Below are 72,089 nucleotides of genomic sequence, written 5' to 3'. Positions count from 1 at the left end.
TTAAAATTGACAGTATTGCTCAAGTTATTGGTTCTGATGTTCTGTGTAGTTTATATGTAGATGATATCTGCATTTGTTATAAGAGCAAGCATATTAACATTATTGAACGAAAAATCCAACTAAAAATAAATAAAATGCTCTCATGGTCAGTACGAAATGGTTTTAAATTCTCACAAACAAAAACTGTCTGTATGCATTTTTGTCAACTTCGTTCATTACACAATGAACCAGAATTATTTTTGGATGGAACCCCCATTAAAGTCGAAAAGGAGACTAAATTCCTCGGCATAATTTTTGACAATAAGCTGTCCTTTATTCCACATATTAAAATGCTTAAAAAGAAGTGTTCTAAAGACATGAACATTTTAAAGGTTTTGTCCACAACTAAATGGGGAGCAGAGATGACATCACTTATGAACTTGTATAGAACACTGATCCGATCAAAGTTGGACTATGGAAGTATTGTTTATGGTTCTGCCAGGAAATCCTACATACAATCCTTGGATACTATACATCATCAAGGCATACGACTAGCTTTGGGAGCTTATAGAACATCACCAATTCAAAGTCTGTATGTAGAAGCTAATGAACCTTCCTTGGAAAACAGACGATTAAAGTTGGCCTTACAATATGCAATTAAATTAAAAACAAATAAAGGAAACCCAGCACATCCAGCAGTTTTTTCAACCCAGTATTCAATAATGTATGAAAGAAAACCAAATCATATTCGTCCATTTGGTCTACGAATAAAACCTCATCTGGAAAATCTCAAATTAGATTTAAACATCCTGGAACAAACCCATTTTTGCAAAATTCCTCCTTGGAATATCAGAAAACCCTTTATTCTGTGGGATTTATCAAAGAATCAAAAATCTGAAACACACCCAAATGATTATCAGCTAAAATTTTTAGAAATAAGAGCTATTTATCCCCAGTATACTCCAATATACACAGATGGATCCAAATCTGGAAACCAGGTAGCGGCAGCTTTTGCTACGAATGAAGTACATCAAGGAATACGTATTCCAGATCAAAGTTCAATCTTCACAGCAGAAGCAAATGCTTTATTGTTGGCATTAAAATTTATTGAAACATCTTCACAGAAGAAATTCTTAATAGTGACTGACTCAAAATCATGCCTGGATTCACTGGAAAATATGAAAACTGATCATCCAACAATAGTCAAGATCTTTATTAAATTATCAATGCTGAAATCAAAGGCTTTTAACATCTACTTTTGCTGGGTACCTGGACACTCAGGAATTGCTGGAAATGAGAAAGCGGACAATGCAGCAAAAGAAGCACTATCCACAGAATCAATAAAGTGTTCTATACCTTTTACAGATTTAAAACAAACGATAAATGAATACATCAGAAATAAATGGCAATCAGAATGGGATCAATGTCTAAATAATAAGTTGCATGAAATAAATCCTGATGTGAGGAAAAAACATAATTCCTGTTTTGATGAACGATGGAATCAAGTTATATATACAAGATGTAGAATAGGACATTCAAGAATCACACACCAATTTTTACTCTCAGGAGAAAACCATCCAAAATGTTCATCTTGTCAAAATCCATTGTCCATTAAACACATCCTTTTAGACTGTATTACTTTTACCCCTGTGAGAAATCGTTTTTACTCTGTTGATAGTTTTGAAAAGGTTTTTAATCAAGTGAGCCCAAGCATGGTTTTAAGATTTTTAGAGGAAATAAATTTGAAACATCTTTTTTAATCTAACTTTGATTTAATTATACTGTATTCTCGCCATGAACATAGCCTTTGAAGCTGGTATGGCGTTAAAAAAGAAAGAAAGAAAGAAAGAAAGAAAGTTCAAGCGATACATTTTCTTTAACAGAATTCACTTTTCAAGGACTACAGAGAACGACCGCTTTGGACTACAGCTCTCTACTTCTTGGATGTATGACGTCAATATAAGAGTTTTTGGCTAACCTCCACCCACAAGAATATGCCAGTCGCCAGCTAAGCCAAGCTGCCGTCAAATCACAACGCACTGAACCAGCTACACAACCAGAACTTGTTACGTATTTTTGAAGAAGGGACTTCATAGAACAATTAAGACATCAGCACGTTTTTTGGACGGTGAAAACAGCAAGAGAAATTGTGTGGGGTTTTTTTTTACACATGAAACATGAACATGTGTTTTATTGGGCACCGTACACATGATCCAAGCTTCAAAAACACTGGAAAAAGGCCGGTATAAAGCAAACATAACATATGAATGACCAACTGTAATTAAATTAAATGTATTTATCATAACATGATTAACACAGTCATTGTATTTGTTAAAGCTGTAAATCTGGATGTCGGGCTCTTATTTTCAGCCAAACCTGGCTGATATGGGTTTAGTCACTAACTTTGGGTTAATATGAAGCTGCTACTGCACTACTTAGGGGGCGTGCACACCAAAGCTTTTACACCCGCAGCCGGCGCATGTTTTCAATTGTTTCCAATGGAAGCTCAGCGTTTTTCAAAAAAGCCAGCAGCTAGCGGTTTTCTTCCACACTGAAAATCGTCGCTCAATGGTTTTTCCGTTTTCAGCGTTGAGCACCGAGCGTTGCAAAATATTCAACTTTGGGTGGAAAGCTCCGCTCGTAAATGTCAGTTCTCACACGGTCATCCAATCACAGTGGAGGAGAGGCGGGACATAGCAACCAACCGGCTCACAGCTGAAGTATCAGAGCTACCAAAGCGCTCAGGTGAAGAAAGCTGGCACTCAGCTGAAAAACATCTGGCATTCGGCATCCTCCAGGCGTTTTCAGCCGCGTTTAAGGTTTTTTTGTGCACGCCCGGTTACTGTCACTATATATGCAGGTCTTTCTGCCAACCTGTCACATATCCAAATACTGTATATAAAAGTATATACAGTGGGATCCAAAAGTCTAAAATTAAAAATCTTGAACTCAAAATCTCATTTCAGCATGGAAAACATTTTTATTTTTAATCAAAGAAGTGTAAAATAATTATTGCAAGTAGTAGCATATTTTACTTGCATTATTGCAAGATAGAGCAAGATTTCCCTTGCTTGCTTTAAAGTACAAGATGTTGTTTGGAACATTTTCAGATTATTGTGGGATAACACATCATTAGGTTTTGCACAGATATGTGGAGTCATTAAAGTAAGCAGCGGGCATACCAAATACCAACTTCTGCACATTCATTTTTTTTATTACATTTTTACTCTAATTGCTATGCTAAATATTTGTAATATAAATAAACATCAATAGAAGTGTTTTCATTAGTAGTTTCAGAATTTTGGATGTGCCTGAATATTTTTAACATTTGTGATTATATTTTAGCTCTGTTTATTGTCTTAGCTCTGTTTAGTTAATTCCCTTCACTGTAAAAAAGATTTGTTGGTTCAACCTAAAAAAGTAAGTTATCTAAAATTTTAAACTTCTATAAAATATTAATAAAAAAATTAACTTTTTTTGTCTACTAGTATTTTAAGGTTGAATTAACTCAATTTTAAGGCAAACAGGAAACTTACATTTTTAAGTTGAACCAACTATTTTTTACAGCATAAGCATAGACTGTAAAAATATGGATGTCCGTGGGGTCACCCATAGGTGTGTAAATAGCGTTTTTAAGCCAATAAATGGCAAAGGCTGGCATCACCATCTTGGCCGCGCATCACTCGCGGTTAACCGAAAATGGGTAAAGCGGCGGGACGTGGCTGAAGCTGAGGTGGCTGGTTGCTGAAACCACTCCCGCCTAGCTAAACTCTGTTGACAGCAGTGGCAGTTCACCTGTCACTTTAAGGGTTAAAATAATTTAAACTGAAAAGTTACCAAAAAATTCACCCCCCCCCCCCACTTGTCATGAAGGGCAAAATATATAGCTATATAGACCAAAAACACTTTTTATACCAGGCTGTAAACATTATTTTCTGCTGTAAAGTTGGGCATTTTAACATTTGGGTCTATCGGGAATTGACTCCCTTTTGGAGACTGTCAATGAATCGCAGTTTAAGTCACTTCCGTATTGGCTTAATTAGAGAGATGGGAAGGTTGCCCCTCGAGCGTAAAGCATGGGTTTTCAACCCATTTTGTCAGCCGAATCCCCTTGACCTAAATTATTAACTTGAAGTTAAAATATTTTTTTTATTTTTTATTCTAACATGATTTAGTTTTACATATTTTAAATGTTTTACTTATACATTTTATGATTTAATTAATTCAGTTATTTATTTTCAACTTACGAACCCCCTGCAATTCCCCCACTCAAAGGGCACGTACGAACCAACGGGTTTGACGTGAGTGTCATACTGGATTTACTGTGATTTGCATTATGGCAGCAAGTTTGTAGTATGATCTACTTTAGTGAAATTTTTTGAAAAAGTTAATTGTTTTCATTGAGTGGATAAACAGCATCTTTCTACCTTCCAGCACTACTGTATATCCGACATAGGTGGGATTTCACGTAGGACCCTTAAATGCAACACTGCAGTGTGAAAAAATAGGTGTGTGTACACGTTTGCACGTGTGTTGTTTTCTCAGTGGAAATGGGGCGTTGGTAATGATGTCTTTTCCGATGGTGTAAATATGATTAGTATGAGCTCTCATGTTAGATAATAGCCTTTTAGGTTCGATCGGCACAGTTGGGATGCCTTACACACCATAGCTTGAGTGTGTGCGTGTTTCAAAGAGGCTTTGATATCACTTTCTAAAATCGCTTTGAGGTTATCCACCCCAAAGAGAAAGTCTTCTGCTTGCTCATCAATTTTTCAACGTCGCAGACGCTTTGTGCCACTGCCCGGCAGGAATGTTACATGATGCCTTTGGCCTTAACTGGTGTGTGGTGGTGGTGGTGTGCACTGACAGGGGATGAGAGCCATATAATTAATATGTTTTGGTTAATTCTGCTCTGACTCACAGCATTCAAAGCAGACGGGTTAAAGTGGACATGGAGGGCTTGTTCTCATAAACAGTGAAATGTAGTGCTGTATCCTAAAATCTGTCCTTTGGGATTATCAGCCTGGATCGGGTTTGGATTTTCTGCCAGCTGCAGATATGAAATCCATACTGTGGTGGTTCAATGATATGGTGATGGTAGAAAGTAATACTATAGTACATGTCTAAAAACCATGATTATACCGCAGTATAATACTGCTGTTTACAGTAGTCTCTAGACATTTGTAATTGATTTTCTGGTTCTCTAATATTAACCTTTAACTGACAAGTCTTACATCAAGCACATGACCCAGTGCTACGGATTATTGTGACCCTTAAAGGAAATGTATATATTCAATGTATTTCAGCAGCTCTTAAAGGTCATTGCTTTCCGTCATGCACATTTTCATTTATCTTATTCAGTTAACCGTCTGCATCCCTGGTATAATAGGGCTCTGTCCTGATCTCGCTAGGTAATCTTGCATTTATTCAAGTTTATATCCCCATTGCTGAAGAGGATTATACAGCTTTGGTGTCTGAAACGCATCTCAGCAAAGCATCTCTTTCACACTCAGCATGAATGTTATGTTTGTGCTGAAGGCCATAAGCCCAGCATATGAACAAAATGCTGCAAATTAAAAGCAGAGGTATTTGCCAATATAAAAAATGCTGTAGTGCACAGTATTTTAAATGAATACTATAGTGTTTTTGAACCATACCATGGTAAATATTAAAGTATTGTACATTATGTGCTATACTCTATACCAGGGTGCCCAAACTTTTTCCTATCAAGGGCCAAAAATCAAACCTGACTGAGGGCTATGGGTTGAAAGTAAATGTTGCTGTCTTATATTAAATATTTATTATATGTTCAATAAAAGTTACCTTGATTTTCCTAATTTTTAATTTTCTAATATTTAAAAAATAAATAGACAAACATTACTAATGCTTATGCATAACTAATGCAGTTTTATTTTCAAAGGTAACTCAGTCCCTCCAGAAAAACGCGATTATGCGATCACATAGGGATGGGCGATATGACCTAAAATCCATATGGCGATATGCATTGCTGCCTCTTGCGATGGCGATATGTATTGCGATATGTTACTTTTAATAGACTCGTTTCAGAACAGGTTATATAGACCCTAATAGGAAAGCCAAACTGCAAACTGTATTTTTTATTCAAGAACCGTTATGGCCCTGGTAATTTCAATCCATTGCGGGCTCTTCTACTAGAAAATGATAACAGTATCAGAAGCATACAAATCAGCACTACGCTGCCTCTCTCTCTCCTGTGTAAAGGCAAGAATGCACATCCTGGTGAATTTTGAAAGTTAGACGACTGAGCTGCAGCGGCCTGGCATAAGATTTATAAAAACACATCTGAGAAGAAAGGCGCAACAACTCAAAAAGACTTGCGTGTTTCACAATTAAAGACCATAATGCCAATTTCGCGCGTGTAGCAACAGTTAACTTGTGTGCCATCTACCGGCATTGCCTTTGCGATCGACGGGTTTCAGCCATGTTTATTCAAAATGACGAATATGATGATGTGTTGTAGCCGGCTGCAGCTCGTGACTCTAAATTTTGCGGGTAGATTGCGTAATTAACATGCATTATCACGATAGAAAGAAATGTTAAGAAAATCTCTATCGTATGCCAATTTTGTATCGTTTATATTGCATATCGTTTATATTGCCCATCCTTAGATTCAATGCATAATCAACCAAAGTCCGCATATTTATGCAGGGGCCGCATTTTTTAAATGCACGCACTTTTGCCGCATAAATTGCAGATTTCTGTTCGCAAAATATGCGGGGTTTGCATGATTTCATAAAAAATCAGATATATCTTAGCAGAAAGTTGAAAAACGTTGCATTTACACACATTTACAACGTTGCATTCCCTGTTGTCATGGGAATGTTAGGAAGTAATGTAATTACGCCGTTTTTGCAAGTTCACGCCGTTTCTTGCAAGTTCACGCCGTTTCTTGCAAGTTCACGCCGTTTCTTGCAAGTTCACGCCGTTAGTTGCAAGTTCACGCCGTTTCTTGCAAGTTCACGCCGTTTCTTGCAAGTTCACGCCGTTTCTGCAAGTTCACGCCGTTTCTGCAAGTTCACGCAGTTTCATCGCATAAAATTGCATAAAAGTCCCGCATATTCCATCGCATTTTTTAAGAAAGCATGCCGCAAGATCAAGGATTTTTGCACGCAACAATCACAAAAAAATTCGCCTTTTTTGCCAATCATTTTAAAGTTTCATTTTATTTACTTTAATTCCTTTCAATTAAATCTTTTGTAATGAACAAATAAAACAAAAATGTCACATTTCAGAAAATGTTTAATTAGAAATTAGAGTCCGACCGATACAGGTTTTAAAATCCGATATATCGGCCGATTTTTCAAAGACGTGCAACAAACTATTAACAGATTTCCCTAATATTAGTTATTTGTAGTTATTTATAAGTTTTAACTAAAATAATATGATAATGCATTTTAAAAAGAAACTTGTTTCTTTTATTGTCTTGTGACCAACTCACCATGAACTCACTTAACCGTTGTTCTCTCTGCCCGACTCTGGCTGGATCAGCAGGTTGCAGGATGTGTGACGCCTTATACACGAGTGTTGCCAACAGGGAGGTTGTAGAGTGCCCTCTGGTGGACAAACTATACAACAGCAACACTCATGACATGGTTGAAGGCTATTTTGTCCGTTTATATTAATTTATCGGCCATTATGAATGCCGATACCGATAGTTTGGAAAATGCCTAATATCGGCCGATAAATCCGCCTGCCGATATATCGGTCGGGCTCTGTTAGAAATATGAACATCTGCGTAACATCAATGGCGTATCATTTTTCCGTATCTCACGTGGCATGACGGGCCAAATTAAAGGTCATTGCGGGACAACTTAGTTTGGGGACATCTGCTCTATACAATAGTTTACATTAATGAGGTGTAGTAATCACTATAATTTACTACAACACATTACAATATACTACAGTAAATTTAGTACTACGATATTTCTTGCGTGTTTGACTGTCATTGTAGTTTATATAATTGTGATTTGTTAACACGTAAATGTATCTGTTTTTAAGAAAAATATGAGATAAGAAAAATTAGGATTTATTGTCATGGCCATGGCGACTGTTTAAAACACACTAGTCATCACATACATGAGTTAAATGGTAAAAATTTCACTTTTTCACGTCAATCCACAAGCATTTTACCATAAACAATGTACTGTCACTTTAATTGGGTGAAAGCAGCGAAGCAAAAATAGATGCGACACTGAAAAGATAGCAGCACTGCTGCTTCAACAAGTGCTACGCAAGCGAAGCAAGTATGCACTCTTTACGCTTGCGATATGTAAGCTCTAAATTGTTAACATTGGTGGCGTAAAAGTTGCAAGGTATATGTTAATATACCTTATCATTAGGGATGCTCCAATCGATCGGCCGATAATGCTTGCCATGTTTCTCAATGAATTACGGTGAAATGCCGCTACATCCAAAAGCCAGGGGGCGCTCTCGTGCAGAAACTCAAAATGCGCTGTAGACGAAGAACAATACACACGCAGCTGTGATGACACACAGCTCCATGAAATGGCTGAAGGATATATTTATATTGCTGTTCTTCAAACCTTTTCAGGTATTTTCATGATAATAAAGAATATGTTTAATAATTATGTTTGACGAGTGTTGCTTTTTCAAATGCATGTTATAAACGACTTAAACTAAGAGTGATTTTAGATCGATAAGGACTTACTGATCAAAAGCCATAGTACATGAAATAGCTGTAATAAGATCCGCTGTCCGATTCAGAATCGTGATCGGCCACGTATTATTAGTGGAGATCGGCATTGATCGGAGCATCCCTACTTATCATAGCAGTGTTCTGATTGGTTGGTTTGTGATTGGTTGCATCACACAGCAATTTCACTTGTAGTCATTTCTAAAAAAAAAAAGCATTGCAGAAACAAATTGTGTTATACAATAGAGATAATGTTTCGAGTCAAGCAATAATCTGAGCAAAACACTCTGTTACATCATACTATAGATGTATGGCACAGTGAACATACAGTATGTTGTGTAACCATGATGATGTGTAACCATAGTGATGTGCTGCAGTCAAAGGGTTCAAAGATTAAGCTAATGCCATGTGTATATGTTACTGTAGCTCCGAGTACTCACTCAGTCTTGGTTATCATCCCCTTGAAAGTGTGTGTGTGTTTGTGTTCCCGCTGCAATTACAATCCACTTTGAAAAGACCTCCAAGCAGTTTGTGTTTATATTGTGTTTCTTATGCCTGACCCTTGGGTTGCGTGTGTGTGCTCTGGTTTGTTTTAAAGATCAGAATCTGTTGCTGTGTTCAAAAGCTTAGGCAGCTGTTAGGGGGTGTGCACACCAAAGCGGCTGAAAACGGCAGGCGGACGCCGACTGACAGCTTTTTTCAGTCGACTGACAGCTTTTTTCAGCTGAGCGCTTTGGTTGCTAAAATACTTCTGCTTTGTTTATCAGTCGTTGTACGATGCGCCGGTTGGTTGTTGTGATGTTTATTCCGCTGGCACCCCTCATCCACTGTGATTGGACGGCGGTGTGAGAACTGACATTGACGAACTGAGCGATTCCCCACAAAGTTGAATAATTTTCAACTCTCAGCGCTGAGTGCGGAAAAATGCAGAGCGCTGGCTTTCAGCGCGGGAAAAATGCCAGCTGCTGGCTAATTTGAAAAGTGCTGCACTTCCATTGGAAACAATTGAAAACATATGCAGGCGTAAAAGTTTTGGTGTGCACACCCCTTTACAATACCATGCTGTAGGCGTGTGCGATATGATGATATTTGATCATGAACAATTTAAATGTCTCCAAGATCCACTTTTTCGGAAACCTCGTTGTATCGTGATTTCTACCTACATTAAGTACGCGACAAGGGGCATGCTACATGAAGGCGAGGTAAGGGCCGGGTACTGTATACTTTTTTTCCGCGTTCGGAGCTCCACAGAGCTTTCATCAAATACTTAAAATCTACAGTACTGATTATTTTGGTAGATGCGATTAAAAGTTGTCGAAAGTAAAAACATAACTAGAAATTTGTATAGAAGTTCTCTTCGTTTTCATTTTTTTGATCTTGACACTTCTTGACCAATCCCTTTTCTTGCGAACACACATACACAGAATTGTGGGATATCAAAGGCAGTGAAGGATGCATTGATGCTGCTTCAAAAAGACACAAGATGAAGTGTCTCAGGAGACAGGGACTGAAGCAAACATTGAATTTGAATGTGACTTGATGCTTTCCTACCTAGTAGGCAGCATTTTTCAATTTGCGGACGCACCCGATGTGTGTCTCCTGCTCGGACTTGCCTTTGGGAGGAGATGTTTTACATTCCAGGGTCTTTGGCTGTCTCCAAGGAGAAAAAATACACACGTTCCAGTCTAAAAGAAAACGAGATGGGGGATGACTGGAAAGAGGGCTGGGTGTGTACTGTGATTCAGAGATGAGGAAAAAAACAGGATTTTAGATGTAGGCAAATGTCAACATGCAGACATTACAAGCCTTTAGGGCAAGGCCGTAACCTCCATTAGCGCTTAAAGCAAAGTTTGTCCCCTGAATATTCAGAATAGTTTTTAGGACCAGAATGTACTGATTAAGGAATCAACCGTTGCAAAATTCAATCGAGGGCACGCTTTGACTCGAATCTTTAGATAGGAAAAAATCAGCTCTTGCAAATGTTGTATTGCAATTGATGTTTCTCAGTCTTGACACGTTCAATTTGGGACTGATGGATCTTTTACCTAGTAATTAGAGATGGACTGAAATGAAAATTCTTGGCCGAAACACCGAAAGAAATTATTGTGCCAATTATTACTACAATTGCATTAATGGCTATCACTGTGTACTAACTTTACTAGGGGTGTGACGGATCACATAACTCACGGTTCGGATCACATAACAGTTTTTGAGGCATGGATCAGATTATTTTTCGGATCAGCAAAAAAGGGGTGGGAAAAATCTAACATCAAATAAAGAAATTGCAAACATTCATAAAAAAACAAAGTTGCACATTAAGTAAGGTCTGAAATTAGCATTAGGTACAGAAATCGAATTAAATGAATAATAACTTTATTGTGTCTTTATTGTATAAATTAAATATAATAATTATTTTTTTAGAGCTACAGAAGTGATTTTTTCTTTTTCTTGGGTTGTTTGATTAATATTAATGACACAGACTTGGTTAATTGAGGTTACTGTCTCTTTAAGACAAAATAAGCACAGACTGGTTTCTGACCGTAATCTAATACATACATACACTTAAAACATAAAAAAGTTTTTATAAAAAAAAAGGATACTGTGGAGATCATTTTGTTTGTATGATGTTGATGTTGTATGTTGAAAGATTTTATGTTTGCTTGCTTTTTGAAACGCGACTCTCCGTGTATGAATTACTAAGTGCACTTAAACGCGCTCACACAGAGACAGAGGGGGAATTTCAAATGGCACAGCATAAACAGTCGCTCCACATAAAAACATTACGTTATTTTTCATTGCTTTATTCGCCAAATGTATGTTAATGGACCACCGTATGAGACACATTAGTGCAACTCTCTCTAAAGTTTACACATCAAGAGTTCTGATCTTTAAAGTGATGATCACGTCTGACTGGAGCTGGACCGGACATATTGAAGCAGACATATTGAAGCATCTGTGCGTACAGAAAGCTGCTCACTTTAGCGCCTTTTTGCGGTTAAATACGTCCACACCACACACATGTTGCTTCAGACAAGCACGTGCAGGTCGTGGTTTCTGTTTGCGTCATCACAACATTTCGGTTTCTGTGATAAAAGTCTTTTGGCCGAAAATGCTCTTTTGGGCAAATTTTCGGTGGCATCTTTATTTGATTGATAACTGTTGAATCACAACATGCTCAAGTCTGTGTTTTCAGAAATTGTGTAGAACAACAGCAGCGTTCAGTTTTAATATGTGTGAGTCAAAGAAACAGCCTTCAACATCCGGAGTGTTTGTGTTTCATAGGAGGCTTTGGCAGGGAGCAGAACACAAAAGCAAATTTTCTACAGTATAATCTTTAATATTGTGTTGCCTCCTGAGGCATCGGTGACTGTTTGCAGACCTTTGCGATTGTTGTGCTGGATTGCTTGGTTTGTCTCGGGCAGTGATGTTACCCACTGTTCTTTACATAAGCACTCCGGGTCCTGTACGTTCTTTTTCTGGCTTAAACTACGTGAACTTGAACTTCTCCTCCACAGTGGCTGGGGTTGGAAGAAAAATCAATATTCTTACAACAAGAATCTGTGTTTTTGGTTATGCAGGTTTATGAAAATGTAAAAAAAAGGAGATCTGTCAAAGCATATCTGTAAGTAGGAAAACTAGACTATAACGTAAAAAAAAAATCTTGCTTGATTTAATTTGACGTTAAATCAATATTTAATTCTAAATATTGTCCAGGATGTAGGGAATATTCTCATAAAGCACTGAAGTCAAATGTAGATGAAAGATAAACAACATATGACAGTGTTTGATATTTGTACACTAAACAAATAGTAGTAAATAGTGATCCAAATATCAGTGTAATGTTATGTGGTTTGTAGGGATGGGACGATTACCGATTTCACGATTATCCACAGTCAAATGTGCTGACGGTTAGTATGATCATTTAAATTTGAATTATCATTACAACCGTGTTTGATTACTGTGATTTTGAAAACTCGCGGTAAATCCTGTCCAGCCAGAATCAGTTTGACGCAGGTACGCACATGCAGCATAGTTTTTTGCACAAGAAAGCATTTAAGGGATAATGTATTGTATTCATTCACTGTAAACTTATTAGACAGATTTATTTATTTTTTACCACAGAAATAATTTCAGGGACATGAAATATTAAATTGTGATTTTCAAAATGTTTTCAGTGTGTGTATCAGTTCTTTTTTTAACATTTCCATCTCATTTTAACAAAACCATGATAATATTGATAACCGTGATATCTTTGGTCACTATAATCATGAACTGAAATTTTTATACTGTCCCATCCCTAGTGGTTTGCTTAATATTATTGAGGTCAAGAATTGTCACGCAGGACTCAAATAATGGACACAAAAGGATGCCGTAATTGAAGCCTGAAGTCCGTGTAAAGTCATTTAAAAGAATTGCTTCTGAAGTGAACACGTCATGAATGTTAAAAATGTATTGCTAAAACACGTTACAAAGAATTGTGGATTATACCGTTAAATATAGTTTTTCCACATTTCTGTGTTCAGGATTATTTGGGCGGGGCTAAAACAGTAGCTCGATGACACACTGGAGCCACCTAGCGTGGCCCCGCCTCTTACACAGTCACGAGCATCCATTCAGATTGTAACACTATTTAAAAGTTTACTTTGATTTTGTAAAAAACTTATTTTTGTAATCATTTAAATTTGGATGGGTGGTTTATAACACATTTTCCTGTGGTGTCTCAAACTGAGAACACATTCTTACATAGAATATCTGGGCTCCTTTCAGATTTATAATGACATTGGATAGTGCCCCAATTTAAAAGCGCGTCCATTCACATAAAACTAAGTTATAGAGTTATTAAACTGCTTCTGAGGTAAAGAGATGGGTTTTTGTAACTTGGGTCAGAGGTCAGCCTTCCACCAGACTTAAACTTTCGCGTGTACGGCCTTAGTTTACATGTTTGAAAATAAAAATGTGTCTTCACAAAAACCAATTGCTTTGCCTCTCAAGGCATTTAAGAACTACATGGATTAGTTGTTGATAGATGGATGCACTTCAAAATGGGGCACTATTGTAAAGCTGAAAAGAGCCAGGGTATTATTAAATATAACACTTAAATTTATTAGTATCTGTCTTGTACTGTAGCTTATTCACTGTGTGAAACCTTATTATGTGGATGTAGTGTTTCAGTTAGCGTGCCCTGGCATGTTATCCAGTCTTAATAAGCGGTTTGGCTTGGTGTCCGTTAATATTTTTGCTGATCCAGGATGCCGGCAGAGCCGTGCTGACACCTGCACATGTTTTGTTCACAGAGAGAGAAATACGTAGTGATTCATCTCCAACACGTTTCAGCACGAGAGACTTCTAGGGTCTTACTCAGCACCGCACACACATACAAAAACATAAACAGCTCGTTTTCTTTAAGTTTTTTCATTTCCTGTTACCGTACTTTCTCTCTTTTGTTAAGTTATCGTTTGTGCTTTTTAAATCCCTTTGCATCTCATGCACTGCGGCAGAATCCCTGGTGCATTTTGGCCATGTCCTCGGCGCGGGGTGAGGATCTTTCCCTCTCTCCCGGCAGGATGACATCATCACGAGTGATGTCACAGCCGTGCTGCATGTGCTGAATGTGTGTGACTGCATTGCAGAATACTTCAGTGATTTAATGAGACCCTTACTCAGACAGATTTCTCTCCGTCTCACCCGTGCTGTCACACTAACACGAGTTTATCAATCTGACACATTTTCTTTGTAGGTTTAGAGATGAGTCAGTTAAGAGGGCGAGAGAGAAAGATAAATGGAGACCTGGAAGCGGATGGATAGACGGAGAAATTTGTAAAGGGTCGAGTAAAGCAATGAGAATTATGAATATCATGCTTGCAACGAATTGTCACATTCTTTACATTAGCAATAATCTTCCAGCTATTGATGTCCACACATCAAAAGACATACACACTCTTTTGATCACATCCTCCTTTCCCTGCCTTTCCAATGGCCTAGTTTCTCCTTTTTTGCAGTAACATTGCTGAAATATTCTCAGATTTTGTGTTATTAGTTAATCGCATGACTCAATGTTACCCTGCTGTGCTTTGGAGCTTGTTAAATCTTTAATATGTTTTTGCTGAGATTTCTTACATGTGGACTGCTGCAAAGATAAAACCCGTTGAACCTTATTAACCAATGATCAGTGCAGCGGTGGGTTTAGATCTTAAACAGATTCATGTTGATTATTCACTTAATCAGTTTTATCTGCTGTAACTGCTCATAGTCTGGTCGCATCTGCGGCACAGCAGTGATTCAGCTAATCATGATCTAATTCTTTTTAATGGCGATAAAATGCTCTTTATCACGGTTTATTATGCAGATATCAATATACATTTTATTACAGTGTTACACTTTGAATATTGTTTGACCTTTTGTGTGTTTTTGCTTTTTCCGTTTAGTGACACTAAAAAGAAACCTAATTTTGTGGGGTGTACTAGAACAATGTTTCCCAAGGCAGGACCTCAAATACCCCTTTTCCAAAATGTTTTAGATGGTTCCTTATTTAAAGGATTAGTCAATTTTCTTTAAGAGGTCCGGATGGTTTGCTCACCACCATGTCATCCAAAATGTTGATGTCTTTCTTTGTTCAGTAGAAAGGAAATTGTGTTTTTGAGGAAAACATTCCAGGATTTTTCTAATTTGAATGAACTTTAATGGACCCCAACACTTAACAGTTTTAATGCAGTTTAAAATTGCAGTTTTAAAGGACTATAAACGATTCCAAACGAGGCATAAGGGTCTTATCTAGTGAAACGATTGTCATTTTTGGCAAGAAAAAAAAAGCACTTATAAACCACAACTTCTTCCTCCGGCTGTGTGATGAGCCAGCGCGACTCCACGTAACTTCGTTATGACGTGGAAAGGTCACGTCTTACATAAATGAAACGCACATTTGCGGACCATTTTAACAAATAAACTGACACAAAGACGTTAATTAGTATCATTCGACAACAACGTCGGAACGATCCTCTTTCTCCACACTTGTAAACACTGGGGCGTAGTTTCGCATACGTCATCCGTGACCTCTTGACGTGATGACGTATTACGTGAGTTTGCGCTGGCGCGTCACACGACTGGAGGAAAATGAGAAGTTGTGGTTTAAAAGTGCATATTTTTTATTTTTCTTGCCAAAAATGACAATCGTTTCGCTTGATAAGACCCTTATGCCTTTTTTGGGATCATTTAGAGTCCTTTAAAACTGCACTGTTAAACTGCATTAAAACTGTTAAGTGTTGGGGTCCATTAAAGAGAAAAATCCTGGAATGTTTTCCTCAAAAAACATAATTTCTTCTCTACTGAACAAAGACAGACATCAACATTTTTGATGACATGGTGGTGAGTAAATTATCTGGATTTTTTTTTAGAAAATGGACTAATCCTTTAAAACACCTGATTTAACTCATCAGTTTTTTTTTTAAATCAGGAGACGTCTAAAACAAGGGGTACTCGAGGACCAGGGTTGGAGAGCCCTAGAATACTGTCGCTTTTTATTTTCACATTTTTTACATTATTGCAGCACCTCTTTACCCAATCTGTCTCTAGGTTTACTTCCAGGCCCCTTTTATCTGAAACGCTCTGATTGGTTAAGCTGTATTGTGTGTCCTGCCCCTTACAATAACACGGGCAACAGCTTCTCTGGTGTAAACTGTAACAATGGCACCAGTTTTCTTCTATCAGTTAAACAAACAGATCAACATGGTGACAGCACACTACTAAATCATGTCAACCAGACCTCCTCACCTATTTTTTTTGTGTATGTATTAGGTGGGAATTATTTAAATGAGGAAGCAGCGTGACGAAGTCCCAATGAGCCATTCGATGTACAATAGATCTTGAAAATTGTTTTACTTTGAGATTTGTAGATTTATACACTATGTAAAATAGAAAAAGTGAAAAAGCATAATAGGACACTTATAAATGTGGAGTAACTCTAGTGACCAATAACTACAATCTGAATCCAAACTTTTGTTTCTGTTTGCTTAGTGATACTCCAGCCAAATATCAAAATTACCCCATGATGTACAATCAAGCAATCTGAAATACATGTGTTCATCATTTTTCAGACGAACACATTTGGAGTTATTTTATTAAAGGCGGGGTGCCCCATTTTTGAGAAACGCTTTTGGAAAAGGGAGTCGGGCCGGGTACCTAATCACACTGGTAGCCAATCAGCAGTAAGGGGTGTGTCTACTAACCAACATCGTTGCCTGGGTTGCATATGTGTGGGGCGGGTCTATCAAAAGAAGGTCCAGATTCTTTTGGGGTAGGTTTGTTTGGTTGAATTTAAATGTCAACATTGGCTTTCAGAGATCATGCACCCCGCCTTTAAATGTCTTGGCTCCTCCAAGATTATAATGGTAGAAAACAGGGATCAGGGAACAACTTTTGACTTTAAACCCCCAAAAAGTGCATCTATCCTTTATAGAAGGATTCCACACGGCTCCAATAGGTTATCAACAGGATATTGTCTAAACTAGCTTTAAGATCCCATTTTGGACTTGATTCATGCGAGACTTTAGTGTAGTGACTCTCGTAAATCGAGATGGGTTGTTACGAAAAGCTAGTTATTATAGTTTACTTTATAAAGTTTAAAATATGGATATTTTCTTACAATATTGCATCGATTACCCGCAAAAGACCATTATTAACCTCTTGGAACCGTCTGGACAACCTCTGTAAAGGATGGATGCACTTTTCTGGGCTTTAAAGTTGGAAGTTGTTGTCAGATCCATTATAAGCTTGGAAAACTAAGGACATTTACTAAAATAACTCCAAATGTGTTTGTCTGAAAGATAATGGACATAAGTATCTCGGGTTGCTTGAGGGTGAGTAAATCATGGGGTAATTTTGATATCTGGCTGGAGTATCGCTTTTTAAGCCTACCGCCACTTGCTGCCAATTTTAAAGGATTGATTACTGAAAAGTGAAAATTCTGGCATTTTCTCACCCTTAAGTTTCTTTATACAAATGATTAAAATGTAAATAATTTGGGGAAAAACTGGATAACAGGATTACTTAATGACTATAAAAGATGCATTTACACACGCACATACACACGCACAACTCAATTCAATGCATTGTTTAGTGTTGTTGCAGGAGGCTACAACAAGGTGTCAAAGCAGTGGTGCCTTCAGAAGTGCCTTAAACACATCAATCCAGCGGAACGCAATCCATATTTTATACACAATCGCTTGAAATGCATTTAACTTTACAAACATACACAGGATAGTGATCTGACTTAGGACAGCATGAGCACGCAGCTCTTTGCACGTGCGAGCGAAAGAGAGACAGAGAGCGGCGCCATGATGCAGATGATTATATTTTAAATGTGAGGGATAGTTAGTTTGCCTCAGCTCGCTTGAAATGCATAACACTGAACAAATACATAAGGATTTGTGTTCGCACTTCGGACAGATGCGTGTGCGCATGCACGTGAGAGAGGTACAGTGAGACAGACGTGGATGAGAGAGTGCATGTATCTTTGCGCTCACCGTGAACAGAGTGTTGACAAAACTTCCAAAATAACAATTCTCTGGTCACATAAAAGTCATGTGAGACCTGCTCGGAACTAAGTGCTTAGCGTCGAATTTATTAATTTTTTTCGCTGATGAAAGCAGAGTCGTGGAGAGCCGCTTCGCCATGGTTTCAGTGTTTTGGAGGGGGTCTGAAACGACGGGAGGGGGCGTGTCGCCCAGATTTACTTCCTCCTTTCTCCATTTCCCCCAGACATACGTTCGTCTCCCACACAAAAACATAATTTTATTCAAAATATGTAAAATTCCGCAAAATTCCGCGTTAACACTAGATTCCGTGTTAATTAGCCAATTCCGCGATTTCCGTCCGCGATTCCGTGATCGCGGATATTATAGGGCTCTATTAGTGTTAGGAACAACTTGAGAGTAAGTAATGATGTAGTAGTGAACTATTCCTTTAACTTGCCTTTTAAACATAGACCAGTATTAGCTATGATTGTGTAGTTCTTGACTTTTTTTGCTATTTTTCGTTGAGATTTTTTAGTTATTTGTTTGATTATTTTTGGCTCAGACTCCTGATTTAAGTGATCCGGTGTCGGACAGATGGTGTGCGGAGGCAGACATCTGTAGGTGTTGAATTTTCCACAGCTGTCTGGCCCGAAGTAAGACAGTTCTCTCCTTATGACCCTGCTGTCCCCAAAAAATAAAAACTGTAAACAGATCTCTGCTCCGAGGCTCACAGGTTCCTGCTGTGCCTTTGAGTTGTATTTCTTCAGAGGTTTACTTCACTAAACAGCATGCTGTGAGGAAAAGATGTTTGTGCACTCTTAACAAAAGTCTTTTAAACAAAAGTTAGCACAAACACTTGTAAAAAGTAGTATATGTACAAGTCATTTTATATTTTCAGATGCTGTTATAAGTTTAAAATAATTCCTGTCACGTTTAAATGTACTTCATCAGTTCTTTAAATTATAAACAAACTCCATCAACAGGCCTGATGTAATGAGAAAGTCAGCCAGGCTTGAAGATGCCCTTCTGCACTACACATCCATCAATTGTTTAACTGCTCACGACACTGACTGACCTTCTCTTGCTCGTCTCAGGTGTGAGCGTGTCGTGATTTATCTCCACCTAAGCTCTTAAACTACTGCCCTCGTCATAAACTCGGTGTCCTTTCACCGCTTTACAAAGTCCCCTTTCTAAGTCTTAGTCTTGCTGCTCTCAGATAACCCTGGACAATGCTTTGTGCTTTAAGAGGTTTAATCATTACCTTTTATTGCAGCTGTCTTGCTCAGGTGTATGTCATGGAAATGTAATTATACCAGATATTGTTTGAGTTATTGTTCATTATTGTAAGGTTGTGCCTTGTTTAGCAAAGGCATGCCTCGCTAGCTGTGTCGACTCTGCTAAAGTCAATATTGCAGGCTGGGTTGATGAACACTGCTGTGTCTGTAAGAGTAAATCTCATCCACTCCATAAGTACATGACTTGTGCAGAATGATGGTATCGATCTAAAACTGCTCATAGAGTCTGAATGTAATTACTTCTTACCTGTGCCTGAACACTCTTTGTGCTTTTTACCCCGACCACGATTATCGCGTATAGGGAGATACAATAATCTTATCAAGGAAGAATGTTACAACATATTTAAGATAAAGGGGACCATATTTAGATATCTAAGAATCAATTATTAAAAATGTCACACACAAATTCTAGATTGTTGTTAACTCTTTCCTCGCCAACATTTTTTCACAAATTTGCCAGCGCCGGCATTTTTTATGATTTTTACAAAAAATCTTATGCCTTCCAGAAGCTGTTCTTCTTTGAATATATAAACATACAATATATCAAATGAAAAAAAACAGGCCCTCTGCTTTTAACTCTTTCCCCGTCATTGACGCGATATCTCGTCAATTAAGAGAAAATGCTTCCCTGCCAATTTTCGGCTTTCTGCAATATCGCCATTATCCACCAGGTGGCGCACTTCCACAACTTGTACAACCTGAAAGTAGCGCCTCACGTGAAAGAAAAATAACTCCATGTAAAGATCGCTTTGTATCTCTATCAAAAGTCCTTCGCAAAAATAGAATTATATCAGCTTTTTGCTAAAAAAAAACTAATTAAGTGTGTGCAAGACAGAAAAGTTTCATACTGTGTACTAGTGTTGGGCGATATGCCCCATTTTGAGATCATCCTATCATCAGCCTGGGCAATGGTTTACTCATTTATTTATTTGTTCTTTTTTTACTCATTTATAACAAGTCACTTGATTGGTGGACAGAAAAGAAGCTGACTAATGTAGAGTTCACACCAGATGCTGTAGAGGTGGCAAGCACGAGTGATTTACATGTTAAGTCAATGCAAAGGCGTGTCTAGGCATCCTGCGGCGCGGAATTGCAGATGCCCCTCCCATGACTCCAATTTCCACGTGAATGTCTTGAATGACTAAAATTTCACGCGCGAAGAAGCAAGTAAACTCAAATGTTCATGAAGAGTCATGCCATTACAAGTTCAGGTGCTAGGAGGAGTCCATGACGAAATCCGCGCTCGTTACCAAGCTCTCTCGCACAAAGTGAAGCTCACAACCCCTCTCATGCGAGGAAAAGCACACAATGCACATTTTAATGTGAAACTATGATGATGATAATAATAATAATTGCTATTGACAAATATCGTCATGAAAGCCAGATATCGGCCATATCTTAGACAATCGTCGATACCCAATACTATCGTCTATCCACACAACCCTACTGTGTACAGTTATATTTGGGGATGCACCGATTTATCGGCCTATAATCGGTATCGGCAGATAAAAGCTGTTTTATGTCCTGCTATCGAGCATGGGCAAATTATTTAACTCGCTCCCTGCCATTGACAAGTTAACTTGTCAATTAAGAGAAACTACTTCCATGCCAATGACAAGTTTTTCTGGCAATCCGCATTTCCGCTATTATCCACCAGGTGGCACTCTTACCCAAATTATAACACCTGGAAGTATCCCCTTAGGGCAAACAGTACAAACTCTGTGTATGCTTTGATAATCGCTCTGAATCCAATCTCTATTAAAAGTCCTTCACAAAAATGCAATTTTTTATTTTTGAAGAAACCTACCCATATTTGAGAGGTGATAAAAAGAGAACAAATGCGGATAGGATGAATCAGTTTTTTTAAGCAGAGCGTTGTTTCTTTCATTTGATATATTGTATATTTATATATTTAAAGCAAAACATTTTCTGGAAGACATTAAAGTTTTGTGAAAATCATAAAAATTGCTGGCGCTGGCTGGGATTCTAGGATTTCAGAATGGTTATTTAAAACGAGAGAAAAAACTAAACTATTTGTTTATGCTGTATCTGTGCTTCCCTATTTAAACTGATTTGTCATATGGGTATTGTTATACTTTAAAAGTTAATTGCTTTTAAATTAGAAGGACACTAAAGTATATTTACTGTAAATTGTATGTGTGAGCGGGGATTTAACGCTTTCTCTTTAAAGAGTAACTAAACCCTAAACCAACTTTTTTTAGTTAATGATCTGTAATGATGCTTTATTAGTGCTGTTCATTAATTTTAGTAAGTTTTATGACATTTGGATATAAAGTGTTTTAATACTGCAATATATGGTGTAAAAACGTCTGAGTGCTGCCCTCTTCAGGTTGAACGGTGGCTACTGCAGTTGAATTTTCCTATTGGATGTTGGGTCCAAAAAATGACTCGTGACGTAAGCAGGTTCAAGCTCACCACGCCCTTGTTACGATCTCACCACACACTTGGTACGAGCTCTGTCGTCCCCTCTATCTCCGTTGGGATCTGCCCACTTTTCTTGCATTGTTCAAATATTGCCGGTGGGTGGAGTCAGGGTTTAGTTACGCTTTAATCTGATTTGATTATATTTTGATGGCACCCCTGCAACTAGCCTACTGGGGCAGATGTTTTTCTGTGGGAGCTTCTGTATCCCCAAGTGACCCTGAGGAAAGTCACTGTGTGCTTGAGGTCTGTGTGCATGGTGTAAGGTGTGCTTTATGAATTAATGAGCAGTGCTCTTGTGGTCGGGGACAACATTAATCATAAGGACGGAGGGTTGTGTGCGTGCTCTAATCAGTTCTGTTTGGGTCGGTGTGTCCACATCAGATTTTCAAACAGGTGTCCAGTCTCACTGTGACGCAAGTATCGAGGTGATCTGGTTTTTGGGCACCGCTTTCCTTTCTGTGTGCAAGTGTGTAAAGGATATCATACTCTTTCTAAATGAGTTTACACAGCATAACCAGGTCCAGATTGTTTTGAACTGACGTTTTCGCTGTTCAAAGCAGACTCCGTATAATACGCATAAATTACTATGCATATTGTTATATAGAGCCCTCTGACGCACTTATGGCTCCATCCTGACGGCAGTTTCCATGGTTACTCTGCTCATCCTTATCGCTACGGTGACTCCCATTATTTTCCGACACATCCGCAATTCCAGTCTTTCATTCACACCTGACCTGACCGGTGTAACTCATTCAAAAATCTCAGACACCACAGATGAGCTCTTTGCAGAAACGATTACTGATCCTCTCACCGATTCACAATTTAAATACAAATTAAGATTTTCAGTACTGTACGTCATCTTTGCCTTAATGTATTGTCTTCAAGTAAAGTTTCAAAGTTAAACTGAACATTTGCATAAAATGCTGTAATTTGTATCGCTCAAACCACATTCGGGGGCCATTATTACATATGACCACATCATATTTGTGTACACTCAGAAAAAAATCTACAAGAAGGTACAAAAGTTGTCACTGGGGTGGTACCTTTTCAAAAACTACATTTTTGTACCTAAATGATATTGTATATTGGTATCTCAAAGGGACACATTGGTTCTTTAGAACTACATGCTGGTACCTTAAAGGTACATATCTATTCCAAAATAGTACATATTTGGACCTTTTTAAGATATGCACTCCTAATGACAACCATTTAAACTTTTTTCTGAGAGTATAGTCTAAAGCCGCCTTTTCACTGCACACGACAAATGAAGGCCGATAAGCCGGAAGTCATTCTTTTCCTACGGAGAGTCGCAAAGCGGCTGCGTGAAGTGCCAACCATCTGCGGATGCATAAATATCGGATGCGTTTTGAGCGTTGTATCCGTTATAAATTTTGAACTTGTGCGACTAAACCGCATGCGATATGCCGACCAGAAGTGATGTTTTTCATTGTATTTCAATCATAAACTGTGTGTGAGGTAAAAATGATTAATCCTTTTTGTTTAACTTTATTAGTAACAACTGAATCCTTCAAAAAATCTTTTGATTACTTATAAAAAATACGTTATTAATTTAGTTTGTGTATGTTATTATTTTAATCTTGTCTTCATATGTTCTCTCCAAAAAATATTGTCAATCTTTGTCATATATGCATAGCTGTTTATTGTTTCATTTATTTGCATTCATTTATTTATTCCACCATGGTAAACATATTAGAATGAAGCCTCTTGCGCTGGAATTAGCTTCTCTCCCATATATGATTAAACTGAAAATTTATTACGACTGCCACTAGGGGGCAAACTCCGACTGTCGTTTTCGTATGTCGTGTGCAGTGGAAAGGCAGCTTATATCAGGGATTTTCAAACTGGGGTCTGTGAAGGTTTCAAGCAACATGATCTCACAAAGTTCCGTGGCATAGTCACAGAATTTTGTGCTCATTTTTCCGTGGCATTCTCACGGATCTCCGCATTTTTCTGTGGCCCTGCTACGGACTGTCTTTTTCCGTGGCATTCTCACGGATTGGTTACTCAACTGCTTTTTCCTATTTTCAAACCATTTTCGCTTCGGTTTAGGGTTAGATTTGGTGTTTGCGTTAGTATGTCACTTTAACTATTGGTTTATATAATTTTTTCTGATTTATTCTTTTATATTTTCTAAACTTTAAAACAATTGTCACCTGGCGTTGGGGTTAGAGTTGGGTTTGGGTAAGGATTAGCCTAGAAATCTAGACGCACCCTAGCGGCCGCAAAATATATTTGCTGCCAGGGTTTAGTCTAGGCACTCACAATACACTTAACAGCTCCAAAAACCAAAATTTGGTCAGGCCAATCACATCGTGTGTAGCGTCTGTGGGGCGGGCTTAACATGATGACGACAGAGCTGCCTGCGACGGTTCCTACTTGAAAACAAAGAATGGCTGCTGCTGCTGGCGAACAGCTTTCTTTTGAAGCGGCTTTGGCCGCGACTCTGGAGGACTTAGACTTATGTTTTTCTTTGAGTGAAGAGCAAATAACCCTACTGAAGTCCTTTTTAAGCAAGAAAGATGTGTTTGGAGTTTTGCCGACTGGTTACGGTAAAAGTTTGATATACCAATTAGCTCCACTGGTGGGGAAATGCATGGGACTCATACGTCACCTTCTTCGTTGCTCTGATTGGTCATAGCGCTATCCTATTGCGTACAGAGGCATTTTGAGGGACAACCTTATATCCCGCCCCTTGCATTGAGCCGTTTGTGTGAAGAGTTGCCAGACCTTACATCTTGATGTAGGTCTGGCTAACCAGGCTAGGTAAGGATGTCATTTCATGTAAATCTAACCCTAAACCGAAGCGAAAATGGTAAGAAAATAGGACAAAACAGTTGAGTAACCAATCCGTGAGAATGCCACGGAAAAAGACAGTCCGTAGCAGGGCCACGGAAAAATGCGGAGATCCGTGAGAATGCCACGGAAAAATGAGCACAAAATTCCGTGACTATGCCACGGAAATTCGTGAGATCAGGTTGTTTCAAGGGGTCCCCAGAAAATTTCAAGAGATAAAAGACAAAGAAAAATCTGGGAAGAGTCTATGTGTAGCCAATTATTTAAGTTTGTAAACAATTTGCTGTCTTCATAATGTCACAGTTACTTTTTTTCTAACACAGTTTAAATCGGTCCTTTCAGAAAAACACTGTGTTTTTTTTGTGATTGTTGCAGGCAAAAATTGTTGATCTTGCAGCACGTTTTCTTAAAAAATGCGATGGAATATGCAATATATTTATGCAATTTTATGCAACGAAATTGCGGGAACTTGCCAAAATTGCGAAAACTTGCAAAAACTGCGGGAACTTGCAAAAACTGTTTACCGCTTTTGCAGCTTTTCATTAATGTTCACGTTGCGTAATTACGTCACTTCCTAACATTCCCATGACAACAGGGGACATGGCTGCGCATGTGTGAAGTAAACGCAACATTTTTCAACTTTCTGCTAAGATATATATGACTTTTTGCCACGAAAATGCGTTGATTATGATATCATGCAAATTTTGTGAGCAGAAATCTGCAATTAATGTGGCGTCTTTAAAAAATGTGGCTGATTATGCATTGAATCATGCGAATGAATAATTGTGTTTTTCTGGAGGGACTGTTAAATGTTTCTTTATAAAATATATATATATATATATATATATATATATATATATATATATATATATATATATATATATATATATATATATATATATATATATATATATATATATATATATATATATATATATATATATATATATATATATATATATATATATATATATATATATATATATATATATATATATTTTATTTTTAGAAAAAGGGTCCCTGCCATCAAAAATAGGTATTGACCGATATGGATTTTTTTGGTGCCTTAGCCGTTGACCGATACAGGCTGACAATTTTCTTTAGGCGATATTTGGAGCAGATACTGCTTTTGCTCACTTAATTTACATCATAAAAATGACACCATGATGCAAAATGTTACACGTCTCAATTTAAAAAGTAAAATTTATTGAACTTAAAACAACTATATTTAACTGCATTCTCCACAATGACGAGGAACTATCAGCAAAGGATATTGATTTATAGCACTTTACTACTACATAAAGTAGCTTTGTCCAGCTATGATCAGCTGTTAGGCCGAGCTTTCGATGTTGTCATGGAAAGGTTGGTTGTTTTAAGTCACATGACCTGCAGTCACTTGCAGCTTCCAGCACTCTGTAAATAATATCGGGAAAAAAAGGCGAACACAGCAGCCACATATCGGCCGATACACATACAGCTTGCAAAAATCGGCTCAATATATCGGCCGGCCAATACTGAACACTGTGCATCCTTTTATCTTGTTGCTGAGCTCACAGAGGTTGGAATCAGATCTTTTGACCCTTGAAAAGTAATGTTTAATGTTATGTATTGATCAAGGCTGAAAATTGGAAATTAAAATAAGTGAGTAGTGACTAAATCAATAAGGTTAATAGAAAGGCTAATGCTGTAATGACTCTATTACAAAGCTGTTAAAATGTCACAGTGATCACACAATCTGCCATTTTTTTATGTTTTGTAGCATCCTGTATTTCTTGGGTTCAATGAAATCTATTTAATTTATTTCCAAATTCCATTTTATTTTTTATACTTAAAAATATATATATTTGTATAATATAGTTAAATATTATTTTAATAAAATATTTTTATTAAATTATTTTTTATAAATTAAAATGAAATATTTTCCACTTGATGTTCACAACAAAGTGCTGAATAATTTTTTGTGTATCTTTATGTGTTCCTGTGTAGCTCAGTGGTATAGAAATGTGTTTGCAGTGCAAAAGGTCATGGATTTGAACCCAGGAAACACAAGTCGCTTTGGATAATGCGTCTGCCAAATGCATAAATGTAAATGAGTATTTCTGTCACAATTATACCAGGCTTGTAATTTGGTGGGTTGTTGTAAGGACCTTAGAGTTTCAGTGTTTAGTTGCCGATAGCTTTTCTCAAATGAAACTGTTAAATGCTCTTGAATTCTCACGGCGGCTCTGGAGATGAACTTTAATGGGTTCATGTCCTTAGATGCTGAAAACACCACAAGAATGAGTCATGCTTGCTCCAGTATGTGTAGTAAATAACACTCTGTGATTCATTCACTTAGAGACACTCAGAACAAGCAGATTATCCTTTTTGCAGTTGAACAGTTACTGACATTTGTCTGTATCACGTTTTAAATTTGATTAACTGAGCAGCTTTTATTTCATAAAAAATTGCAAAATTCCCAAACTTTTCACACTATACAGTATTTTTATTGGGCCCTGTAAGAAGTCAGGAAAATGGTTGTTGTTGAAAGCTTCCATAATGTAACATAGAAACACTCACTAATGTACAGTAATAATATGATAATGTATCCCAATTACTGCAGTTAAGTGTTTAAATGTAAAATAAAACTCCTCTACTACACTCCTCTTTTGCTCTGTTCTTGTTTTTCTGCTCTCCTCTCTTCTGCGCTCCTTTCTTCTAATCTTCTCTTATATGCTCTCCTCCCATCTGCTCTCCTCTTAGGGGCCAGTCACACCAAAAGCGTTTATGGCTGTTGCAGGCGCCTTTTTTGAATGATATTCTATGGGCAGGGCGCGTTTGCGCGCTGTTTATGCGCGCCGAGCGCCTTGCGTTTTTTTGCCACCTGCCGCGCACGTGTTTTTGAAGGAGCGCGGAGAAGCGTCCGACGTCATTCGCATCTTTCCATTGTCCAATCGAATGAGGGGAGAGGCGGGCCTTACGTTGTGGTGAGGGAAGTTTACAGTGTCTTTGAAGAACCGGACTCCACTCGCTCGCTCTTTCCTGTGTGTTTGTGCACCTCTCACCCTCAAACAAGGTAGGAGCAAGCGCACTCTTTTTAAAGTTTTTGCTAATATGACAGTTAACAGCAAAAGAGCGCTCACGCTTCAATATTTGATTGACAAGACAGCTGACTCGGTGGTTGCTTAGCAATATGAAAAGCCGCATCGCACTGCTTCTTTGCGTTTGCAAGCGTTTAAAGCACTTTTGGTGTGACTGGCTCTTTATGTGCTCTTTTCTTCTGCTCTGTTTTGGTTTTAGTCTGCTCTCTCCTTTTTTTGCTCTCCTCTCATATGCTCTCCTTTCTTCTAATCTCCTCTCATATGCTCTGCTCTCCCCTCTTCTGCTCTTCTTTCTCTTCTGCTCTCCTTTCTACTGCTTTCTAATCTCCTCTTATATGCTCTCCTCTTCTCTCTTCTGCTCTCCTTTCTACTGCTTTCTAATCTCCTCTCATATGCTCTTCCCTCTTCTGTTCTCCTTTCTTCTAATCTCCTCTCATATGCTCTCCTTTCTTCTGCTCTCCTTTCTTCCAATCTCCTCTCATATGCTCTCCTTTCTTCTGCTCTCCTTTCTTCCAATCTCCTCTCATATGCTCTCCTTCTTTTGCTTTCCTTTCTTCTGCACTCCTTTTTCTCTTATATACTCTCCTCCCATCTGCTCTCCTCTTATATGCTCTTTTCTTCTGCTCCTCTTCCTTTCCTCTCCTTTACATTTGTCTGTTTTTCTCTTTTTTGCTCTCCTCTCATCTGCTCTTTACTTATATGCTCTCCTTTGTTCTGCTCTCTTTTTTTCTTATTTCCTCTCTTCTGCTCTCCTCTCCTCCCATCTGCTTTCCTCTCATCTGCACTCCTCTTATATGCTCTGCTCTCTTCTGCTTCTCTCTTTTCTGCTCTCTTCTTCTCTGCTCTCATCTCTCTTGCTTTTTTCCTGTCATCTCCTCTGCTCTTTGTTCCTCTGTTGCCATTTTTTTCTAATCTCCTTTCTCCTCTGCTCTCATTTCTTCTGCTGACAACACCTCTCCTCCCATCTTCCCTCCTCCCTTATGCTTTTCCCTGTTTTCCTCTCCTATCTTCTGCTCTCATCTCACATGCTCTTCTGCACTCCTTTTTCTCTTATATACTCTCCTCCCATCTGCTCTCCTCTTATATGCTCTTTTCTTCTGCTCCTCTCTTTTCTGCTCTCCTTTCCTCTCCTTTACATTTTTCTGTTTTCCTCTTTTTTGCTCTCCTTTCTTCTGCTCTCCTTTCTTCTGCTCTCCTTTCTTCTAATCTCCTCTCATATGCTCTCCTTTCTTCTGCTCTCCTTTCTTCTGCTCTCCTTTTTCTCTTATATGTTCTCCTCCCATCTGCTCTCCTCTTATATGCTCTCCTCCCTTCGGATCTCTTTTCTTCTACTCCTCTCTTTTCTGCTCTTCTTTCCTCTCCTTTACATTTTTTCTGTTTTCCTTTCTTCTGCTCTCCTTTCTTCTAATCTCATCTCATATGCTCTTCTCTCTTCTGCTTTCCTCTTTCACCTCTGCACTCCTTTTTCTCTTATATACTCTCCTCCCATCTGCTCTCCTCTTATATGCTCTTTTCTTCTGCTCCTCTCATTTCTGCTCCTCTACTCTGCTCTCCTCCCTTCTTCTCTCTTTTCTTCTGTTCCTCTTCTTTTGCTCTCCTTTCCTCTTCTTTACATTTTTCTGTTTTCCTCTTTTTTGCTCTCCTCTCATCTGCTCTTTTTTATTTGCTCTGCTCTCTTCTGCTTTCCTCTCATCTGCTACCCTCTTATATGCTCTCCTCTGTTCTGCTCTCCTTTTTTCTTATCTCCTCTCTTCTGCTCTCCTCTCCTCCCATCTGCTTTCCTCTCATCTGCACTCCTCTTATGCTCTTCTCTCTTCTGCTCCTCTCTTTTTTGCTCTCTTCTTCTCTGCTATCATCTCTCTTGCTTTTTTTCCTGTTCTCTCCTCTGCTTTTTTCTCATCTATCTTCATTTTTTCTGCTCTCCTTTCGCTTCTGCTCTCCTCTCTTCTGCTCACAACCCCTCTCCTCCCATCTGCCCTCCTCTCTTCTGCTCTTCCCTGATCTCCTCTCTAGTCATATTCTCTCCTCTCCTCTCCTCTTACAAGCAGCTAATAATCAGCTCCTCCAGACCAGACATGACTCATTTCAAACTCTCTAAATGTATTTGCATTTTTACAGCCTTTTATTTTGTTCAGTATTCAGTGTTAGACAGGCTATTGACTTGAGCAGTAAGGTTAAATCGATCTGCTCTGCTACACCTCACTGATTTGCATGGGTTTTGTCACTTGCTTTTCCTTTCCCCCCACATGCATAATAAACGTTTGGTTTAACGGTACAAAATGAAAGTCCTACAGTCACAGCTTAAGACTGTTTGGCTTCTGCAAGAACAAAGTCAGCAATGGACCTTAACAAGATGAATAACATTACAAAGCCTTTGATGTAAATTGTTTAGATTGGCCCAAGTGAAGACATTTCTGCTGCAACATGTCTCTCGTCTTGCTTTAAAGCCAACATTTCTTCCAATTTTTCAAGTTGCAGTTGTATTGTTTAGTTAAACAAAAGCATTGTCTTTCGGATCAGATAGTGGTATGCAAATAAATTGTCTTATTGTTTTAATGATGTGTGTATTCTTGTGTCCTTCACGAGTTCAGACACACACATCTGCATTTTTTCCATTTTGTGCACTTATTTAGGGGGGAACACTGCAGAAAGCCTGGCGCAGTTGTCATTTTCATGTTCAGCAGCACGTTGTTTAAATAGCAAATACATTTGTGCCCATTTTTGTGCCCACTGGCATTCTAGTCTGAAAACGAGGTATGTTCAGGTGCATTACAACAAAAAGCAATTTCAGTACAAAAATAAAAACAATTACATTTTTTAACATCAATCTTAAACTGGGGGTCTTCTTCATCTGCTTAGTATTTCAGTTTTCAAATTTCTCCATTTAAATGGGGAATCGGCACGACATGAGCACAACTTGCTTTTAAAGGGGATGGGAGATGAGACTCATTTGTTTATTGCACATTACGCCCAAAACACACCCATTACTCATTACGAGAATAGGAACAACCCTTTTAGACTGTGTGCTAGGCGCACAAACCATTTTTCCGATCGTTAAAATAGCAAAAGTGGATTCGGACAAACCTGTTTAGACTGTGTGCACTTTAGACAATGCACTTAGATTGTTAAAAAGGGGCCTTAGACTCTTATTTGTAGCTAAAAGCATAATAAAATTGTATTTAATATTAAGTAAAGATACAATATCAAAGATGATTTGCACAATTTTGTCAGACTAAACGCAAGACATCTCGTTCACTTGGTGAGGGACATAGGCAAAACTCTATAGTTGAATTGTGGGACTCACTTAAATTGAATTCACTTTATTTATTGATTCGTTCCTCACATGCTAAGTCAGTCCATGTTTATAGCTGGGATTTCTTTGGCAAGGACAGGATCAAAGTTGTTCTGCTGATAACCCACCCATGTTCTGGTCGAGGGTGTGGAACGTTGTGGATTTACACAGTTTATCTAAAACAATCTCTTTGGATCAACGGGCTGATGCTGGAATTCCTACAAAATAAAGCTGAGTCATAAATCATCATAAACCTCAATAATCCGCTGTATGTTTAGCCTGTGGGTTGTACTTTTAATAATAAGAGAATGCTACCGTTTTTGTGGTGGCTAAGATAGAGAAATCCAACGTATGTTTGCTGGAAAAAATTAATAAACAAAATCTGAAGCTTTTACAATTACACTTATGTAAATGTAATTTTGCTCGTATATTTTATGTGCCCTATGTCTGGGTCTATGGTTATGATGTGCACGATGATCTCTGCAGGCGCGTGTTCAATATTGTCTCAGACAGTAATGAGATTTACTGAATGAGCTGCTGTGTGTCATGCTGGTTAGATATGCTTGTGTCGACTGAATTTGTGGAGGATTGGATGTGGTTTAGTTATAACCCAACAGCACTTTAAATGACCATGGCATTCAATCAAATGTGCTCGTCCATGACAATTTACAAAGCAAGCAAATAGAGGGAAAAAAACCTCTTTGTAGTCTTTAAATATCAGCATGCTCGTGATCTGTGTGATTGGTGGTTATCGCAAAATAAACCATGACAGGGTGATCATGGCCTCCCTCAAGGGGTTTATTTTGTTGGATGTTTGATGTACACTATCCAGTTTATTAGATGGCAGCATATGTTCATAATTGTATATATAAATTTTAAATTTTTTACTATTTTTTCCTCCTCTCTTGCTCAAATTCATTTGGGAGTTCATCCTTTTCGACAACTTTGCTGTATCTTCCTCCTTTTATTTAATGATAGTGCCGCTCTCAAGTGATGTAAGCATTAGGCTTTATGACTGCAAAGTGCAAACACAACTCGGCCATACACAGACCATCTCTTCCCTCTAGTGACCAGTTCACAAAACTGCATCTGTACACACAATAAACAGATGCACTCCTTCCAAATATACATACACAGACACTGGGACAGTGTGTGCCTCTCAGAGACTCTTAAACTTTGAAGCACTCCACCCCACTACCACCATCCCAACCAGACAATTCTCTACCTATTAGAATAACATATTCATTCTGTTAGTGAGGGTCGCATACATATTCATAAGCTTTCGCTGATCAAACGGGCACAGACTGTTGTTTTCACTTTAGATCTGCCAATTAATTGTTAAGCCTCTTCTGGCCCTTTTGATTGACATGTCTGATACGCATTGCTTCCGTCGTTTTTCTCGCAGCGACTCACGACTACCGACACCAGCTGCGAGTGTCTTTGTTCAGATCGAACGCTTCAATAAGTCCACGGCAACAGGTGGCCACACAAAGAGCCCAGTCGCGTGCAGCTCCTGCGCAGAGAATCTGCAACGCTCGCTGCTTAGCAACCCGTGCAGAGATGATGCTCTGATTTCACATGCTTTGTAATTATGGCTTCATTGTGGATTTTAGTGCTTTTCATTTTCTTGACTTATTTTAAGCTTTCATCCATTGCATGAGACAATTGTGATTGTTTTCTTGTTTTTTTAAAAAGTTGCCAGCCAGCGCCAGCATTTTTTTATGATATTTTTACAAAAGTTGAAAATCAGTTTCCAGAAAATGTTTTCAAACAAAAAAAATGTCATCCTCTTTTTATCACCTCTCAAATATGGGTCGGTTTCTTTAAAAACACCAAATTTTGTGAAGGGCTTTTGATGGAGATCAGATGCAGAGTGATCCTCAAAACTTACACGGACATACAGCTGTTTGCCCTAGGGACAGTACTTCAGGGTTTTATTAGTTGCGGAAGGTGGATAATAGCAGGATTGCGGAAAGCCAGAAATACTCGTCAGTGGCAGGGAAATAGTTAGCACAGAAAACCATGTAAATTTTCATAAAACGTATTTATATCATGATGTGCTTCAGCTTTGTGTTAGAAAGATATTTATATGTAAAGCAACACCAAAGAGTTTTTTTTTACCTTAAAATAACCTTTCCAAAAACGTTTCAGGCATTCATCCACTCGAAACAGGGTGACGGCACTTTCACATTTGCTTTGTAGCCCTCTATCGGCCAAAACCGCACTAAAGAAGTTTCCAACCGACGGGTCGCGGTCCTGTAGTTTGAGTGAAAACTACAAAAACTTGCTTTACGACAGACCTACAATCCAATCAGAGCCAGCTATGCTGCAGTTTTTACGAATAAATTACAATTACGCTTCTAACCTGTAGGGGGAGCAAAGAGCAAAAAGTCTTTAGTGTTGCTTTAAGATATCATCGCCATTTATTTGTTTTGGAATATTTTGGTATTTTTTACAAATGACTTATCTGTGAGCTTCATTTTTCATTTCATGAGCTTTTTTCATTCATGTGCCCTCTTAATCTTTGATGAAGAATGCAAATCTCCCTCTCCTTGAAATGATCTTTCTTTACTTCCGGTCATATGGTACAGCAGGTGGGCGGGAAAAGATTGCAGCAAATAGCAACATGACCCAAATTCAACCAATCCAATCAGTTCTCAATAAATTAAACTCAACGAATTAAAGTCCACCCCTACCTTTTTTATTTACTTTAGAAGCACTCAGATATCCATCACAACGGGGTAAATAAAACAATTGCTACTTCCGTTTAATGCCGACTTTGCCATAGTTTGCGCCAAAATAAAAATTCTCTCATCATTTAATCACCCTCATGTTGTTACAAACCTGTATACATTTCTTTGATCTGATAAACATAATTGTAATCAGGAAACTAAAGCACCATTGACTTCCATATTAGGTAGTCATACCATGGAAGTCAGTGGTGCTCCTGCTTCCTTCTTGATAACAAATATCTTCCTTTTTATTTAGCACAACAAATACATTTATACAGGTTTGTAAATAAGTACATTTTCATTTTTGGGTGAAATATCCCTTTAATAAATGTGAATGTAAAAGCGCTCCACACCATAGAAAAAAAAGATTTTTCTGTTGTATTGGTTTCTATGTTTGTGGTCTGTGTCCAGATCACAATGTGTAAAAGTGAATGAGATTTAAAATCTTAGCGGGCCCAAAAAGCCTTAGGGGGTGTATCACACATTTTCATTTAAATTTGTGACCCCTCCTGGCAAAATAAGTCACAATGAGCACATTTTTAAAAGTTAGTTATTATTTTTACAATTCCTATTAGAAAAACTTTTAAAATGATGTATGATGTGTTGGAATTTGACACAAAAAAGACAGCAATATACCTGTTTGAAGTCAATAGCCCGTCCTTCGGATGAGACGTTAAACCGAGGTCCTGACTCTCTGTGGTCATTAAAAATCTCAGGATGTCCTTCGAAAAGAGTAGGGGTGTGCCCCGGCATCCTGGCCAAACTTGCCCATTGGCCTACTAATCATCCCTCATACTAATTAATTGGCTATATCACTCTGTCTCCTCTCCACTAATAAGCTGGTGTGTGGTGAGTGGTCTGGCGCAATATGGCTGCCGTCGCATCATCCAGGTGGATGCTGCACATTGGTGGTGGTTGAGGAGATTCCCCCGTTCATATGTACTGTAAAGCGCTTTGAGTACTGAGAAAAGCGCTATATAAATGTAAGGTATTTTTATTTTATTTATTTTTTTAATAGTGTCAGCCGTCAATTTTTAGAAAAATCGAGTTAAAGTCAGTCTGCTCGAGGAAGATCGTTTTTGTGTCTTATCGCTCTTATTAACTCTTTTAACATCAAAAAAGTCCTACACTTTATTTTCTACTTTCTGCATGTTTTCTGCAAGACACACATTTTATGTCTTAGGAAATGTTCATGAAGGTGCACCTCAGAAAACGTACAAATAAAGATCATTTTAGATGTTTAAGTTCTATATGAAGCATTAGGATCATTTGATGAGGGCTTAAAGAGCACCTATTTCATTGCTAAAAAACAACTTTATTTTGTGTATTTGGTATAATACACTGTTTTCCCGTGATTTATGGTTAAAAAACACATTATTTTCCACATACCGTAAATTTTTGTAGCTCCAGATTTCACTCTGTTTTCCCTGATTGGCCAACTACTCTGTAAGTTGTTATTGGCCTGAATACTTCTGATGTCAGCAGGAAATGTGACGCCCCTTACCATGTTTAAAAGATTCGCTCACAATGCAATGCTAACAGGATTTAACTTACAAGCTGTGAGTCCGAAACAGGAGAAGTTAGTATAATGTCGGTATTGTCTACAACATCACCAATCCCAGTAAGTAAACTGTTGTCTACAATCTGTGTGTTTGTTGTAGTCCAAGAAAAGAGATTTACGTTGGGCATGATAACTTGCGTCATCGTTTACTCTGGGGTTTGTACCTTTTGCATATCGTTAACATGTACTAATACACACCTACACAACAAAGGAAATTTAAAAAAAGTGAATCAGACAATAGGTGCTCTGTAATGCAGGGGCGTAGCATGCTATAAACACACCAGACACACGCGTGCACCTGTGATGGAAATAAGCACCAAAATAAATTTAACACACCAAGAGAGGCGGGGCTTAAGAAAGAACAGCCAATCATCAGCCGATCACACTCAACGCTGGTGTCATGTTTAAGGGGGAGAGAAGGCAGTCGCAGACACAGAGCAAGCAGAGAAACGGAGAAGTGACTGTATTAAGGCGTTTATGCAAAACTGCAGAAATAGTGCGGGTGTTTAACCCTCTCACAGGGAAAATTGTGGGTGTTAAAACACCCATGGGTGTGACATCCCTGCATGGCTTGATGTACTTAATTTTATGCAAACCTCAAATTCGACTTCCCTGAATATCGAACCCATGACCTTACACAATGCTCTCTACCAGTTGAGCTATAGGAACAGTTACCACACACTTTGGGAGAAGCTGTTTCAGAACAGTTGTGAAAACTACCTGAGCACCAACTAAAGTCAGATATGACTCAGAAAGTGTATTTTTGTGATGTAAAATCTCTTGGTCAATAAATGGGAGGAATTAAGTGACTCACGCTTTGACATGTGGTTTCTGTCTGAAGTTTCACCATTTCCTCCGCTGTCCCCTGATTTTAAATGCAAATGACCTTCAGCCCCAGCGTTTCTTCCACATTTCACCATTTCTCGTGACTTAAGAGATCTGTGCACACGGGAGAGAAAGAGATCCGTCAGACAGGCCACGCTAAAGCTGCTGTCCTCTGGGACATGGGACAGGGTGGAGATGTTGAGGCATATTTTTCGTACCAAACCACGCATGCAACAGGCAAGTATAACAGTGGATTTTGGAAGTTGTGGAGGAGGGCGGTCGCTACCAGCTACCAGTCCAGATATTATTAGGACAACCAGGATTTTTTTATATGAGCGCATCTTTATTTGTGCATTGAAGAGTTTTACCATTTCTTCAAACGGATATCGATTCGTCTACCCCTTCATTTGTAAGTCACAGCTGTGTTTCAGTCAAGGTTTATTTTTTTCGTGTGACCATCTCTGGTTTCTGAAACAGTTCTGAAACCGGAAGCGTATGGTTTACGATGCAAAAGAAGTTTGTAGCTGCATGGGTTGCGACAATACGAATGTTAAATTCTGTGCTGTTTCATCTGATATTAATGGGAGAGTTGGCTTGCTAATGTGATGTTACTGCTACTAAAAAACAAGAAGTTATGACACTGTGCTTTTTGTGCAACCGTTTTCCTCTGTTGTTGGTGTTTTGGAACTGGTAAATAAAAAAAAGTGGAAGTAGGATGAAAGATGTAAATGTTTCAGAAGATATAGACTGTATAACTGTGGCACATCCTGCAGTTAAATGTAAAAGTGACAAATGACAGAATGTTACAGAAGTTTCAATCTCTTTCTCACAACTTGAAACAGGAAGTTTAACATTTGTTCCTTCTATCAGTGGCAATCTGTTCGACAGCGTGTTGGTTAGGTTTTATTTGCAGTGTTGTGCAAAAGTCTGAGGCCACCACCTCGGGTGAGTGGTTTGAACAAAAATCCATTTCACAGAGTCATTTTATTTTACGGCAACTGTATATTTAACGGTATGTTTTTCTGTCTTGTTTTTTGGAATAATCAGCACAGTTTTAAAAATTTCCTGATTTAAAGTTATTTCCTGATTCTCTGTCATACTTATACTCTAAGATGTGAGAGTGCCAAGTTGGCCACACCCACTTATTCCCATTCCATGGAATACACAGAAAAAAGTCTTGAACTCTTTTGAGGAGACTGAAGTCATTAGAATTTCATTTTATTTAGGTTTAAAGGAACAGTAAGTAGGATTTTAAGTGTTTTATTAATCAAAATCAATGTTTTTATTCATAAATATGTCCTCGTTGGTGTCAAATGACCTCTGCCAGTGACCTGACTTTTCTTTGTAAGCTTAGAATTTCTTCTCTTTACTTACATTGAACGGATAAGTCCAAGGAGGCTTCCATGTCGTTCCGCCGTATTGATAAACTATAATAGCAGAGAGGGACAAAAAGCACTAGCCTACCAACGCGTTTTCATTCAGAACACGTGAACTAGCTGAAACACACAAGGAGATCAGCGATTACATAACGGCTACCGTAGTTGCAATACGCATTTGGAAAGACGAGGCGCTAGAGAGCACTGTTCGTTTGAATGCAAAATACAATTTCACCACTAGATGGGGGTAAATCCTACTTATTTTCCCTTTAAGAGAGCTTGCAGGTTCCTGCTATTGCTTAAGTGTAACATTTTATCTTAGAATTTTATTTCAGTTTTTTCTTTTCATATTTCTTGTATTTTCTGGTTGTATTCTAATAAAGAGACAAATCTAATGGTGGTATGGTGGCCTAAGACTTTTGCACAGTACATTATATTATGGGGCTAGATGTGGATCCACAAGGAGGAAATGGCTTAATGAAAGTCTAGAATGCAAAAAGGATTTTGTGACGTTTAGGGGAAGGAAATGTCAAATATCATCAGCTTAGTATGTAACCAGTATAAGTCAATGGACTTATTACCATTTCTGATATCCTTATATATACCAAGTGATGGTTGTCCTTAAATTTCAACTTTAAATAACCATGTTCATCACCACACCAGACAACTCTTATTTTTGATTCTCTGTTTGTATGAGCAGCACAAGTCAGAGATCACATGGGTAGAGCGAGAGTTTGCTGATATCAATGTTAAGGTAAGAGTCTGAGCGTTCTGCTATAATCTGCTTTGCTCTCCAGCTTCGAGCTCTGTCTGTCAGCTTTGGCTTCAGTGAGGGTTTACCGTAAGGGAAGAGGAGCAATGGGACGCCGGAAAGTCTTTAATGGCCGTTGTGGATGTTTGTTGTTGGGTTATGACTTCCTCTTGTGTCTTGTTTCTCTGGCTGGTGGAGTGTTCAGGGTCAGTGGAAGAACCCAAGTCTGAAAGGCTCTTGGTACTTTTAGCTCTGGTGATGGTGAGGGAGGAGACCATTGACAAAACAGGATGGGCATTTAAGTGCCACCCGATGGAAACAGACATACATTCACATATCAGATGTATATAAAAGAAAGAGGGGGAGTCACTTCTGTTGGCTCTTTCATTCTGTCTGTGTCTATGTTTGATACCTTTGTCTGTCTATCTATATGTATCTGTTATCTGTCTAGTTTCTTTCTTTCTACCCTTCTTGTCAGACTTTACTGTCACATCCTCCACATTTTCCACCCGCCCATCTGTCTATCTATCTGTCTGTCTGTCCGTCTGTCTGTCTATATGTATGTCTACCTGTCTATCTGTCCTTCTTTCTTCCTTCCTTTCTCCCTCCCTTCCTTCTTTCCTCCTTTCCTCCCTTCTGGGTTCCCATGGGTCCTTGAAATCCTTGAAAGTTTGTGAATCTAGTGAAAAAAATTTAAGGCCATGGGCAGTTTTTGAAAATATACATGCATAGATACAGGTCATTAAAAGTGCTTGAATCTATTTTATGCAAGAAGTTTTCTGGAACAAAAATCCATATTATTCCCAGTGTAGTGTAGAATAATATCATAAAAACTCTAGACTTTTTAAGCACACATGCTAAATTGTTCCCTTTAAATGCTTATTTCTTCTGTATGCGAATGTTAATTCATACCAAAATGCTTTTTTGCATAGTTGTGTTTGACACATGAAAACGTCTGAGAAGGAAACGAGATGCTGCGTCTTCCTTGCCATACTTCATGCGTCCCTGTAACGCCGTCTTTGGCAATATTTCAGATAGCGATTATAATTCCTGGCTCCTGTCTCACCCTGTCTTTTTTGTTATGCCTCATCATTGGGTGAATTTGATGTACACATTCAGACGCACTTACCCCCGGAGGCGTCCCCAAAGTGTCACCGCAGTGATGCAGCGCGAGTTCCCTCGAAAGGGAACTGTAACAATGTATCTTAAAAGATAACACGATGTAACCTTGCGCTCACTTGAAATGTGTCCCCACATTTAGTCCTTGAATTTGAGGATATTAGACCTGTAAAGTCCTTGAAAAGTCCTTGAATTTGAAGTTAACTAAGGTGTGGGAACCCTGTCCCTTTGTTCCTTTCTTCTTTCTTCGCTTCGTTCCTTACTTTATTCTTTCCTTCCTCCCTTCTTTATTTATTCCCTTCTTTCCTTCCTTTTTTCTTTGCTCCTTTCTTTCCTTTCTTCTTTATTTCCTTCCTTCCTTGCAGCTTTACTTCCTTCTTTCCTTCCTTCCCTTCATTCCTTCTTTCCTTTCTTCTTTATTTCCTTCCTCCTTCGTTTCCTTCGTTTCTTCCTCCCTTCCTTCCTTCTTACATTCCTTCCTTCCTTCCTTCCTTTCTTACTTCTATCTATCTTTTCTTCCTTCCTTTCTTCTTACATTCTTTCTTTTCCTTCTTTGATTTCTTTCTTTCCTTCTTTCTTCCTTCCTTCCTGCTTTACTTATCTTTCCTTTCTTCTTTCTTTCTTTCTTTCCTTCCTTTCTTCTTTCATCCCTTCCTGCTTTCCTTTCCTTCTTTCTTGCTTCCTTCCTTCTTTAATTCCTTTCTCCTTCGTTTCCTTCCTTTCTTCCTCCCTTCCCTCCTTCTTACTTTCCTTTTCTTCTTTCATTCTTTATTTCTTCCTTCTTTCCTGCTTTCCTTTCTTTCTTCCTTATTTTCTTTCTTCCTTCCTACTTTTATTCCTTCCTTCCTTTCTTCTTTCTTTCTTTCTTTCTTTCTTTCCTTCCTTTCTTCCTTCTTACCTTCCTTCTTTTCTACCTTCCTCCTTTTCCTTCCTTCCTTCCTTCCTTCCTTTCTTTTCTTCTTTCATTCCTTCTTTCTTTCTTCCTTCCTTTCTGCTTTCCTTATCTTTATTCTTTCTTTTTTCTCTACCCTTTTTCTCTCACTTTACTGTCAAATCTTCTCTGTCATTCTTTCTTTCTGTCCGTCTGTCTGTCTATATGTCCATCCATCTATTTGTTGTCTGTCTACAACTAAACTAAAGCGAGGTAGAAAGAGGAAGGAAGAGACAGAGACAAAAACTGAACTGGTGAAAGAACGAGAGAGTGAGAGAGAGAGAGAGAGAGAGAGAGAGAAGAGATACTGTTTCTTTTTTCTTTCTACTTACTTACCTACTTACCTACTTATCTACTCACCTACTTACTTACTTACTTACTTACTTACTTTCTTTCTTACTTTCTTTCTTTCTTTCTTTCTTTCCTTCTTACTTACTTACGTACTTACTTACTTTCTTACTTGGCTGCCTTTCTTGTCACATTTTACTGTCACATCCTCTCTCTCCCTCTCATTCTTTTTGTCTATCTGTCTATTTTTTTCTTTCCTTATTTCTTATTTAGCCATCCTTCTATCATACTTTAATCACACTCTTGTCTCTCTCTCTTTCTTTCAGCAGTTCAGTTCTCAGGTCTCGGTTGCTTCCTTCCTCTTCCTGCCTCACTTTGGTTGTCAAAAAGGGCAGGGCGCACACTTTCACTACCATACACACACACACTCTCCGTTCCCTCTCTGGGATGTTTTGTCGTCCGTTCCTGCCCCGACTGCAGGCGGATGGGGGATCAGTGGGATGCACTGGTTAGGAGAGGGATGAAGAGATGGAGAGAGAGAAAGAGAAAAGGAAGTTTAAAGTCAGTCAGCTGTTGACTCTCTATCTGTTCAAACGACAACACGGTAAGACTTTAGCTAATGGCACGCAGTCCATAGAGGAGACAAACAGTACCACAAGCTCGACTCCATCTACTTCTACATCCACCTTGACTGATGAACACACAACCTGGACGGTCAGTAAACGATTGCTGTGCTATTTGCTGATTTGAATTGTTGATTGATTTTTGTTATTAAATTAGGCCACAACCGTGAGAAGATGATTTATGGTGTAAATAGCGTTTCAGTGTTTGACATTTAAAGACTGAATTTTGTCCATTTTAAAACAACATCTAATGTCTTTCATGTGGTAGATGAGGCCTTTCTGCAGTAAAATAATTTGTATAGTTTACTGACACTTGGACATGTCTGTTTCTTATTCAAATAGAAGTAACATCTTAGGACCTGTCTGATGAATTCCTTTGTTTTAGTTTTATCTCTGCTGGTTTTAGTTTATTTAAATTTAAACAATGGTTAAACGTATAGGCTTCATGCTTGTAAACAAAATGTGATGCATTATGATATGATGTGTCAAAAAATAAATTAATGATGAGATTATTATCACTCATCTTTGACATGACCTTACTCTGTCAATATGAAAGATATCACAGTAATATTTTCACAGAATGGCCTTTACATTATGTATGCAAATCACTAAAATGACAGGATTTGTCCAGGCAGGGTCACATATGTTAGTGTGACATGGTTTATACTGTATTTTATAAGTCTGTGTGTGCTTTAATTTTATTTCACCTATTAACCATTTCCTGCCAAACATGTTTGACTATTTTGCCACTAATTCTAGTAACAGGGGAAGTGATGTGTGACCTTTAGTTAGAAGTGCACTTTATTTCCAGCTGTGTCTACATGTTTTGTATTACCTACTAATACAAAATAAACTGTTACTGTGATCTCTTTCAATTGTTTGTCTCTGTGGCTTTCCATTTTTTGAGCTTCTTACCGAACGCTTCTCAGAAGTGAAGCTCCAAATACCTTGAAGACAAATATACAGATAACTTCTGAATCTGAATGACAATTGTTGGTGTCTAAAAATATTATTGAATCTCTGAAACTCCCTAAATGCGTGATATACTGGAGCCAAAAATATATTTACTGTGCAAAGCATTTACTTGTTAAGCTGGAAACCACCTCTGAACCTCAGACTTACCATGATGATGTTAGTCATATTGATTTAACCTTTATCAAATGTTTATAAAATGGTTGGACAGGCACACAAATAATAATCTTATCTAAAGGGTTTAGTGTATTGTATTTGTGAGCGATTATGTCCACATTTGCATGGTCATCATAGCTGTTTTAACTCTTTCTGTCATGTCAGTTCTCTATGTATTAAGCCGATTGAACGCAGTGAATACATTACCTCACTCTCTCCTTGTTTTATTGCAGGAAGATGGTGACATTAAGGAGATCAACATCACAAATGTGGTTAAGGAGGGGTCGGAGAAAGCAGACACGTCCCAGTTCGAGCTGCTCAAAGTTTTGGGACAGGGATCCTTTGGAAAGGTAACAATATATGCGTACAAACTTCAAATGGAAATACTTTTATACCGCAGTCTGTTTATAGGTTGTGTTTGTTTGCTTTGGCGTGTGACTAATAAGTGATAAGATGCTGGTAAAACTGTGACATCAGTTTCCAGACATAAAGATCAACACTTAAGCATCATATACAAAGGTTACAGAGAAATAAGAGTTCTGTACATGGTAATGAGATATCGTGAACATCAAACACGTTTGTTTCCTCCTCCTTACAGTGGCAAGAAAAAATATTTGAACTTTTTGGAATTTCATGGTTTCATGGTCATAAAAATGTGATCTCATCTAACTTAAGGTTATTGACAAACATAATGTGTCTAAAAATAATTACACAAAATTTTTTCCATTGAAAATGGCAGTGGAAAAAGTAAGTGAACCCTTAGAATGAATAACTGGTTGACCCCCTTGGCAGCAATAACCTTAACCAGGCGCTCCCTGTAGCTGTGGATCAAACCTGCACATCGTTGAGGAGGAATTTTTGTCCATTCTTCCTGGCAGAACTGCTTTTGCTTTTTCATGTCTCATGTGGATGGTCCTCTTTAAGTCAATCCATAGCATCTTTATTGGGTTGAGGTCTGGGCTCTGGATTTTGTTTTTCTAAAGCCATTCTGTTGTGGACTTGCTCATGTGTTTTGGGTCGTTGTCCTGTTGCATATCCCACCTTCTACACAGTTTCAGCTGATGCACAGACATTCTCACATTATCCTGAAGAATTGTTTGATATATTGTCTGACATCCAGGCCCTGATGCAGCAAAGCAGGCCAAAATCATGATGTTTCCTCCACCATACTTTATAGTTGGGATGATGTTTTCATGATGATATGGCATGCTTTTCTATGCCAGATGTGGTGCTGTGTTTTTCCCAAATAGTTCAAATTTTGGTTTCATCAGTCCACAAAACATTTTGACAGTACCGCTGTGGAGTGTCAATGTGCTCTTTTGCAAACTTCAGGGGTGCAGCAATGTATTTTTTAGTAAGCAGTGGCTTCCTTCGTGGTGTCCTGCTGTGTATACCCGGCTTGTTAGTGTTTTACGTGTTGTAGACTCATGAACAGAAATGTTAGCACGTTACAATGATGCCTTCAAATCTTTGGCTGTCATTTAAGGTTGTTTCTTTTCCTCATTGATGAGTCTTCGTTGTGGTCTTGGTGTCATTTTGACTGGGTGCCCACTTTTTGGTAGAGTAGCAGCAGTCCCAAAGCGTCTCCATTTGTAGACATTAGTTTGCCTAACTGTAGACTGGTAAGTTTTTAAAGTCTTTGAAATAACTTTTGGCACTTTTCCATTGCATAGTACCCCACGGTGTAGTTTAGTTTGGGTCGGGTCAGCTCACCTCACTTCGGCGTGGTTAGCTTTTCGATCAAGTTTAGTATCATTTCGCAGTGGGAGGGATTATAGGCGTGTCGTTATATTTGCCTACTGCTGGGACATCATACAAGTGAGAGCGTTGTACATTCCCATACATTTATTTATTTGTCAGTCCACCACAAAATTAAAATTAGCCACCACAAATAGATGTTTGCACATTGTGTTTATCACTACCTCAGTCTCACATGACAGTTTCTGTTTAAACACCCGTGGCGTCAGTCGACCGCGTTCCGCGGAGCCCGATTGAAGTTACATTTAAGCATATATTATGCTGACATGCTCGTCGCAAATGTTCCGCCACAAACTGCAAGTCTGGAAAAAACTGTTATGGTGTCACTGATTCTCAACCTGTGGACGTTTTTCATCGCTAAATGGGAGTTTGGGAACTTATAGCAGAGCAGATGACAACATTTTTGCTCGAGACAGCGCAAGCTAGCACTAAAGGTAAAGCTAATCTTTTACATTATAGCGATGACGTGACGATTCTCTCAGACCAATCAGTGATCTACAGTGTTTTCGCTTCACGTTTGGTATCAGCTCGGGTCGCTTGGAACCCCAACCGAGGTGGTACGAAAAAACGTATCGGGTACTATGTACTGCACCCAATGGAAAAGCTCCCAAAAGTAAGCTGACCCAAACTAAACCAAACCGTGGGGTACTATGCAATGGAAAAGCGCCATTGGAACCCCAACCGAGGTGGTACGAAAAAAAGTACTGGGTACTACGTACTGCACCCAATGGAAAAGCTCCCAAAAGTAAGCTGACCCGACCCAAACTAAACCAAACCGTGGGGTAGTATGCAATGGAAAAGCGCCATTTGTAACCCTTTCCAGCTTTATGTAAAGCAACGATTCTTGATCATAGCTCCTCTGAAAGCTCTTGTTGGTGAGGCATGGCTCACATAAGCGTGTTCTTCTTGTGCAGAGCAAACTCCAAACATTTTAGGGATTTTTATAATTTAAAGTAGCTGTAGTCCACACCTCCAAATGTATTATCTTAACCAGACTCCAGGTGTGCTAAAACCTGACTCCAATTAGCTTTTTTGAGGTTAATAACGCAAGGGTTCATATACTTTTTCCACAAGCACTTATTTCTGTAATTATTTTGTGACATTATGTTTGTCAATACCTTTGACTTAGATGAAGATCAGGTCACATTTTATGACAATTGTATAAAAAAAAAACAGGGTTCCCACGGGTCCTTGAAATCCTTGAAAGTTTGTGAATCTGGTGAAAAAAAATTCAAGGCCCTGGGAAATTTTTGAAAATCTACATACATTGATACAGGTCATTGAAAGAGCTTGAATCTATTTTATACAGGAAGTTTTCGGGAAAAAAATCTATTTGTATTCCCTGTGTAGTGTAGGATAATATCATAAAAATTTAATTCTAATTTGAAGTTTAAAATGTGTTTGTGTTGTGCACAGGTGTTTTTGGTTAGGAAGATAACGCCTCCTGATAGTAACCAGCTCTATGCCATGAAAGTCTTGAGAAAGGCCACACTTAAAGGTACAGCATTCGTACAAACACACACACCACAAACCACACACTTCCTTTGCTAATGTAAACATCACTTCCAAACAACAACAGCTACTTTCATTTTACATTGTTGTCCTGGATTACATTGTTGTCCTGCCTTGCAACCGTTTTCATATTCTCTGAAATATTTAATAACTAAACATGTCCAGAATTACACCAATTGTATAATTGCAGTGTTTTAAACATTTTCATGGGTCTAAAGTAAACTATCAGACACAGTATGCAATATCAGTATATACACAATATGTGCATACTAAACAAATAAAGTAAAGTACTGTAAGTATATTTTAGCACATTTCTTTAGATGCTGATCAAGTTAATGCCGTTGACGGGGAGGTTGCAGGTTAACAGCAGCATTGCGGGCGCACACACACAAACACACACACACACAAACACACACTCCTGTGCACCTCAATGACAAGAAATCCCACCGTGTTTACACACCATGGGTTGAGCTGACAGATCTCTGTACACAGAAATCTCTGAATCTCTCTCCTCTTTCAAAGATTACAGTTTGTTTTTATCGGAGCGACTTCACTTCCTCTTCCTATCTGTTATATTATAATAAATGTAGTAGATTTGCATAGTTTACTTCTTGCAGTTTTACATTGTATCATTACAAGACATTATTAAAATCTTTTTATGTCTGTGAAATTGTTTTCGTCACAGTGAGGGACCGTGTGAGAACTAAAATGGAGAGAGACATTTTGGCAGATGTGAACCACCCGTTTGTGGTTAAACTCCATTATGGTGAGTTTTAATGCAGTATTACTAACAGTTTATACAGGTTTAATGGTATGTCACATGATAAAAGGCAAGCAATGAAAGCAGTAATGCAGTTTGTTGGACAGATATTTTAATAATCTTATTATGCAAGTAAGAAATTGGGTTTGTTACAATATAGAGTCATATGTGGCATTAAATATCATACTTTTCGCTTCTGCATGACACCAGACTCTATGTACCCGATCGTAGCAGATTATATCAAGAGCTCGGATGCAAAAGCATCTAAATAAGAACTTGTTCTCAACTGATTTTTACCTGGTTAAATAAAGGTTAAAGGATTAGTCAATTTTCTTAAAAAAAAAAATCCATAATTCAAAATGTTGATGTCTTTCTTTGTTCAGTCGAGAAGAAATTATGTTTTTTAAAGGGAAAAAATTCCCGAATTTTTCTCATTTTAATGGACTTTAATGGACCCCAACACTAAACAGTTTTAATTCAGTTTCAAAGGGCTCTAAATGATCTCAAACAAGGCATAAGGGTCTTATCTAGCAAAACGATTGTCATTTTTGGCAAGAAAAATCAAAAATATGCACCTTTTAACCACAACTTCTCGTCTTCCTCCAGTCCTGTGACGCGCCAGCACGACCTCGCGTAATACGTCATCACGTCAAGAGGTCATGGATGACGTATCGAAACTAGGCCCCAGTGTTAACAAGTGTGGAGAAAGAGGATCGTTCCGACGTTGTTGTACGTTGAATGATACTAATTAATGTCTTTGTGTCAGTTTATTGTTTAAAATGGTTCGCAAATGTGCGTTTCATATATGTAACACATGACCTTTCGACGTCAATGACGCAATTACGCGAGGTCGCGCTGGCTCGTCACACAGCCGAAGTAGGTAGAGATGTTGTGGTTTAAAAGTGTATATTTTTTATTTTTCTTGCCAAAAATGACAATCGTTTTGCTGTGTTGGGGTCCATTAAAGTCCATTAAAATGAGAAAAATCCTGGAATGTTTTCCTCAAAAAACATAATTTCTTCTCGACTGAACAAAGAAAGACATCAACATTTTTGATGACATGCTGGGGAGTAAATTATCTGGATTTTTTTTTTTTAAGAAAATTGACTAATCCTTCAATTTAAATAAATAAAATAAAATAAAAATGCCACCTCTGTCAAAAATTAGATACTGATATTAACCGAATACTCTCGGCATGTATTATACATTTATTAAATAAATTTGCTTTAAATCTGCTTAATCCAGGCCTCAGGCCATTTAGAAATACACGTTTGTTGGCACTTAGAGGGTTTTGCAACTGAACTCTTCATATGTAGTTGTGTAAATATAGTCCACAATTAAGATTAATCTTCAATTGTTTTATTTCATCCACACATGCAGTTCAGTTGCTTATGGAAAGAAATTTAATTGCGGGAAATTTTGGGGTTTGGGAGTTTATTTGGATTACACATAAAGTGGTATTTATGTGCATGTGACCCTGGACCACAAAACCAGTAAGAAGGGTACTTATTTTTTTTAATTGAGATCTATACATCATAATAAATAAGCTTTCCATTGATGTATGGTTTGTTGGGAGGATGATATTTGGCTGAGATACGACAAATTAAGTCCTTTGCAACACATATTACTAATAATAAATAAATGTATTATATATTTACTGTAGGAAATTTACAAAATATATTTATGGAACATAGTCTTTACTTGGAGGATTAGTCAATTTTCTTAAAAAAAAATCCAGATAATTTACTCACCACCATGCCATCCAAAACGTTGACGTCCCTCTCCGCCCAGTCCAGAAGAAACCACGTTTTTTGATGAAAACATTACAGGACTTTTCTAATTTTAATGGACTTTAATGGACCCCAACACTTAACAGTTTTAATGCAGTTTAAAATTGCAGTTTCAAAGGACTCTAAATGATCCCAAAAGAGGCATAAGGGTCTTATCTAGCGAAATGATCATCATTTTTGACAAGAAAAATAAAAATATGCACTTTTAAACCACAACTTCTCGTCTATCTCCGGTCCTGTGATGCGCCAGCACGACTTCACGTAATTGCGTAATGCTGTGGAAAGGTCACGTGTTACATTTATGAAACGCACATTTGCGGACACTTTTAAACAATAAACTGACACAAAGACATTAATAAGTATCATTCCACATACAACAACATCTTAACCGTTCCCTTTTCACCACACTTGTAATCACTGGGGCGTAGTTTCGCATACGTCATCCGTGACCTCTTCCCGTGATGACATATTGCGTGAGGTCGTGCTGGCTCATCACATGACCGAAGATAGACGAGAAGTTGTGGTTTAAAAGTGCATATTTTTTATTTTTCTGTTCGTTTCGCTAGATAAGACCCTTATGCCTCGTTTGGGATCGTTTATAGTCCTTTGAAACTGCAATGTTAAACTGCATTAAAACTGTTAAGTGTTGGGGTCCATTAAAGTCAGAAAAATCCTGGAATGTTTTCCCCAAAAAACACAATTTCCTCTCGACCGAACAAAGAAAGACATCAACATTTTGGATGACATGGTGGTGAGTAATTTATCTGGATTTTTTTTAATATCCTAATGATTTTTGGCATTAAAAAATAGATAATTTTGACCCATACAATGTATTGTTGGCTATTGCTACATGTGCAAACACCTGTGGTTTTGTGGTCCAGGATCACATATATAATAACAATAAACCGGGGGAAAATTACACTGTTTTAGGACCATATATAACACAACCCCAATCAATACTGAGAGCAGTAGCTTTGAACATTTCTATTATGTTTACTACAGGAAAACGTATACACCATTTTCAAGCATATTTTGTGTGTACTTGTTCATTTGTTTAGCATTTCAGACAGAAGGTAAACTGTATCTGATTCTGGACTTCCTCAGAGGTGGTGATCTCTTCACCAGGCTGTCAAAAGAGGTACATTGATAACATACAGCACAGTATATTTTAATGTATGTTCACACAGTTACATGTATTAAGTTACATGCATCTCTTTCTGTGCTGTTCAGGTGATGTTTACAGAAGAAGATGTGAAGTTTTATCTGGCTGAGCTGGCGTTGGGTTTAGATCACCTGCATAGTCTCGGCATCATCTACAGAGACCTCAAACCTGAAAAGTACTTACATTACTCACACATCACACCGACACCGACTGCACCGTTTATACTCAAAGAAATGTAATTGTGATATCTGGTTCAGTCATTCAAACATTTCTTGTATTCTAGCATCCTTCTGGATGAAGAGGGACATATCAAACTCACAGGTACATTATGCACAATCATATACATCTTCCAATACTTTAGTGGCATGATTGTTTACATAAAACCAGTGACAAAGTGAATTGCTTACATTGTTTAAATTAAAGGGTAATTCATGTCAAAATTGTAAAAAAAATATTGATTTACTCTCCCTAAGGACGTCCAAGATGTATGGGAATGTTTTTCTTTAGAGGAACAGTAAAGATTTTGGGGTCCTTGGTGATTCATAAAATGCAAGTCTACGTCTGCCTTCACTTTTAGAGTAAAAAAATCTTTACAAAATAATCCATCATTTATTGAGGTCTTATGAAGTAAAACACATGGATGCATTTCCAACAGCTTGTTTGCGCCCTTGAAATAGACAACAAAAAGGGTCGTCCCAGATAAATTGATATTTTGTATTACTTCTTTAGCCAAGTGTTCAAATGATTAATCTCCCTCTAAATTATTTTGCCCTTTTAAGTGAGTAGCAAACAGGAATGTTAATTCACCCAAAGTTTCAGAGGATCTTGGGGTGTTTGGCTGACATGAATTACTCATAATAATGTTTTAAAGGTGACATAGAATGATTGAACGGAGTATTTATCCTTGTTCTGTGATGTGACATGTAGACAAAATTTTTTTTGTTTGGGTCTGTAATGCCTTAGAAGCTTCCTAAAAACCTCTCTCAGATAGCTCTATTAGGGTGGGGGGTTTTAAACAAGTGGTTTTGCACCTATTTGGCTCACCCTACTGGCTTAACTTGCAATCTCATTACTGATTGGCTGACTTTGCTGCCACTCAAAAAATGTAGCCAATTATTTTAAAGTGGAGGGGCAGTTAGATGCCTGTGATGTCATAAGCATCAGTTTTTCAGATTGGGCTGTTTTCTGGCTGACATTTCTAAAAGAGGAATTTCTATGAGACTGAGATGTTCAGCATGTTTAGCACTTTTTGTATGTTTGTGAATGTGGGTAGACTACTATTATTCAACAAAGACAAGGTAAAAATGGTTTTTCATTCTCTGTCCCCTTTAAATGGCATACAGTTTCTTGCACAGAGCAATTTTACATTGTGCAGCCCTACATTTATCCATTTGCCAGATGCTTTTATCCAAAGCGACCGTGCATTCGATCTATACATTTGATCAGTATGTGTGTAACCTGGGATCGAACCAACAAACGTTAAACTACTAATGCAATGATCTACCAAATGAGCTACAGGTACACCGAGTCATTTTAGTTACAATATGTTCTCTTTTAGATTTTGGACTGTGTAAAGAGGCTATCGATCATGAGAAGAAAGCTTACTCGTTCTGTGGGACAGTGGAGTACATGGCTCCAGAGGTTGTCAACAGACAGGGACATGCTCACAGCGCCGACTGGTGGTCATTTGGGGTACTGATGGTACGTCCAGATAATGTAGATTGACATGATGTAACTTATTTGCATGACAACTAAGCAATATTTTTTGGTGCTGTGTTGGCCTCATAAAACATACAATACAGTTTTTCAGGGCTATTTAGTAAATAAATAAATTACATAATTCATTTAGGTTTAGTAAGAACTACAATAAGAAAAACCAATTTGCATGGTCCGCAAATGAAACGAGTGATTGAGTGATTATTTTTGTGTGTTGTGCAGTTTGAGATGCTCACTGGATCACTGCCATTCCAGGGAAAAGACCGAAAGGAAACAATGAACCTCATCTTGAAGTAAGGATACATTGAGTTTTTATCCAAACTTTTGTGCATTCAGAATAAATGTTACATTATTAAAATGCCCATTTTATGAAAAACTCACTTTTTCTGGGTTTAGGGGTGTTATTTTGTGTCTCTGATGCTCCCACATGCATACAAACTTGGAAAAAAATCAATCCATGCTGTTTTAAGTGAGATACAGGTTTCTGAATGTCCTCTGCCTTGAGTCTCAGATTACACGAGTTCAAACTCAACGCCGTTGTGACGTAACTAACCGTTTCGTCACATTCCGTTTGAATTTTACCCGCCCACCACCCCACTCGCAGGTCTCCACCCACCAGGTAGCTAGAGAGCACAGAGCAGAGCAGTCACTTCGCTGATACCCTCTATACTGTCATCATGTCTCACTGAAATAACAGCGCTATTTGGATATTATGGACTATACTCCCGCCTACTTTTAAAAACAAAGTTTAAACGCGTGTTTATTGGAACCTAAAGAGTGATCTTATATACAGTGTGTTACGACGCAAATAGTCCTCAGATTGTAGGTGATAAGACGTTCATGCGAAATCTGATGTAAACAACAGACTATGTTTCTATATTTCACGGATTATACCCATTTGTGGACAAAAATGGTCATTGATTTTATTGGACTTTCGTGGATTATTCACACATCTGAAACAGACTTGATTCGATTCACGATCGCTATATCAATACAAAAGGTAAGAAGTCACGTTATATTTTGCATGTTGTCATCTTTTGTCACAAACTACATTTATGATGCTAGAGCATCTGTATCTCAAAACAGAGACCATACATTGATGCTAATCCCGTAACTTTTAAATGTATAATGTGAATAATATTGTTTAGACAGTAGGCTATATAGATTTTTTTGCAGGCTAGATAGTTTGCAGTGTGAAAGTTTAAAATTTAACGGCTTTATTTTACAATTCTACAAGAACTAAGTAATAGTGCTTTGCCAAACTAAAAGTGTTTTGCCAAACTAACCGAGACCGGGCTTTTCCGACGAGGCTAACGTACCCCCGAGTCTCTATCAATTTCCCAAGAGACGGTCCGGACCTCCCGCTAGATCAGTGCTTCTCAATTATTTTCTGTCACGCCCCCCCAGGAAGAGGTAAACATTTCGCGCCCCCCCAACTCTCCGCCGCGACTGTAAATAGTATAATTTGTCTATAAAATTACACATCTGCAAAACATTGTATCCTTATTAACATTGAGAAAACACAAAAAGAAAACACAAAAAAAGAAATATCGATCAACTTACAACAAAGAATAACTAACATTGTTTTTTAGTCTGTAACAGAAAAGACTTAAAATGCATCAATTTGCCTGAAATAAAAAAATCAATCCTTATTTAAAGTATAATATTTTTCACCATTTGATACTGAAAAATTAAATATAATCAATAAATAATAATAAAAAACACAAGCGCTTTATCAGCGTGATTGGGGTGTAATGTCTTTAAAAATCACTTCCTGAAAAAGTATTTTCTCTGGGGTCTCGCGCGCCCCCCCTGGTGTCACTTCAAGCCCCCCCTGGGGGTCCCGCGCGCCCCCCCTGGTGTCGCTTCAAGCCCCCCCTGGGGGTCCCGCCCCACTATTTGAGAAGCACTGCGCTAGCTTCTAGCAATTAGCACGCGGCCCACAAGCAGTATACATCCCCTGCCGGGTCTAAATTTCTGTAATTTGCGAAAATAATGCTTTTGAAAATGTTTTATAACAGGAATATGTTAGTATTGTCCAGGGAAAACGAGTGCATTGTTGAAACTGCTACATCACAATTTACTCTTGAATCATTTGTGTCATGAGTTTCTTCTCTTGGAGTGTACTTATTAGTGATACTTTTTTGCTCGATTTGTCTGTTGGCAACATAAACCGTTAATAATAATTAGGGCTGTCAATAGATTAAAAAAATTAATCTAGATTAATCGCATGATTTCATGAGTTAACTGCGATTAATCGCAAATTAATCGCACATTTTTATCCATTCTAAATTTACCCTAATTTAACACTTTTCAGGTTTTTAATATTCTAATCATATATACATATATAGATGCTTTATGCAAATGTATGTTAACAACAGCCTGTTTACATTTTAACAGAATCACCAGCCATTGTTTTGTATATGAATTTTCCTTTCAGAAGATTTTTCTTTCTCCATTTTTGTTTGCTGCTGCATCATTTGTGACCTGTGCAGGCAAGTTGAGTCGGAATTAGCAAATTTTTAAAAAATAGTTGTTCATATTTTGACATTCTCTATTAAAACATAGAACAATGCATGATTTGTTGAAATATAACAAAATATGACAGAACTACACGTGTTTGAAGTTGAAAGAGTCAAATTACCACAAAAATTTCCACATCCATACATTATATTACCACATCAATACCTTAAAATCACTGGTAAAACTAATAGATTTAGCACACACAAAGCAAAAACATCATCAATGTATGTTCAACTTTTTTTCCTTTTGTTTGATTGACATTGAGACAGACTGCTTAAAATCTAAGTGATCTAATATAATGTTACACATCAGATAGTTTTAACCAACAGTTAACCAAACATTTACTTAAAACGTAACAGATTATAGAGCCTACCTGCGTGAATTCTTATCAAAACAGATATTTGTAAAACTGTAATTTTGTGTAGATGTCCATATATCCGGGTCGCGCACTCGCGCGTCTGTGTGCACGCGCTTCAGATATCAGTCAGTCAGCGTGATGGGGTCGCTTTTGAGTCTTGTCGCTCTTAATAACTCTTTAACATTAATCAGGTACCGAACTTTATCTCTCTTAATGACTCTTTTAACATCAAGCAAGTCCTGCAGTCTATTTTCTAAGTCATGCATAAAAGCGAAACCAAAATGAATTGAGACGCATTTTTGTATTAGATTAAGCATTAGGAGGACGGTAACGTTACACCTCTCAGACGTATAAATAAAGATCATATCAGATGTCCAACGAGCATTTAGACCATTGGATTTGGTAGACGATTTGCTTAATGTTCTTATTTCTATGAAAACCTTTTACTCATTAAGAGAGAGTCACATTTGTCTGCGTCTCTGTTCATTCAACTATGGGCTGGACCAAGGGTCAAACAGAAATTGCGCGTTGCATTAATCTCCGTTAAAAAAATTAGTGGCGTTAAAATGAATTTGCGTTAACGCGTTATTAACGCGTTAATTTTGACAGCCCTAATAATAATATATAAAAATAACACAGTATGGTCTGTACTGCTCACGATATCACTATGCACACGCACATGACGTTAGTAGTGGGGCGTGATCAAAGGAGCAGCAGCAATAAATATGTAATGACCACCTCAAAACGGCACAATCTGAAATGCACTGAAACAAATACTACTAGAGATGGGTAACAATCTTTTCCTACAAGCTATTTCAAGCAAACAACTTTTGAAACATGTTTTATGGAACTCATACAACTATTTAACTTGTGGAAAAGCAGTCATAAGATGGGCACTTTAAAACTGGACTTGCATACACTTTCTGTGTTTTTCGATAAACAAATAAAATAAACCTATAAACAGTAATGGCTCCTCAATATGCATTATGCAAAAATAAATCTGTAAGTTTGTGATGATTATTTAAGGTTTGTTGGGTTTGTTTTTTAGGGCGAGGTTGGGGATGCCTCAGTTTCTGAGCTCTGAAGCTCAGAGTTTACTAAGAGCTCTCTTCAAGAGGAATCCTATCAACAGACTTGGTAACTAGTCTTACATGTTTACACATACAGTTATGTAATTAAATGTGGCTTTAGTGTTAACAAAATGCTGTTTTTAGTATCATATGAATGAACTAATTTTGAGGTCTTACCAGGATCTGGGTCAGATGGAGCTGAAGAGATCAAACGGCATGCGTTCTTCATGACCATCGACTGGAATGTAAGAACTGATCTCAGATTTGTGACCTGCATGTGGAAACTCAGCTACAAAATTTTTTGTAATTTATTCTTTCGACATCATAAAATCATCCTACATAATGTAAAGAAGATATATAACCTTGATATCTTTAATACTGCCTAAGGTACGGTCATGTCAAAGATTGAAATCAAATCAAACTTTGATGCTTTTGGAGGATTATTATGAGACTTTAGCTTGAATTTTACAGACAGGGTCACATTTTCTGCAAATCTAAAAGCATCTAATGACATTAAAGTCTCATCCTATAGAATTTAGTACTAATTAAAGTTTTTGTTAAATTATTTTTAGAAACTTTTTAGGCGAGAGCTAAAACCTCCATTCAGACCAGCTGTGGCCAGACCAGACGACACATTTTACTTCGACTCTGAGTTCACCTCTCGTACCCCTAAAGGTGAGCGTTTAAGAACCCTTTAAAACATTTCATTCACTTTTTTGTTTCTATTTGGATAATAGACCTATAGGCTATATTTTGTTACTGATGTTCAGGCTGAGCTCACTCCGATTTATTTAAAGCTTATGTAGATATCAAGTAAGGAATAATTGACGACGGGCCATTGAATTATAAGAAAATAATGCACACCAAGGTGGTAATGCGACACGACGCGAAGCGGAGTGCCGTTACACCGCAGGTGTGCATTATTTTCAATTATAAAACGGCTCGTTCTGGTTCTTCATTCTGATTGGTTGAAACGCGTTCTAAGCCGTGATAAAATACCCCGGTAAACCCACGGTTCAGACCGCATCACAAGTATCATTGCGCCACTGTTGCTGCGTACTGATTTATGAAAATAAACACCACAGTCTTTAATCATTTTTTAATTTTTCTACATTTGCACAATTATGGCGATATCCAGATAAATGTCAATAAATAAAACATTTCGTCAATAAAGAGAAAACGTTCTCTGAAGTTTTTTTTGTCTTATTGATATTTCCGCTATTATCCACAAGATGGCAATCTTATCCAACTTAAACACTGAGGCATTCACTCGACACAACAGCGTTGTGGTGGATTTAGTGTGACGTTTAAGTTTTGATCAGGCTCTGAATCTGATCTCTTACAAAGTTCTTCACAAAAATGGAATTATCTCCGCATTTAGCTGAAAATTTGAGAGGTGATAACTGATAAGACAACAAATGAAGGTAGGATGAAACGTTTTTTGATGTTGTTGGAAAGCGGATGGACTGTTCTTTCATTTGATATTTTATTTTTATTATGTTTATTTAAAGAAGATAATTTTTCTGTAAGACATTCAACTAAAACTGGGTGGCAACTTAAAAAAACGCTGACGGGGGAAAAGTTAAGCATGCTTCCAAGCATATTTGATCATCACTTCAACAGTTGCACGATATAAAGTTTAATGTATAAATTAGATGAATGTTGATTTATAAAAATAAACACCACAGTCTTAAATCATATTTTCATTGTGCCTTTGCTGCGTCTCTGTTGGTTGGGAACTGCGCTCTGTTTCAGTCACACTTGATTCTGAGGAACTACTTTGTTTGGCGGAAGAGTAATATTTATACTAATATAATTACAACTTATTTGTGTTTTATTTTATAAAATCCCGCTAACGTTATGCATATGAAGTAACCGTTTTATAAACGCAATAAACCCCTCGAAGCGTTGGGTTACCAGTGCATTTTATAACAGCTAAGGGGGTTTAGGCACTCCGCTTCGCGTCGTGCCTAACAACGCCCCTTAGCTGTTATAAAATGCACTGGTAACCCAACGCTTCGAGGGGTTTATTGCTTTAATAATTCAAAGGACCGGAGTCAATTATTCCGCTTATACCACGGTTACCACAAACATTGCTCTGGTGCCTATTTTTAAGACATTTGAAAAGTTAGGTGTGCGGTTTACAGGAAAATAATCAACACCCATAGAACATTTCTCAGCCAATCAGAATGCAGCATTCAACAGACCCGTGGTATAACAGCAGATAATATATGTAAAGGATAACTATTGCTTATCTGATATCGTTGCAAGATCGCTCGCTTGCAGCCAATATAAACTGTGGCTAATGTCGGCTTCATGCTTTGCTCTTCTCAGATTCTCCAGGTGTTCCCCCCAGCGCAGGCGCTCATCAGCTTTTCCGGGGATTCAGCTTTGTTGCCACGGCGATGCTAGAAGAGGAGGGCAAAGTGGAGCCAACACGGCCTCCTCCACACCCTGTAGTACAGGTCAGTGATGCATAAATCACTAAAATGACTTTAGTTCACGGACGACTTCTAGGTTAATTTAAACTAGCGGTTTGTCCATATTTTACCCAAATATTTGTTGAGAAAATAGCATTTTTGTATGTGTGTGTAATAAAAATGGTCAACAATTTTCTGTATAAGGGAAACCGAAAGCGCTGTAACTAACTGCAATGTACTGCAAATTTTTACCTTTAATACTCTCTGTGTGCTTTGGCCCATAAACTTATACATGAAGAGTTTGGTTCCAAAACGCAATAAATCCATTTTGACTAATTTGGGTAAAAATGTGTTTTTGATACCAAAAAAGTGACCACTATTTTCTGTTACAAACTTTCACAAAGCATCATTACGTTATAAAAACATTAAAAATTTAAATCCATAATTTGATTTTCAAAGATTTATTATAAACTGAAGTTTTTTTTCAAAATGCTGTAAATCTATTGAATCGATATATAAATGTGCATTCATCTTTATCATGTTATATTCATTTAGTTGACTAGTGATTTAAACTGATTAAAAAAATAAACATTAATGGCATTAATCAAAACACTTACTTTATCATATTAAGAACACTGTCATTGCTGCTGTCACCCTTGGGATGTCGTCGCTGTTTTTTTTGGACAGCGATCAGCTGTAAAATGTTTTGGTCCTGCTCAATTTTTGTTGAATTTGAGTAAAATAAAGTAAATTTTTTCATAAAATCCCCTGTGGTCAATGTGTTATAGTGACATAAGCTTGATGCTGTAGGGAGAAAAATCAACAGCCTGCATTTTTTCTTCTCCCGAGTGCCTCTCATTTAAATTATTCGTTTTTGATGGCTTGCGTTTTTTTTTTCCGTTACCGAAAACCATCACAGTTTTATCAATGCCAACAAAAGTATTATTTTGTTTTTGTTTGTTTGTTGAATACGAAGAACAAAGTAGATGAGGAAAACTAGGATTCTGTGTGAATTCAAAGAGCCGCCATTATAGTTTACAATGCGTGGAATGGTGCGCTGTGATTGGTTAAACTGATTTATTGCATTCTGCAGGGAAGGAGGAGTGGCGTTTGTCACGGTTTGGAAAAAGTTGTGAAAAGATGAAAATAATATATTAAATAAAATTAAGAATTTACTTTTTAATACTGACCTGATACAATAATGAATTTGGTGGTACATTTTTTTTTTAAATGCCGTTTATTGCGTTTTGAAATCAAACTCTTCATATATTGTAGATGTGTTATAGTAATCACAACTTGCATATGCTATATACCATTATTTAATAATGTCTAATTAATATTATATTATCTATTATCTAAATAATATCTTTAAGGGATAGTTTGGCCAAAAATGATATTAAACCCATGATTTACTCAACGTCAAGCCGTCCCAGATGCATATGTCCATAATTTTAGTTATTTTAGAAAACATCCTAGATCTTTCCGTTTATAAAGTGCAAGGGTATGGGGTACACCTCCTTTAAGTCCAAAAATGTGCATCTGTCCTTCACAAAAGTAATCCAAATGGCTCTAGGGGGATAAACAAAGGCCTTTCAACCGTAATCCGTGCGGTTTTGTCGTGGAAAATCCATATTTAAAATAACTAGCTTGAAGCTTCGGACTTGAAGGAGGTGGACCCCATATCTTTACATTTTATAAACTGAACGATCTAGGACATTTTCTAAAATAACTCAAAATGTTTTAATTTCGGCTTGAGGGTGTGTAATTCAAAATGTTTTAAATATTAAACCCATGGACGAACTATCCCTTTAAAGATCTAAGATTTAAGTAGAAGGTGAATGTCAAATGGCTGACCACAAGATGGCAGTATTTCTACATATCAGCAGTGGATGTAGGGGTGTAATGCCTTTTGATGGATTTTTTAACTGTGGTTTAATGTTAATGTGATTGATAACAAATAAGGTCTGCCATCATAATTGTGCACAAAGTAAATGGCTTTCATCTGATTTCTTCACTATTAACCCTTTAACTGCCACACCAAGAAAAAGGCATTTGAAAAAAATTTTGTTTGCATTTCTGATCTCCTTATGTCACCACTTAACACAATCAATGTATTTTTTTTCAACACATCCCATAATTTTTAAAAAAATCGGCCTCTACCAAACGGTTGATATGTCACTTAAAGGAATTCAAACACATACTATGGAAATTAGAAAATATGAACTATAATACTAATTTTTTACAAACATAATCCAAATAAAATGGTTTTGTATATTAAATCTTCTTTATTTATTGAAGTATAACATATTAAAATATTTCAGGTTTTCATTTTAACGCAGGACATGACGTTTTCATGTTTTTTGCAATAAAAATGACCAAAATTAACAAAAAAAAGGATATTCTGCATTTAAAACCTAAAATAAAAGAAGGCCAAAGATAGTAATACAATGGCATATTAGTATTTTATGATTTAAGAAACACACTGTCAAGTTTGGTAGTGCAAAATAATGTTTTTTGTCTTTTTTTTAAATAAATTAAAGGGGTCACGGCATGAAAATCTGAGATTTTCCATGTTTAAGTGCTATGATTGGGTCCCCAGTGCTTCTATCAACCTAGCAAATGTGAGAAAGATCAATCCAGTAACTTAGTTTTGGTAAACCATTCTCTGTAAGCATGTGAAAAAACAGGTAATTGAAATGTGGCTCCCCTTGTGATGTCAGAAGGAGCCCTTATTATAATAATACCACCCCTTAATTTGCACTTTCCAACCACAGCACTGCCATTTCCAGTGTTTTAATCCAGAGAGGGAGAGACAGAGAAAATAATTCACAGCACAACTAAGTTTCAATTTCAACAAACCACCATCATTGTGATCAGTGTTTGCATTTCATCCGCTCATTTGCATTTTAAAGGACACACCCAAAACTGCACATTTTTGCTCACACCTGCAAAGTGGCAATTTTAACATGCTATAATAAATTATTTATATGATATTTTGAGCTAAAACATCACATATGTGCTCTGGGGACACCAAGGATTTATTTGACATCTTAAAAAAGTCATGTGGCATGGCCCCTTTAACATTTATTTTTAAACCAGCAATGCTGTGTAGAGTAAGCCAACATTGCAAACAATCCTTCAAACAATTTAAAACATCATTTAAGAAGTAATTATTGATTAATTAATGAGTAATAATGATTTCCATACATTAATTATATGAATTCATTATAGTTATTTCAAAAAAATATCCAGAAGTGGCAAAAATACATACTTAAGAAATGATCTCAATATATTAAAAAAGAAATAACAATAGCTGTGTCATATTCATAGCTGTGAATGATCAGAAATGTATATTTCATAGCAAATAGTACACTCTGACTGCAGAAATGGATGATCTAAAAACATTACCCTAGCTTTTCTACTTTTACCATTAAGTGACAAATCAACCGTTTGGTTGAGCATGTTTTTGAAAAATTATTCAAAACATATGAAAGTTTTTTCATGGCACCAAGTAACATAATTTTGTAAAGTTAGGGCTCTTACAGTGTAATATGTCAAAAAAATATGGTTTCCTTGCAAAATTTCAACAAGAACAGTTCATATAACAGAAGTGATTTTTTTATTTCTAAAATCCACATAACAAGATGTGTTGTGACAAGTGCTGTTGATTGATACATTGGTATCTAGTGGATTTTTTTGGCAAAACATATCTTACACAAATAGTAGAGATGGCTCAATCAGCTTGAGTTAAGTTAGGTACTCCTCTCAATAAAATATAGGGACTCAAAATGTGCTCAACCGTTTGGTTGAGCTGGCAGTTAAAGGGTTAATAGACCACCATCCTTCTATTATCCAGCATACACTTGAGTTATTCTGCACATGTTTGATATTTTAATACAGCTGTTGTTTGTGTTCACGTGTGTGATTGTCTGTTGTGCACCTGTCTCTAAGCAGCAGCTTCACGGTAAGAACGTCCTGTTCAGTGATGGTTACGTGTTGAAAGAGGACATCGGCATGGGCTCCTTCTCTGTCTGCAAACGCTGCATACACAAAGCAACCAACACAGAGTATGCAGTAAAGGTTAGAGCCTCCTTTTGACATTGCAAAGAGGTTTTACTAGTCAGGGGTTATATAATATTATTAGATATATGATATGTTATGTACACTGCAAAAAATGATTTTCAATAAAGAAAATTCTTAGTATTTTTTGTCTTGTTTTTTAGTAAAAATATCCTAAAAAATTCCTTAAATTAAGATGCTTTTTCTTGATGAGTAAAACGACCCCAAAAAATATGTCTAGTTTTTAGATCAAAAATATCAAATTTAAGTGATTTTGTGCATAAAACAAGCTAAAAAATCTGCCAATGGGGTAGGCCAAAAAATCTTGAACATTTTTCTTAAACACTAAATTCAAGAAAAATAAAAATTGCTTACCCCATTGGCAGATTTTTTGTTTGTTTTATGCACAAAATCACCTAAATTTCATATTTTCTGTCTAAAAACTAGACTTATTTTCTTGGGTCATTTTGCTCATCAAGAAAAAGCATCTTAATTTAAGAATTTTTAGATATTTTCACTGAAAACAAGACCAAAATACTAAGAAGTTTTTTTCTTGAAAATAATTTTTTGCAGTGTATGAGCTAATTGAAGTTTTATAATTAGATTTATTTGTGTGTTCACTTAAACTCTTTCTGTAGTGAATTTTGCATTGTAGCAATGCAGCTTCAAAGGGATAGTTCACTGAAAAATGAAAATTCTGTCGTCATTTACTGACTCTCATGTTGTTCCAAACTTGTATTAATTTATTTGTTTTGCTGAACACAAATAAAGATAAATAAAAAAATAAAAGAAAGTTAATAGATCTGGGGCACCATTGACTTCCATAGTATTCCTTTATCCAACTATGGAAGTCAATGGTGCCTCGGTTTGGTTACAAACATCCCTCAAAATATCTTCCTTTGTTTTTTCAGAACATACAAATTAATACAGAAATTTGACAGAAATTTCTTTTTTCGGTGAACTATCCCTTTAAAGTAATTGAATATTAGTACAGGCGTATATTTAAAAAAGAGAGGCTTACAAAGAATATTGAACACATTTTATCATTGTAAAATGCATGTTTTGTAACATAAATGAAAATGCATGTTATGTGGTTTTAAAATATATTATAAAACACATCAGCAATGACTGAGAAAACAATCATAGCATTTTCAAACCAGCATGTGTATCAAACTTTAATCAAATATAAAGAGGAGCATTATTAACTGTAAAGGGTGAGAGACGTAGTCTGACACACCACTTATATTCTGATAGGTGATTGAAAAAAAAAGCACTGACCCGTCTGAAGAAATTGAGATCCTGCTGAGATACGGCCAGCATCCCAACATCATCACCCTTAAAGATGTAAGTATATACAAAAAAGGTCCTTTAAATCTGAACCAGCATTATTGATGTGTCACCTACAGTATGCATTATCCATGCAGTACAGCAAGACATGTTAGCACGCCATATCTGATTTTTAAATTAACAAACACTAAATTTTGATGACAAAATGATCTCTAGAGGAGCCTAGCAATGTACTGTATGCAAATATACTATATGCATAATATGTGCATTGCACCATATTTAAAAAACAGGTTTCATTGGTGTTTGCTGTGTTATAGGTGTATGATAACGGGAAGCAGGTGTATCTGGTCACAGAGCTCATGAGAGGAGGAGAGCTGCTGGACCGAATCCTCAAGCAAAAGTCTTTCTCGGAGAGAGAGGCCAGCGCCGTACTGCACACTATCACAAAGACTGTTGAGTACCTGCACTCTCAAGGGGTAAGAAAACACATTTTTATCTGACAGAAAAAAATCTCTGTTATGAAAGTGTACCATTGTACATTTACTATAAAAAAAACAAGGTACCATATGCGTTTGTGGCAAAGCATTGCCGTCCTCTCCTCTTCAGAGGGTTTTACATAGCTCTGTCCTGCCCTTTTAAACACTTAGCGTGATTTAATATTGTTTATGTTGACCTTTTCCCCAGAAGAACCATAATTAAGACAAATAGACCACTATACTGTGGCTTTTTGTGGCATGCTTTATTTCGGTCCCAATCGATTCAATTAAAGCACTCTTCACTGAAATCTTACCCTAATCGAATGGTTTATTTCTGTAGGTTGTGCACAGGGACCTAAAGCCCAGCAATATTCTGTATGTTGATGAGTCTGGAAATCCAGATTCTCTGCGCATCTGTGATTTTGGCTTTGCCAAGCAGCTCCGGGCGGACAACGGCCTCCTCATGACGCCCTGTTACACTGCCAACTTTGTAGCACCTGAGGTGAGCGTGTGTGTTTGTGACAGATTGTAAAATGCTGGGTAGACTGATAAACATAAATGGCAAATGCTTTAAAAAAAAAAAATTCTACTGTATGTGGGTGTATAGCAATACTACACATAATGTAATAAGTATGAATGAACATTTAATTACAATAATATAGTAATTTTCTCAAAACCTAATACAATTTTTACTGTATGTGGGTGTATAGTACCGAGCCCCTAAGGTGACATTGAAGTAAAAAAATCGAAAGTTTAGTTTCATGTGCTCACGCGAAACTTTCATGTGCTCACGCGAAACTTTCATGTGCTCACGCGAAACTTTCATGTGCTCACGCGAAACCTTCATGTGCTTACGCGAAACTTTCATGTGCTCACGCGAAACCTTCATGTGCTTACGCGAAACTTTCATGTGCTCACGCGAAACCTTCATGTGCTCACGCAAAACCTTCATGTGCTCACGCAAAACTTTCATGTGCTCACGCGAAACCTTCATGTGCTCACGCGAAACTTTCATGTGCAGAATTTTTTTTTTAGGTTTGGTTTCGCGTGCTCGCGTGGGACTGTCGCGCGCGCACGTGAAACTTTCGCTTTCGCGTGAGCACGCCAAACTAAACTTGAAAAAAAATTCTGCACATGAAGGTTTCACGTGAGCACATGAAACTAAACTTTATTTAATTTTTGCTCCATGTCCCCTTAGGGGCTCCGTAGTATAGCAATACTGTACATAATGTAATAAGTATGACATTATGAACATTTAATTACAATAATATAGTAATTTTCTCAAAACCTAATACAATTTTTACTGTATGTGGGTGTATAGTACCGAGCCCGTAGGGTGACATTGAGGTAAGAAAAATCTAAAGTTTAGTTTCATGTGCTCACGCAAATCTTTCATGTGCTCCCGCGAAACTTTCATGTGCTCACGCGAAACTTTCATGTGCAGAATTTTTTTTAAATTTAGTTTCGCGTGCTCACGTGATACTATGGCGCGCGCACGTGAAACTTTCGCTTTCACGTGAGCACGCCAAACTAAACTTGAAAAAAAATTCTGCACATGAAGGTTTCACGTGAGCACATGAAACTAAACTTTAATTTTTGCTCCTTGTCCCCTTAGGGGCTCCGTAGTATAGCAATACTGCACATAATGTAATAAGTATGACATTATGAAGATTTAATTACAATAATATAGTAATTTTCTCAAAACCTAATAAAATTTTACTGTATGTGGGTGTATAGTACCAAGCCCCTAAGGTGACATTGAAGTAAAAAAATCTAAAGTTTAGTTTCATGTGCTCACGCGAAACTTTCATGTGCTCACGCGAAACCTTCATGTGCTCACGCAAAACTTTCATGTGCTCACGCGAAACTTTCATGTGCTCACGCGAAACCTTCATGTGCTCACGCGAAACTTTCATGTGCTCACGCGAAACTTTCATGTGTTCACGCGAAACCTTCATGTGCTCACGCGAAACCTTCATGTGCTCACGCGAAACCTTCATGTGCTCACGCGAAACTTTCATGTGCTCACGCGAAACTTTCATGTGCTCACGCGAAACTTTCATGTGCTCACGTGGAATTTTAATGTGCTCACGCGAAACTTTCATGTGGAGAATATTTTTTTTTGTTTAAGTTTAGTTTCGCAGGTTCACGTGATACTATGGCGCGCGCACGTGAAACTTTCGCTTTCACGTGAGCACGCCAAACTAAACTTGAAAAAAAATTCTGCACATGAAGGTTTCACGTGAGCACATGAAACTAAACTTTATTTAATTTTTGCTCCATGTCCCCTTAGGGGCTCCATAGTATAGCAATACTGCGCATAATGTAATAAGTATGACATTATGAACATTTAATTACAATAATATAGTAATTTTCTCAAAACCTAATAAAATTTTACTGTATGTGGGTGTATAGTACCAAGCCCCTAAGGTGACATTGAAGTAAAAAAATCTAAAGTTTAGTTTCATGTGCTCACGCGAAACTTTCATGTGCTCACGCGAAACCTTCATGTGCTCACGCAAAACTTTCATGTGCTCACGCGAAACTTTCATGTGCTCACGCGAAACCTTCATGTGCTCACGCGAAACTTTCATGTGCTCACGCGAAACTTTCATGTGTTCACGCGAAACCTTCATGTGCTCACGCGAAACCTTCATGTGCTCACGCAAAACCTTCATGTGCTCACGCGAAACCTTCATGTTCCTACGCAAAACCTTCATGTGCTCACGCGAAACCTTCATGTGCTCACGCGAAACTTTCATGTGCTCACGCGAAACTTTCATGTGCAGAATTTTTTTTTAAGTTTAGTTTCGCATGCTCACGTGATACTATGGCGCGCGCACGTGAAACTTTCGCTTTCACGTGAGCACGCCAAACTAAACTTGAAAAAAAATTCTGCACATGGAGGTTTCACGTGAGCACATGAAACTGAACTTTATTTAATTTTTGCTTCATGTCCCCTTAGGGGCTCCGTAGTATAGCAATACTGCGCATAATGTTATAAGTATGACATTATGAACATTTAATTACAATAATATAGTAATTTTCTCAAAACCTAATAAAATCTTAAGCTCATAATGTAATAAAACATTTTCACAATGTAATTGGTTATTGTATGAGAAATTAATTACATTATTAACAGACCACATTGTGGCAACTTATGTTCATAAGGTAATACCAGCAAATAAATAATGTTTACAATATAATCATTCTTTTTCAATTTAAATAAACAAATTTTCCATCGCAACCATGCTTTTGGATTCATGCCATTCGAGCCCATACATTTAAAGCCATATGTGACTTTGTGTTCCTTTTTGTTCAGTTGGTTACGAATTTTCTTAAAGCTATTAATACTTTCTTTTCCCAATTCCCAAGTCTCACCCTTTAATTTCACATGTTTATTTTCTTGTCATTAATTTCATTTCCTGTTTTCACATTTCAGTGTGGTATGCGGGTGGGAAATAAAAGATTTCATTGTGTCTTTGGCTCATGTATAAAAATAATGTACCATAATAATAATAGCGAGATAATGTGAAGAAAATTTGAAGTGGTGTTTGCCGTGGCAAAACTCGTGACGTCCTGTTTGCTAACATAAATCACAAGAGCGCACACACATCTAAAATGTTCTGATTCAAAGATATAGGTCCTGCTAAACGGTTGCTGGGGTATTCTGTTTGGTTGTTATGTGGTTGCTAAGGTACCTAGGGTGGTTGCTAGGCTATTGCTATGCAGTTGCTAAGTGGTTGCTAGGGTACCCGGCGTGGTTGCTAGGGTGTTGCTATGTGGTTGCTAGTGTGTTTCTTTGTGGTTGCTAGAGTACCCTGGGTAGTTGCTAGGGAGTGAATTGGTGCATCCACCAATGATTACAGTCCAAGCCACGGAGAAAACGAGACCACCTGCAGGTCTCTAATGGCGCGTTTTCATTGCATAGTACCCCACGGGTCAGTTCGAAGGCACAAAGGTAAAGCTAATCTTGCATTTAGCAAGCAATGACGCTAGTACTGACAATTCTCGCAGACCAATCACTGATCTACAGTGTTTCTACTTCATGTTTTAGTATCAGCTCAGCTCGCATGGAACCCTAACTGAGGTGGTACTAAAAAACGTATTGGGTACTATGTACTGTACCCAGTGGAAAAGCCAGCCCTTCCAGAAAAACACAGAGTTTTTTTTTATTGTTGCAGGCAAAAATCCTTGATCTTGTGGCACGTTTTCTTAAAAACTGCGATGGAATATGCTGGATATTTATGCAATTTTAATGAACTTGCAAAAATTGCGGGAACTTGCAAAAACTGCTAGCCTGGGTGCCAGCCGATCTTAGCCCCGCCCACAACATTTTGAGAACGGGAAGATCGGTCTGGGGTTTCTGCGTTGAGGAGCTACTATGCTAGACCCAAAGCTGGTCGAACCAATCAAATTGTCAGGGCGGGCTTTATACGATGATGGACAGTAACGTAATCAACCACGTCACCAAAGAGCGCGTGTGTTGAATCTGTTTACAATGAAAGGGCTGCCGCTGTAGAATTCAGATGTGTGGATTCTGACATTAAGTCTGTTCTAAAAGATATCGACAGCGCATTGATTTTAAAAGAGGAACAGAGAGACGCAAGCAAGGCATTTGTTGATGTTTTTGCCGTCCTTCCTACGGGATTCGGCAAAAGTTGGTCACAACTGAAATTGGTATCACGGCGATGCAATTCAGCATGCATGACGAGATGGATATAATTAGCGGTCGTTGCCAGCTTCTTTTCGGAAGCCCGGAATCGTGGTTGCTGAATAAGTGGAGGGACGTGCTAGGCTCCAATATTTTAAAGCCAACATAATGGGTATCGTCGTGGATGAAGTTCACCTAACGTACAAATCGTAAGAGATAGTCTTACTGTATGACTTAGTAAATACTTAATGTTGTGATATAAATGAAATGTTGTAAACACAGTAGGTGTTGATGTACGTTCGCTAACTCAGACTTAGTATAATCACAATGTTAGTGTCATTGTAGCGAAGTTCGGTCAGGCTGCAAAAGATGTAATTTCAACATACGTCACACACTCCGTTGCTCTGATTGGTCGTAGGTCTATCCAGTTGAGTGCAGAGGCATTTTTCGGTTGAGACACGCCTCATAATTATAGCTCAATGGAGCGGTATCAGACTCAAATTCTGACTAGAATTGAGTATGACAACGTCCGGCTAAAAAACTGCGGGAACTTGCAAAAAACTGTTTGCAGCTTCTGAATTATGTTTTGAATTATGTTCATCTGAAATTTATGCTGCGAAAGTGCGGCTTCAAGGCCGGCGTCAAGGGGGGGCATTTGCGGGCAGTGCCCCCCCGAACAAGGTGTTGTGCCCCCCCTACAAAGTTTTTTATTACTTTAATATATATCAAGAATAATTAAAATAAATTAAACATTGAATGTTTCATGACTTGTAATGTAATCAAATGAGGAAAATATAGTTGATATATGTTTTCTTTAATTAAAATAGACCAGTTTCTCTGATTGGTTGTATTGCCGGGTCTCACCCGTTACGTCTTTAGCATATTTGTGACTTGACACTAGCAACGTGTGTTTTCGCGGCATTTTATGGATCGTGTAAATATGGATATTAGAACATTTAGAACGAACCAGCACCGCCTGCTTCATCTGACTTCATGCAAACACAGACTGGCTCAAACTCTGGGATTAGAGGTCGAGGTGGAATTTACAAATCTACAGGACACTGTTTTTAGGAAGTTTAATGTTCGTACACGCCGTCTTCAGATATTTTAAAGGTAAGTTAGCGTTGTTTTAAATTACGTAAGCTTAAATGTGAAGTGTGGCTGTAGACCGTTAACAGCATTACGACGTGATTATGGTAAAGCGGCTTTTTTAAAGCTAGGACGCGGTGTGCGCTGCGCTATGAAACACATTCATTTCAATGGCTTGCGCCTCGCGAGGGCGGTTTGTTGTTGCGTCGAGCCAAGCGCGAGCGTAGCGGAGCTCAGCTTGCGCTCACGCCGCGGTCGAAGTTCAATAGTTTTGCGCATAGTTTGTGGTCTTTTGCACTTTATACGGGAAATGAGCTGACAGTCTGTACTAGTTGTATGAGTGTGTGCTTGCTGTATTTGTTGTTTTAATGTCTTGTTTTTGCAAGTTATTGTTGCTATTGCGTGCCCCCCGTTGGAAGCCGAGTGCCCCCCTGTTAGTTATGGTCTGGCGCCGGCTCTGTGCGGCGTACTTGAAAAAATGCGGCCCGCCGCATAAATATGCGGAGTTTGTCTGATTATGCATTAAATCATGCGATTGCATGATCACGTTTTTCTGCAGGGACTGAAAAGCACCATATAATGTTCTGATACGGAGATATAGGTCTCGCTAAACGATTGCTAGGGTACTCTGTTTGGTTGCTAGGGAAAGAATTGGCATCCACCAATGATTGTTTTGTTTTTCAATATAAATGCAAGCACCACTAACAATAAGTTTATGACAATAACAATATTTTTGTGAGATTATAATGTAATACATTTTATTAGTGATTATTTTCAGTTATAAAAATTATTACATTATGAGCTGAAGATTTTATTACGTTTAGAGAAAATTATTTTACTATGAACATTTCATTACAATAGTAATATCATACTTATTACATTATGTGCATTATCATGCTGAGATTGTGGTAACTTTTAAAACCCTTGCTTTGTAAATTTGTTTGTCAAGTCAACAAAGAAATATTTGTTTTTAAAATCTTGGTTCAAGTTGATAGGAAAACATTTTGAAGTCAGAATAACAGTGTGTTAAATCTGATGTTTAGAGGATTTCTCAATAACTGTTGCCTGTTATGATTTGTTTTGTGTTATAGGTACTGAAGAGACAGGGTTATGATGAGGGCTGTGACATTTGGAGTCTTGGAGTGTTACTGTACACTATGATTGCTGGGTAAAACAACACTTTATCCCATAATGAATAAACGTTGTTAATCCTCCTAATTTCACACATTTAATGTTAAAACATACACGCTCATTTTCTCTCTCAACAGTTTTACTCCGTTTGCCAACGGACCGGAGGACACTCCAGAAGAGATTCTGAGTCGGATAGGGAGTGGCCACTTTACCTTGAAGGGAGGCAACTGGGACGCAGTGTCTGATGCAGCTAAGGTAGGCCGTGACTCCGCCCCCATCCTCACAGCCAATCAAATTATTCCACTGGGCTTTTTTGTAGTTGTGTGCTTTGTGCAAAACACTCCGTTCTTTCTCGCACAAATGCTTTTCCCTTTAGGATTTGGTCTCTAAGATGCTTCATGTGGATCCACACCAGCGGCTCACAGCCAAGCAGGTATTAAAGCATCCCTGGATTGTTCAGAGAGACAAACTTCCCAACAGTCAGCTACAACACCAAGATGCCAAACTTGTCAAGGTACCACTGCCAAAACTTAATTTAAAATTTGCATTGAGCAATTTAGCTTTTATTTTGCCTGTCAAATGTTTTATGTCCTCTCTTCTCACAGGGTGCGATGGCGGCCACGTACTCCGCACTAAAGAGTTCCCAGCCTCCGCCGGAGCTGAAACCCATCGAATCATCGTTCCTAGCACAGAGACGGGTGAAAAAACTGCCCTCCACCTCACTGTAAAGAATAAGGGAGGATACGTGGAGACTTATGATGAGTACAGTTTCAGAAGGGAAGCGATGGATTAAAGGACCATACTGACTAAGACCTGCCCGTCTCATCAGCAAGACTGTCAAGCACGATAGAGAAGTGATTGGCTGATAAAATTTGAGGGCGGGGCCAGAGAGGATTGAGTATGCGTGTCCCTCAGGATTGAGTATGCGTGTATGTGCGTGTGTGATTTCAATGAACCAAGGTAAAGGATACCTTAACTAAACAGATGCTATTGCCAGTCCATCTATGTCTTGGTACTGTAATCCCTGAATATCAACACTGCTGTATTCATTATTTTTTAATCTGGATGTTTATTGCATTAGATTTATTTGTTTTCTTAACGGGTACAACGGGACTGCTGTACTTCTTCTCCTAAAAGCTTTTTGGCTTTCCAGTTATCACTTTGGTCCATCACAAAGTTATCTTCCTGAAAGCATAACATGACCTGGAGAAGAGAGACAGTGTCCCAGTGTAATATTTCACCCTGAGGAACGAGTAAAGGTTAAATATATCTTCCATAATAGTCACGTGATTATCGACCTAACCCAGACAGCAGACGACTCTGGGAAAATCCGCACCAGATCCGGCCCACAGTCGTCTGCTGTCTGGGAAGCGTAGAGATGAATGCACTGGAAAAAAATATTTTTAAGAAAAAAAATCTTGGTATTTCTGTCTTGTTTTCAGTAAAAATATCAAAAAATTCTTGAATTGGGATGCTTTTTCTTGATGAGCTAAACGGCAGGAAAGTGGGTTTAATTTTTAGACCGGGAATATCGAATTTGGGTGATTTTGTGCATAAAACAAGCAAAAAAATCTGCCAATGGGCTAAGCAAATTTTTCTTGAATTTAGTGTTGTTGTTTTTTGTTAGTGCACTGCAAAAAATGATTTTCAAGAAGAAGATATCTTGGTGTTTTTGTCTTGTTTTCAGTAAAAATATCTAATTTTTTTTAAATTAAGATGTTTTTTCTTGATGAGCAAAATGACATAAGAAAATAAGTCTAGTTTTTAGATCAAAAATATAAAATTTAAGTGATTTTGTGCATAAAACAAGCAAATAAATCTGCCAACGGGGTAAGCTAATTTTACTTGAATTTTTTTACATTTATTTAGTGTTTAAGATTTTTT

General features: G+C 37.7%; 1 protein-coding gene across 3 annotated transcripts; it reads left to right on the top strand.

Annotated features, from left to right (window-relative positions):
• The first annotated feature begins 36,299 nt into the window (after nucleotides 1–36,299).
• rps6ka1 (ribosomal protein S6 kinase a, polypeptide 1) lies at nucleotides 36,300–71,713 on the top strand. Of its 3 annotated transcripts, XM_055171578.2 has the most exons (22): nucleotides 36,308–36,461; nucleotides 38,301–38,354; nucleotides 42,674–42,790; nucleotides 45,615–45,696; nucleotides 46,396–46,476; nucleotides 49,319–49,398; nucleotides 49,491–49,597; nucleotides 49,706–49,743; nucleotides 50,981–51,123; nucleotides 51,361–51,431; nucleotides 55,068–55,156; nucleotides 55,270–55,334; nucleotides 55,662–55,764; nucleotides 57,424–57,554; nucleotides 61,464–61,589; nucleotides 62,823–62,912; nucleotides 63,173–63,331; nucleotides 63,672–63,833; nucleotides 70,166–70,242; nucleotides 70,343–70,460; nucleotides 70,582–70,719; nucleotides 70,811–71,713. In XM_055171578.2, exons 1-22 carry the CDS (start codon nucleotides 36,420–36,422, stop codon nucleotides 70,931–70,933), a joined length of 2,196 nt encoding a protein of 731 aa, XP_055027553.1. In that variant the 5' UTR covers nucleotides 36,308–36,419; the 3' UTR covers nucleotides 70,934–71,713. The 3 variants fall into 3 exon arrangements, with proteins under 3 accessions (XP_055027554.1, XP_055027553.1, XP_055027550.1); XM_055171579.2 differs by lacking the exon at nucleotides 38,301–38,354 and having other exon boundaries at nucleotides 36,300–36,461; XM_055171575.2 differs by lacking the exons at nucleotides 36,308–36,461; nucleotides 38,301–38,354 and adding an exon at nucleotides 40,882–41,403.
• The last annotated feature ends 376 nt before the right edge of the window (nucleotides 71,714–72,089 follow it).

This window comes from Misgurnus anguillicaudatus, chromosome 7, assembly GCF_027580225.2.
Source record: "Misgurnus anguillicaudatus chromosome 7, ASM2758022v2, whole genome shotgun sequence".
Classification (NCBI taxonomy): domain Eukaryota; kingdom Metazoa; phylum Chordata; class Actinopteri; order Cypriniformes; family Cobitidae; genus Misgurnus; species Misgurnus anguillicaudatus.
The sequence above is the reverse complement of the archived record's forward strand: the minus strand, read 5'-3'. Positions and strand labels throughout refer to the sequence as shown.

Coding starts and splice junctions, on each gene's coding strand:
- rps6ka1 (XM_055171575.2), top strand. CDS start 41,218: ATGGAGAGAGAGAAAGAGAAAAGGAAGTTTAAAGTCAGTCAGCTGTTG. Junction 49,399..49,490: donor TCACCAGGCTGTCAAAAGAG/GTACATTGATAA, acceptor TGTGCTGTTCAG/GTGATGTTTACAGAAGAAGA. Junction 49,744..50,980: donor GGGACATATCAAACTCACAG/GTACATTATGCA, acceptor GTTCTCTTTTAG/ATTTTGGACTGTGTAAAGAG.